General features: G+C 41.6%; 2 protein-coding genes across 3 annotated transcripts in view; one reads left to right on the plus strand and one right to left on the minus strand.

Annotated features, from left to right (window-relative positions):
* Nucleotides 1-169, plus strand: part of SUGT1 (SGT1 homolog, MIS12 kinetochore complex assembly cochaperone) — a 44205-nt gene extending 44036 nt beyond the window's left edge. For both annotated transcript variants that reach the window (XM_049647025.1, XM_049647026.1), the window contains exon 13: nucleotides 49-169. In XM_049647025.1, coding sequence (XP_049502982.1) covers nucleotides 49-150 — 102 coding nt within the window. In that variant the 3' untranslated portion in view covers nucleotides 151-169. The remainder of the gene's footprint in view (nucleotides 1-48) is intronic.
* Nucleotides 170-26122: 25953 nt separating this feature from the next.
* CNMD (chondromodulin) lies at nucleotides 26123-59442 on the minus strand. Its single transcript, XM_049647023.1, has 7 exons — nucleotides 59155-59442; nucleotides 58595-58735; nucleotides 52982-53122; nucleotides 45631-45744; nucleotides 41104-41257; nucleotides 30447-30613; nucleotides 26123-26639 (listed from the first exon to the last, which is right to left on the minus strand). Exons 1-7 carry the CDS (start codon nucleotides 59305-59307, stop codon nucleotides 26424-26426), a joined length of 1086 nt encoding a protein of 361 aa, XP_049502980.1. The 5' UTR covers nucleotides 59308-59442; the 3' UTR covers nucleotides 26123-26423.
* Nucleotides 59443-72089: the final 12647 nt, after the last annotated feature.

Here is a 72089-nt window from a genome sequence, read left to right on the forward strand (position 1 = left end):
TTTGATTATATGGTCCAGAGATTAATCTATTTTTATTTCTTATTGCAGATGGAGTCTGGTGGTACAGTTTTGAGTACCAACTGGTCTGATGTAGGTAAAAGGAAAGTTGAAATCAATCCTCCTGATGATATGGAATGGAAAAAGTACTAAATAAATTAATTTGCTATCACTGTATTGCATATATTCACCTAATGCCCATTGTGTATTAATATTGCATTCTTGAATTTTGAACACCGAGTATCTTTTTGAAAGGTTTTACCTCTTTACCTCTTTGTGCTTTAGAAATTATTTTCCTTCAAGTGTTCTAAGAGTCTAATGAAGAATGAAGATCCTATTTTATCACTTTTGTCCTTAAGGATTTCAGACATGCTGAAATGGAATGAAGTATCATATGCTACTAGATAGAGTAGTTCTACCTAGTTATGGAAGGTGGAGAAATCATTAATGAATATCTTGGGTTATTGCCTTATTTTTGATGAAGTATTACGTTAATATTTATTAGACTTGGCAATTTTGGGTGAGCATAGATTTTTTTCAAGTGTTACATTGTTTGCTTTTAAAAACTGCTTTTGGATGGAGTTGTAAATACAATTTTTCTATGAAGTTGTTTGGTTTATTTACCTTTTTCTTAAGTTTTTTTAATGAGAACTTTGAGAAATTATCACAGGGAATTCCTGTTTGGTTATATGCGAAATATTTGTAATTACACTGAGATTTTGGTCCTTACTTTCCAAATTCCTGTCTAAAACATAGACACCTGAGTTTAACATGCTGCAAATTTATCTGTGTCGAAGGATAATCTGTGAAATTGGGCCAAATAGTGATTCAGGAAAGCCCAACTAACCTTCTTGCTGTTTTTTTTTTTTTTTTTTTTTTTTTTTCCTGCCACATCAGGAGTCCTGAAATAACTGGTAGTTTGGTTTGGTTTGGGGTTTTGTTTTTTTGTTTTTGTGTATTTTTTCTTTATTAGTCCTTCTCATGTCCCCATGGTTACTTTGGTTTCTGTGGTTTAGGGTAGCTGCTGAGAGAGTAAATTAACAGGTATACATTTAGTATGTACTCTGTTTCTAGAGTATATAGATACCATGAGAATACAAAAGGTAAAGACATGATCATTAACTTCAAAGAGCTTATAATCTAGCACAGAGAAAATTATTGATGAAAGAATTATGGAACTCATTATAAATAGTTTTGAGACAGAAAAATAGTGTTTTATGATTAAAATACTTTGCAGTCTAAGCTGTTACAGAGTGTAGGCTGTTGGTGACATGTAGGTCTGACTTTGCTTTCTGACCATAATTGTTAACTATAATGCCATAGAGGTTGGTGTCTCTCAGGTCTCACAATGTGGCACAAGGTATTACTGGGCCCTCATAGCTGGGGATAGGGTGAACAGGAGGCAAATCAACCATTGGTTCAACTTTCAGAAGAGTGGGAATTCAGTCCCTTCCATCTAATTGTTTGACTTGAAATGTAGGGGGATTCATGAGGATGGTGGTGGCGTGATAAACCAGCCTTGCCCAAACCTTACACAAGCTTATGTAAGCACCTGGGAATTTTTACTCGTCCTTCCGCCCACTTACAGCTACAGACTACTTTTTTTGTTCTTCAATATTGAAGGAAAGGTAAAATTAAGTTCTTGCTTGCATGAATTTATAACATTTTCATCTTGAGGAAACTTGATAGTAGTTTTAGTATTCTGTATGTCAGTTTCTCGGTATACCATTAGTCCTAAGGGGTAGGGAGGCTTTGCTACAGATGACGTAAGTTGGCCATACAGCACTATACCAGAGACAAGAACCCTAGCTCCAGCAAATCTCTGTCAAGTAGCTTTATAATCTTCAATAGGTTTAGCCTGTCTTTGTCTTCATTATTTGTAAATAATCTTTAGCGTCTTAGAGTTAAAAGTCCATGATTCTAAATAAGAAACATTTTTGCCACTAAAGGGCAACTTTTTTCTTTCTTAGCAAGGACACTGTTGTAATAGAGGCTGTTTTAAAATAGAATTCTAGTACTAGTTTTGCTTGTACTTTAAAAAGGTATACTGTATCTAAAGTACGCTTGTCTGTTGACTAGATTTGCTTAATGTTTGGGATTCAGGATTTTGCTGAGCCAAATGGAGTTCCTAATATACATGACTATATTATAAAATGGATCTGGTTCAAACAAGTACACTAGATTTATGGGTAAAGAAGGGACTTTTGAGAAGTGGATTAGACTGCTGCATAAGGTACCACTCTGGAGTACTGTTTCTCTTTCACCATTCTAGTTAATGAGAATTTATAAGCCTCCAGGAAGTTAAAAAACAACAGCAACCCTCCATTTCAATTAAAAATCTCTTTATCCTTATCCTCTATATTCTCAGCTATTAATTGGTCTCGCTTTCTTTCTAAATTTCCATTTTCAGTTCTTAAATTTGGTTTTCTTAGTTTTCTGGTTAACTTTTGTTCAGAAGATACATTTTTTTTTTCTCTTAGTATTTCTTATTTTCTTTTCTAAGGATTAGTCCTGGAATACATTTTTTTCTTAACCTTAGATTCTTCATCTGTTCTCCTGATTTTTATAATCATTTGCACCTTGATGACTTCCCAGAATTCTCACATTATCCTCAAAGAATTTTGAATGGGATAATCTACTCCTTTGAACTCTTCTATCAAGTAATCTCTTTAGATGGCTGTACCACAGTTTAAACATCAGAGTCGATTTTGATAATTTTCTGTCTTGTGTCCTAACTCCTTCAGATTTGGTTGCCAGCTATAACAGAGTTCAGTCTTCAACATGGTAATTACAGGCCAACTTTAAAAAATAATTGGTTTTCTTTTTCTTTATATGGAAATGGAGAGAAAGGATGGTTTGCATTGATAACTACATTTTTAAAAACATACTCATCTCTTAGATTTATGGTATTCACTAACTTCAGAATATTGAATGATACTGTTTTCCTGAGGCTAACTATGTAGAACAAGGGAGAAAATTGGACTGTCTTATAAAAATGTATCTATAAGTTTTATAAATTTCGAATATTTAAAATGAGGATATGTAACTATGTTAACGTGAATACGTAGAAATTTTAATTTAGTTCAATAACCTAAATACTGTTTTGACTATCCTTACCCATTTTACTTTCCTTTTCTCCTTCCCCAGTTATCTACATATCAGATTAGGTCATTGATCTCTGAGATCTATCACTGATTCAGAGCAGTATTGCCTATTTACCATCTGATCTGCCTAATGCAGATCTAATTGTATTGGTATCTTCCTTGTCCAGATTAGTGTGCATCTCTCTGACTTGTAGCTATTACTGACATTTGCAAAAATAATTCAGAAAATTTCTGGATGGGTGAGTGGTTTGTTAGGAGAGCTACTTTTCATTGTAACCAGTTCTAAAGAAGTTTACCTTTAGCCATTCATGCCTGCTCTTACATAGTCTCATAAGAATATGGATTTCAGTTATCTGTCGCTCAGAGGAACCAAGGAGAGAAGATAGTAAGAGCTTAAAAGGACAAAATAATGGTGTCTGTGCCAGAAAGAGTTATAAGTAGTTGTATGTAAGAGATCATCAGCATTGATCTGGTTCCTTTGTCTGCAACTATGCATATTCTATTGTGGATTCATTTTACACCAAGAGATTTGATTTTGGAAATGTCTGGGAACTTGTGGGCAAATTGGAAATACTGATTTACGCACAACTGTTACTGTTTGGACCATCCTTGTAAATTGTTTCTGAAATTAACTCTTAGCCTCTCTTCCTACCTCTGCCTACCTACTTCCTGCCCCCCAAATCAGCTAAAATCCTATATATGTTGCCAGTCCATTAGGGCAGTAACAGTGGTAACTCTTCTGTACATTTTGTGGTACACAAATGTGGCCACACAAATGTGGCCACACAAATATGGCCAGGTGTCACTGTTATATATACACTACCTCATTTATAACAGCCTTGTGAAGTAGTGATAACATCTTACTATATCTCAGAAAAATGAAGTCAAAGTTAAGTTTCTTGCCCACATTTACTCCACTGATAAGTGACAGAGCAGGGATTTGAACCTAGGCCTGTGAGACTCCACTGCCATGCTGTAACTGCCTCTTCAGGTTTATGAGTTGGGTGTGCAGTGAGTGATTTTTATTAATCACCTGTCTGACAAGCAGAAAATGTGCAAGTTGTTGAACTGTTTGATTCTACTTGTATGTGGGCTGGGAAAGCATATTCTTAAAAAGGTCAGAATATTAACAGTTTCTTAATTAGGAAAGTCTATTGGGAATACAAACCTCTTCTTAATAGAAGGTATGGTAAGCAGGTTGTCTTGATTTGTGTTGAAGGTGCTGTGTTGTTTTTTTTTAAATCCAGGCAATTACAGACAAATGAGATACACTTAACAACTATTACAAGTATAGGAAGACTGGCACCTCATGCTGATCAATTCTTGGGATAATAATGATATGCACCTTGTAGGCTGTTAGGAGTTAAAGGAGTTTATTTTAATCCAGAGGGCTCTAAAAACTAAATTTGTGTGTGAACTTACAATATGAAGTCCTGTTTTGATGTAGAAATATTAATATGTTTAATTACAGAATGCTAGCACAAATCCTGCTGATGTTAAAAAATAAATGCTGTATCTGTATTGTATTCTAAAACCCAAAATTCTGAATTGAGAAACACATCTGACTCCAAGGGTTTTGAAAGAATTATGTACCTGTATATATAAAGTGCAAAGCGCAGTGCTTAATATTATAGATAATGTCAGATTATTTTATACGCGTTTAGGCTGAGAGGCTTAAATCCTATAGAAAGCCTTTTTTTTTTTTTTTTTTTTTTTTTTTTTAGGAAGCCTTTTTGTTACAAGTTCAGTCCTGTAAAATTCAAGATTCTGTCTGAGGAAAGTATCAGTTAATTGAAAATTGTTAGTATAATTTTTAAACTTGATACTTTCGAAGCATAAGAGTTCATAGAAAGAGTCTTTAATTTGAATGGGTAGTTATTTTAGTTAAGCAGAGCTTAAATATGTAGACATATTGTCAGCAGTATTTTTAAAAGACTTGTAGAATGTTAAGGGACTTCTTTTCAGAAGTTTTGTAGTTTTAATTCCATTTTAATTTAAATGTCAAAACGGAGTAAAACTTTTAGGATTTATAAAAACAAGTTGCAAAATCACGCCACTTATAAACTATGAATTCTGTCCCATTATTTCCATCAGTGTAGAGAAGCTCACGTTTTTACAAGAGTTGATCAATCCTATTTTCTCACCAAAGAATGGGGAATGTCAGCCTTAAAAATAAAAGAGTTATTTTACCACCAAAATGAGTTAATTTGGGAATAGCAGAAGAAATGCAATTTGAAACATGAAAACTATGGCAAACCGTAGGCAACTCTAGGAATGAAGGAGAGGGACTTGCTTTTATAGAGGAAAGGAAGAGGTTGGGAGGGAGAGTTTGAAGGGAAGTTTGGAGGAGGAGAAGAATTCAGGCTTGTGGTTACTTCTCATTGGCTGAGATGTGGCAGTTTCTCATTGGATGACCAGGACTCAGGTTTTCTGCATTTAGTGATTTTGTTCCTCAGTACCAGAAAGGACCTTTTTTCGTTGTCACGTCTCACAGTGGAGAGAAAGTACCCAGGTTGGAAACCGTTTAGGCCACATTTGAGTAAAAAGGAAGGGTAGGAGGGGGAATTCGGGCATTTCCCACTTAAAGTCTGTATCTTTTAAGTGTTGTAAGGGTGGGGAGATCAGCTCAAAATGTTGAGCTAGCATTACCCTGTTGGGCATATTGTTTTTTACAAAGGGTTGGTGGCCATGGGTACAAAGCTTAATAACAGTTCTACAAAGCAAAATTAAAAGTAATAATGACAAGTCCAGTTCAAGGATTCTAAACCAGGAGGCCAGACCTGAAGGTAACCAGCTGAAGTGATCAAAGGACCATGGATTGTTCGGTGAAATGTGCTAATTTCCTAATTTTGTGCAGTTGAATTTCTGCTTTCCCAGAGGAATTTATCCATGTGCAACAGGAAGTATTGGCAGTCACACAGATACCTCCTTGTTCATTAAGTATACAATCAAGGGCTATACGATTAGCTAGAACTGCTCTAGCCAGTGAGTCAAGTCATTGTTGGTACGCTGCTTGTTGCCTTGGCTACAAAGTTGGCTAGCTTTCTGATCATGCAGTCATTAGCACTTATTCTGGCCTAAGAGAGAGATTTCTGATCATGCAGTCATTAGCACTTACTCTGGCCTAAGAGAGAAAGGCTATCTCTATGGAAGCAAACTGGGAGTCCTATTTGCCTCAAGGAAGTTCCTGTTCAAGGTGACTGTGGAGGCTTAATGGGCTGGACTTCGTAGGAGGATTCTCATTGTTACGAAGACAGAACAGTAAGAGCACACTGCCCTTTCATTGTCCAGCTGTTAAGATGATAAGTTACCTAAGCATAGGGGCAATTTGCCAAAACCACCACATGTGAAGGAGTAGCTGGAATGTGTATATATATGATTTCCTCATAAGTAGTAGTAGTTATGGACCCATTGGTCCATATAGAGGTGTTTGCATCATTCAGCCAAGACTCAAATGCTGTATTCTATATTGAAAGACCACCCAGATACATGGGTTTGACAGCAAATCTGCAATGGTCTGATTTATGGTGACTGCTGTGCAGTATCTTTCAAATCTGTATTTGATGGATCACATTCTCCCATCCTAGGGTTGGATTAAATTGAGGCAGGGATTGGTGGTATGTGGATTTAGTATTTCAATTTTGTAAAAAGGACCTGTGGAACAATTCAGGCATACAGTTGCATCTGGGATTCCAACAGAATTACTTACATGGTAAACTAAGGGGTCATGGACAGATAGTGGTTTCTGATAACAAATCCAGTAATTGGAGCAGCTTACCCTTTTTGCAAGATATTGGGAAATGATGACAGAAGTATTACCCTTCCATGAAAAAGGGAGAAGAAAACGGGAGAACAAGCAAGGAAAAGAAGGTATATAGGTGCAGTCATCCCAGAAAGCCACCTGCTTGGGAAATACTTTCTTTCAGGTCACCAGTTGGTGCACAAGTCCAGTTCGGGTTTGGTGCTTTGTTTAGAAGTGATACATGGGTCCAAAAATCTCTTTGGTGGTAGAAAAATTGAGCCTTTCTAACGGAGTTCAAGAGTCTTTCTAGAGATGTCATTTCCAATAGATTAAATCTGAGTTACAAGAAGTGATGCTTGAGGTCTTTGTCTCCCAGGAGTGCACTGTTGAAAGACTGTTCTACCAGAGCATGGTTATTTTCAACAGAAGTAATTAGGCCTTTACAGTATTAAAGTATATTTCCTTTTCTTGACTATGAATCAAAGAAGCAGGAGCCATATGGATTGGATGTCTTGAGGGAGAGTTTCTGGATTCTGAAAGACTAATGGCAGTGCTTTTGGCCTGGGTATGTATGTATGTATGTATTCTAAAAATGCAGTGTTAATGACATCTTATGACTTTATTTTTTAGAGAGTGGGCACAAGTGAGTGAGGGGCAGAAAGGGAAAGTGAATCCCATGAGGGGCAGAGAGAGAGGGAGAGAGAATCCCTGTTAGCACGGGGCTTGAGCTCACCCCATGCAGGACTTGTGCTCATGAATCATGAGATCATGACCTGAGCTGAAGTCAGATGCTTAACCGACTGAGCCACCCAGGTGCCCCTTGGCCTGAGTATTTAAAAGGGTCTCTACAAATTTTGCCACTTGAACCTTAATGATGCCATTAGTGTGTATTTGACTAGCTGAGGATTGAGGATGGTAAGCACAATGCAAGTGTTGTAGAATGGCTAATAAGCACAGGTCTTTAAAACCCTTGACCAGGGAACTAAGTTCCCTGGTCATTATGAAGTTCAAGGGGATTCCCCAGATAGAGGCAGTCTTTTCTAATGGTATTTTAGCCACAGAAAAGGCAGTAGCCTGCCTAATAAGGGAAAGCTTCAGTCCAGTGAGAAAACATACAAACCATGACTAAAACGTATTTCTATCTATGAAACTGGGGGTAGGGGAGAGGTTGATTGAAATCCATTTGCCAGACTTTGAATTGTCCATTGGGCAATTTAAAGTATCCGGGAACAGTACAGGTCACTTTCCTTGGGTTGTATTTGGAGCAGGTGGAGCAGGCAAAGTAGGTACTTTTTGCATCTGTATTGATAGTTCCCTACCAGTACTGGTTCATAAAAGTTATTTCATCAGAAGAGCTATATTTGAAAGCATATACAGTATGCAAATTTTAAGGCCTCTGGTATGACTGGGTTTGTACTGTTTGGCCAAACCACAGTTCTTTTATTGAACTGACAGTTATTAGATATCGGATTTTAGTTTTCCTTTTCTGGGGTCAATTGTTGAGCATTGCTAGTTAATTTTTCTATATTATCATTTGGGAGAAAACATTATAGAGGTTTCCCAGTGCATATAAAATTTATGTTTACGTTATACTGTAGGCAGTTAAGTGTATAATAGCATTATGTCTGCAACTATATACATATATCTTAATTAAAAAGTACTTTATCGCTGAAAATACTAATAACCATTTTCTGAGCTTTCAGCAAGTCCATCTTTTTGCTGGTGAAGGGTTTTGCCTCCATGTTGATGGCTGCTGACCCATCAGGGTGGTGGTTGCTGAAGGTCAGATGGTTGTGGCAATTTCTTAAGACAGCAGTGAAGTTTGCCATGTGAATTGACTCGTAAACGATTTCTCTGTATCGTGATGCTGTTTTGTTACACCCAGAACTTCTTTCAGAATTGGATTCAGTCCTCTCGAACCCTGGTGCTGCTTTGTCAACTACGTTTATATAATATTGTAAGTCCTTTGTTGTCATTTCAACATCCTTAACAGCGTCTTCACCAGAAATAGATTTCATCTCAGGAAGCCACTTTCTTTGCTCAACTGTAAGGAGCACGTCTTTATTCATTAAAGTTTCATCATGAGATTGCAACAATTCAGTCACATCTGGCTCCACTTCTAATTCTAGCTCTCTTGTTATTTCCATCAAATCTGCAGTTACTTTCTGCATTGAAATTTTGAACCACTCAGAGTCTTCCATGAGGGTTGGAATTGACTTTTCCCGAACTCCTGTGAATGGTGATATTTTGACCTCTTCCCATGAATCACAGATGTTCTTACTGGCATCTAAAATGGTGAATCCTTTCCAGAAGGTTTTCAACTTACTTTTCCCAGATCCATCAAAGGAATTACTATCTATAGATGGCATCTATAGCCTTATGAAATATATTTCTTAAATGATAAGACTTGAAAGTCAAAATTATGCCTTGATCTGTGAAGTGTAGAATGGATATTGTGTTGTATAAGTTCTTTATATATTTGGATATTAACCCTTTATTGAATATATTGTTTCCAGATACTTTCTCCTATTTAGGAGGTTGCCTTTTCCTTTTCTTGATGGTTTCCTTCGCTGTGCAAAAGCTTTTTATTTTGATATAATCCCTAGTTTAATATTGCTTTTGTTTCCCTTGCCTGAGGAGACATCTAGAAAAATGCTGCTAAGGCTGATGTCAAAGAAATCACTGCCTATGTTTCTTGTAGGAGCTTTATGGTTTCAGGTCTCACATTTAGGTCTTTAATACATCTTGAGTTTATTTTTGTGTATAGTACAAGAAAGTAGTGGTTCAGTTTCATTCTTTTGCCTAGAGCTGTTCAGTGTTACCTAGCACCATTTATTGAAGAGATCGTCTTTTCCCTGTTGTGTATTCTTGCCTCCTTTATCATAGATTAATTGACCATAGAAGCATTAGTTAATTTCTGAGCTCTCTATTGTGTTCTCATTGATCTATGTGTCTGTTTTGGTGCTGATACCATACTGTTTTTATTACTGCAGTTTTGTAGTATGTATTGAAATCTGGGATTGTGGTGTCTCCAGCTTTGTTCTTTTTTTTTTTTTTTTTTAATGTTTATTTTAGAGAGACAGAGTTGTGACCAGGGAAGGGACAGAGAGAGGGAGACCCAGAATCTGAAGCAGGCTTCAGGCTCCAAGGGGTTAGCACAGACCTCGACACGGTGCTTGAACTCATAAACTGTGAGATCATGACCTGAGCCGAAGTCTGAGGACTGAGCCACCAAGGTGCCCCTGTTCTTTTTCAGTATTTCTTTGGCTGCCTGGGGTGTTTTATGGTTTCATACAACTTGTAGTCTTGTTTGTTTTAGTTCTGTGGAAAATGTGGTTGGTATTTTGATAGGGATAGCATTTAAATCTGTGGATTGCTGTGGGTAGTATAGACATTTTAGCAATATTTTTCCAATCCATGGATGTGATGTCTTTTTATTTGTGTCATCTTTAGTTTCTTTCACTAGTGTTTTATAGTTTTCAGATTATGAGTCTTTTCACCTGCTTGGTTAAGTTTATTCCTAGGTATTGCATTCTTTGTGGTGCAGTTGTAAATGGACTTGCTTTCTTAATTTCTCTTTCTGCTACTTCATTATTTGTTTATGGAAATGTAACCAGTTTCTGGATATTGATTTTATATTCTGTAACTTTACTGAATTTATTATTCTTGTAGTTTTTTGGTAGAGTCTTTAGAGTTTTCTGTGTATAATATTATGTCATCTGCAAATAGTGTTGGTTCAACTTTTTCCTTACTAATTTGGATGCCTTTTATTTCATTTTCTTGTCTTATTACTGTGGCTGGAACTTCCAGTAGCATGTTGAATAAAAGTGTTGAGAGTGGGGGTGCCTGGGTGGCTCAGTTGGTTAAGCGTCCGACTTTGGCTTGGGTCATGATCTTGCAGTCCATGAGTTTGAGCCCTGTGTCAGGTTCTGTGTTGACAGGTTTTTTTTTTGTTTTGTTTTGTTTTTTTTCTGCAATGAATTTAAAATAAGTTTATTCTGTTTGAACACTCAAATGACCCCCTTGGAAAAAAAGGAACCCACAAAATGGGACACACTGCTCCCCTTAAAGGAGCAGGCGGGACGGGACACTCTGTTCCCCTTAAAGGATTGGGTGGGTAATAATACACCATACAAAACAACCTCTGGAATCACATGTAAATGCTACTCTGAATCTTATATGTTGTATCAATTTCTTCAGTATCTCTGTGCTCTGGGCAATATTCTTAACCAAACCTTTAAACCTTCTGGAAGGAAGGACCAGCTTAAAACCTCCAACTATAATGAGGTCTAACTTCATCATATCAGTATAGCACAAGTACAGAATCACAGGGATTTCCACACTTGGCAGTAACTGCTTTGGATTCTGTGTTTCCCTCCCTCTCTGCCCCTCCCCTGCTCACACTCTGTCTCTCTCTCTCTCTCAAAAATAAATAAACGTTAAAAAAAAAAACAACTTCTTTTTTTTTTTTAATTTTTTTTTTTTTAATTTTTTTTTTTTTTTCAACGTTTATTTATTTTTGGGACAGAGAGAGACAGAGCATGAACGGGGGAGGGGCAGAGAGAGAGGGAGACACAGAATCGGAAACAGGCTCCAGGCTCCGAGCCATCAGCCCAGAGCCCGACGCGGGGCTCGAACTCACGGACCGTGAGATCGTGACCTGGCCGAAGTCGGACGCTTAACCGACTGCGCCACCCAGGCGCCCCAAAAACAACTTCTTAAAAAGCGTTGAGAGTGGGCAGTCATCTTGTTCCTGATCTTGGAGGGAAAACTTTCAGTTTTTCACCATTGAATATAATGTTAGCTCCTGGTTTTTCATATATGGCCTTTATTATGTTGACGTATGTTCCCTTTAAATCTATTTTGTTGAGAATTTTGATCATGAACTGAAGTTGAATTCTTTCAGATGTTTTTTCTGTGTTTGTTGAAATGACCATGTGATTTTTATTTTTCATTTTGTTAATGTGGTGTATCACATTGTGAATATTGAACCATCCTTGCAGCATTGAACTATCTCTAAAATAAGTCCTCCTTGAATGGTGTACATGATCCTTTTAGTGTATTGTTGAATCATTTTGCTAATAATGGTTGAGAATTTTTACATATTTGTTCATCAGGGTTATTGGCTTGTAGTTAGTTTTTTTGTGATGTGTTTGGTTGTGGTGTTAGGGTAATGTTAGCCTCATAGAATGAATTTGGAAGTTTTCTTTTCCATTTTTTGGAATAGCTTGAAGAGAGTAGGTATTAACTCTTCTTTAAATATTTGTTAGAATTCACCTGTGAATCCTTTTGGTCCTAGACTTTTATTTGTTGGGAGTTTTTGATTACCAGTTCAGTTTTGTTACTAGTGATTGGTCTGTTCAGTTTTTGTTTCTTCTTAAGTGTTGGAAGATTTAATGTTTTTAAGAATTTATCCCATTTCTTCTAGGTTGTCCAGTTTGTTGGCATATAACTTTTAATAATATTTTATAATCTTTTGTGTTCCTGTGGTGTTGAATGTTACTTTTCCTGGTTCGTTTTTTATTATTTGGATCCTCTCTCTTTTTCTTGAGGAGTCAGGCTAAGGGGTTATTAATTTTGTTTATCTTCTCAAAGAACCAGCTCTTGGTTTTATTGATCTTTTCGGTTCTTTTTTTCTATCTCTATTTCATTTGTATCTGCTTTGATCTTTATTATTTATTTCCTTCTATTAACTTTGGGCTTTGCTTATTCTTTTTCTAGTTCCTTTAGGTGTGAGGTTAGATTGAGATTTTTTTTTTCTTGAGGGAGACCTGTATTGTTAAAACTTTTCCTTTAGAACTGCTTTCCTTGTGTCCTAGATATTTTGAATTTGTGTTTTTATTTTCATTTGTCTTCATGTATTTTTTAAAATATTTGTTTATTTTTGAGATAGAGTATGAGCAGGGGGAGCGAGGGAGGGTGGGATAGAGGGAGGGAGGGAGGGAGAGAGAGACAGAGAGAGAGGGAGGGAGGGAGGATGGATGGATATCCCAAGCAGGCTGCATGCTTGTCAACACAGAGCCCGTTGCGGGGCTTGAACTTATAAACCATGAGATGACGACCTGAGCTGAAATCAAGAGCTGGGCACCCAGCAGACTGAGTCACCCAGACACCCCTGTCTTCATGTGTTTTATTTCATCTTTGCTTTCTTGGTTGATCCATTCATTGCTTAGTAGCATGCTGTTTAGCATATGCTACGTACATTTCAATAAATTTTAACTTTTTATAATTTGTGTATATTTTATGATAGTAAATGATAAATTAGTAACTATGTATAGTTTATGCATTCATGATAGACCTTTTTCTTAATCTTTTCAGTATCTCTAGGCTGTGCAGTTTGGACATTTTTTTCAAATTGTTGCAAATCCCCTCCCCCCCTAAACTTTCCACTGTATTTATTGAAAAAAAAAATGTGAGTATAAGTGGACCCACACAGTTCAAATCTGTGTTGTTCAAGGATGAAATGTACATTGAAAATGCTTTGTGGGGCACGTGGCTGGCTCAGTCAATAGAGTATATGACTCCTGGTCTGAGGGTCATGAGTTCAGGCCCCACATTGAGCAGGCTACTTAAAATTAAGGGAAAAAAAAGTGCTTCGCTTGGTGTAGCCACCTTCATTAATTATCTTAGCTGGATCTTCTGGATAACTTGATCCAACTTTTACATCAGTACTTGCTGCTTCAACTTGCACTTTTAAGTGGTGAGGATGGCTTGTTTCCTTAAATCTCCTGAACCGGCCTCTGAACTTTTCTTCAGTTTCTTCACCCTCAGCATTCATAGAATTCAAGAGAGTTAGGGTCTTGATCTGGATTAGGCTTTAGCTTAAGGGAATGTTGTGGCAGGTTTGATCATCTATCCAGATCACTGAAATTCTTTTTACATCATTAGTAAGGCTGTTTTACTTTCTCATCATTTACGTGTTCACTGGAATAGCACTTTTAATTTCCTTCAAGAACTTTTCATTTGTATTCACAACTTGGTTGACTTGCACAGGTCTAACTTTCAGCCTGTCTTGGCTTTTAACATGCCTTTCTTACTAGGCTTAATAATTTCTAGCTTTTTATTTAAAGTAAGATATGTGACTCTTTCTTTCACCTGAACATTTAGAGACCATTGGTCTAATTTCAGTGTTGTTGTATCTCAGGGAATAGGGAGGCCTGAAGAAAAAGAGTTTGGGGGAGTGGCCAGTGGAGCAGTCAGAATATGCAGTTAGCAGTTAAGTTTGCTGTCTTACTTGGGTGTGGTCTGTGGCACCCCAAAACTATACTAGTAATATTAAAGGTAACTGGTCACACATCATCGTAACAAGTACAGTAGTAACGTAAAAGTTTGAAATATTGTGGGAATTTCCAAAATGTGACACAGAGACACAAAATGAACAAATGCTGTTGGAAAAATACTGGAACCTGTAGACTTACTACTGGATGCCGGCTTGCCATAAACCCTCTAGTATCTGTGAAGTGCAGTAAAACGAGGTCTACTTATATTTGCAGTTTTTCCACAGCTAAAATGCAGGCCTGAGTAAGACCATACAGTTTAGCCTATTGGGCTCAGGTAGCCAAAGGTAAAAGTGCCACCTCAGTAACTTCAAGGAAAGTTGGAAATACATAGCCGGCACAGTATTTACCATTTTCACTTTTAAATTAGAACCATCAGTAAACCCTGGAAGTCAGCGTTATCTAAAGGATTTTGCTATAAGTCATCATGGAGGGAGTCCATTCATAGTAAGTAGTCATGAGAAGTTTATCAGTAGAGGGGAGAAGAGTTAGCAGTATTAAGGTTGTTACAGTGAGAAAGATTTATATAGTAGTTGCTTCCTGCCCGCCCCCCCATCCCTTATCCACATGGGATACTTTCCAGGACCACCAGTGGTTGCCTGAAACAGCAGATAGTACTGAAGCCTATCTATACTATGTTTTTTCTATGTATACATACCTGTGATAAAGTTGAAAATATATAAAGCTAATGGCAATAATAATACTTACAATGCTATACCGTAATAAATGTTACGTGATTGTTTTTTCTCTTTCACAATATCTGTACTGTATACTGTACTACTTCTTGTGATGATGTGAGACGAGACGATATGATGCCTATGTGATGAGATGAAGTGAGTGATGTAGGTATTGTGACAGTGTTAGGCACTGTTGACCTTGTGGCAGACTTTCTGACAAATCCAGAGGGATAATCTTCTGCTTCAGGTGATCCTGGATCATTAAGCCCATGACAGTGTCAATAATTGGGGATCCTTGAACGTTGAAGGTTTTTTTTCCCTAAAACTTTGGGAAAACATGATAATTGGAATTTGTTGTCTCTTTCTTTTTAACAGAGTGTTGCTGCAGAGGTTGTAATCCTTCAGGGATTATATAGGTGACTTTAATCCTGTGTTCCATTTGAGGATCATATTCCACAATTTTGCCCCTTAATGTCTGTGCGGTTCAAAACACTTTCGCAAATTTTGCTAATGTCCACTTTGCTGGTTCTGCTTTATTTTCTGTTTGTTTCTTTTTCATCTTCTTCCTTTGTAAATGACTCAAGTTCTTTCAGTTCCTCACTTGTTAACACTTTAGGTGTTCTTCAGTATATTCTTCAATTTACTCATCAAAAGCTTGGCCAGTCCATATCCACTAACTTATCTTGCTGTGTGAAGAATTTCTTCTCCATCAGTCCCTGGGAAGCCTTTAAAATCATTCATGTCTTCACTCTTTAAGTTCTTCCAGCAGTCATGTACAGATTCTCGTTTTAATTCATTCATTGCAGCTTTGATGAATGTTATTACATCAGTAGTAGCGAATGACTTCCAGCACTGCATTTTGTCCAGATTAGTGTCTGTATCAATTGCCGATTGAATGTGATCAAATACAAGGCACATGTATGTCACCTTGACAAACCTAATGATGCCCTGGTCAAGAGGCTGAAGCAGTGAGGTTATAAGACTACAACCCCAACATTTCTTGTACATAGCAAACAGACTCAGGATGGTTAAGTGCATTGTCTATTACTAATAGGACTTTAAATTTCAACCCTTACTCTTGAATATTTTTTCACTTTGGAGATGAAGCATTGGTGGAACTTTCCCATAAACAAGATGAGTATCACCCATGCTTTCTGATTATGTTACCAGAATGCAGGCAGATCATTTCTTTTTGTTTTTGCAAGCACTTGGATTCTTTGCTCTGTACACTATACCAGGCTTTATTTATCATATGCCCTGCATTATTGTAACGTGTTATGCTGTGGTGCTTCCTTTGCACTTTTATTCATGTAGGTTCTATTGGATATCTTCTTTCAGAAGAGCCCAGTTTCATTGGAGTAGAAGACTTGGCTTTGGATAGTATCTTGTCTCTTTAAATCAACTTCAGTTCTACTGGAAGTGAAACCATGGGTAAGGGGCAGTACTGCAAGAGGATTTCATAGGAGGTGAGGCAAATAACTGACAGGAGTTGAATATGATGAGAGTTTAGAAAGGTTTCTACTGAATAAGGTATAAGTTAGAAGGGATTCCCATGGTTATTTCTTCAGGCACCTTGTCTCAAAGAACAGTGGCAAGAATGGCTCTGAGGCAGAGGGTGGGGAGTGCTCTTGTGCCACAGGGTCTAGATGTTGGCTATAATACCCTATGGGCCAATGATGGTTCCCAGGTTTGGGAGTGAGTACCCCAAGGGCATTCTTCTCTTTTTCATTACACCCAAAGGAAAATGGGAAGTTGATAATTGAGATGTTCAAGACCAGGGGGATTTATTCGATTTTCATTTAAGACTTTAAAGACTAAGTTGTCTTGATCTTAGTAAATAACAGGGTTTCAGGTTTGTTGATTTTTAGTAAGCATACAGAGATTGGGCCATAGGAGAAGAGTTTGAGGGGGCACGTGGGTGGCTCCATTGGTTGCGCGTCCAACTCTTGATTTCAGCTCAGGTCATGATCTCCCAGTCATGAGATCGTGCCTTGCGTTGGGCTCTAGGCTGGGTGTGGAACCAATGTAAGGTTTCTCTTTCCCTTCTTGTCTACTCTTCCCCTGCTCACATGTGTGTGCTTTCTCTCAAAAAATGAGAAGCTTGGAATAGAATTTTAATAATGAGGCAGCCAAAGAGAACCTTGTTAATTGATGCGTAGATGTCCTTTTTGAAAAGTTCAGGATGCCATGATGCCTGTTTAGATTGAAACATAAACCTTGTTCCAAAATTAGGTGCTCTAAATAGCAAACTGAGTTTGAACGAACTGCAATTTTTCCTTGGAGGCTTTATGTCCCTGTAAGGCTAAAAGTTTTAATAGGTGGATGCTGTCTTCTTGTGAAGAGGGTTGAAAAAGGAGCAGGGAAGCAAGTCATCTCCATATTGTAATAGAATAGAACTTCTAGGAAATTTTATATGATCTAGATCCGCTTTTAAGATTTGTGGAAAGTATGAAGGATTTACAGTAGCACTTCGGGGCAGTCCAGTCCAGGTGTATTGTCCTTCAAGTGAAGGCAAAGAGATAGTGTCTTGCCTTATCCACTGGAATACTAAGAAAGACACTCTATATATATAGAGCAACCATGGTGAAAAATTTGCTTTCAGTAGGGATAGAGGCCAACAAAGTATGGAGATTGGGAACAACGGAGCCATGAAAGATGACAATGCTGTTTATGACTTGGGAGGTCTGTAGCTGTTTTGTTTTTCATTTTGTTTGTTTGTTTCTTTTTATCTGGTAAAGTTAGGGCTGTTGCAGGGACTGGTACAGGGGATAAGGAGGTCTTAGGCCTTATAGTCTTCCGTTGTGGGCTTAATGCCCAGAAGGGCCTCCTCATTTGTAGGGTATTGATTAATTCTAGGGAGAGGCTTTGAGAGATCTTGTTGTATCTTAATAGGAGGTACACTGTGGATTCTGCCAATAACAGTTCAAGGTTCTGCCCATAAGAAGAGTGGTAGCTGGTTCAATAGAGACAAATGATCAATGTCCTTGTAATTAGCTCTAGTGCCATCAGAGACAGAACAAATAAAACATACCGAAGATCATTCAGTTCACTTATTTGGCTATTTTGGTTGCTGTTTTCAAGTTCTAGAATTATTTTCCCCTTTCGGGAGAAAGAAATTCCAACATATTTTTCCAAGAAATATCAGTCCAGTCAATAGGGATGAAAGAGCTACAGGGAAAAGGGTGGATATCTCTTGGCCTGACCAAAAGGGAACAGGTTTAGAGCTAGGAACCTGTTGAGTTTTATTGGAGACCCATACTATTTTAATTGTTTTAATACTCTACAGCAGGTGCTGTTTAATAACGGTGGGGTTGAGCACTGAGTATAACTTCAGTGTCCATTAGGATAGAGAGGCATTCGTTCCCAATCTGGAGAGTGGTTTGTCTGAGCCGATTAGAGGGAAGGATTGGGAAAAACGTCTGTCGTTCCTTGCAGTTCTGACATTAGGGATTGGCAGGGCACTGGAAAGGATGGTTAGAGAGTTGAAGGTGCCTGGAGCCCGTAAGTCTGCAACAGTCTTTCTTCCAGTGTCCTGGCGTTTTACAATAATGGCAGAGACCAGGAGTTGTGGGTTTGTTTGTTTGTTTAGGGGCCTCCATTCGTTGGAGCTGAAAGTCAGGGATTTTAGTGGTGTTCCTTGTTTAGGGTGCAAGGGAGCTGGCTTACTAAATTAACTAAATTTGGAGTGGACATAGTTTACCATTCCATCCTGGTCCTTTTAACTAGAAGAGGAAGATCCTGGTTCAGTCCATTAATGAACAGAATTAAAGGCTACCCAGATGAATTCAGCACTTAAAGGAAGACTAGAATTTTTCTCTAAAAAACAGTTTGGAATTGGCTGCAGTAATCATGCATGGGTTTATTTGGCTTCTTTATATAGGCCTCAGTCTTACTCCATTCGACTGTCTCACAAATATGTTTGAATCAGCTCTGTTCTTTCTTTATCAAGTGGCTACAAATGACCCATTTCATCCCCCATGTGACAGTTGCTTGGGTTAGGGGATGTGGGTGGTAGCTTCCAACTTTGTATCTGCAGTACCTGGTACGTAGGGAATAGGCCCACAGAATTTGTTTGATGATGGTTGCATTTGCTTGTGGGCTTACTGCTGCATAGAATGTCCTTATTTGCTTCCGTGTATTCTTTAAGTGAGCCCATTGAGAATATTGGGACTCTTAACCTCTCCGTTCCATGTCCTCTACAGGAATTCCTTGCCACTCCAGCTGTGATGTGGAAGTGCCTTGTTCAGGCCTCTTATGACACCTCTTACAGTTTCACTGGGTGTAGGGTTAGCTGCAGTTCTCTTTTTTACCTTGTGGGTCCTTCTCAGTTACAGTGTTGATTACTTAGCTTTGGATTTTTTATGCAGAGCTCTGTGCCTTTCACATAGATGTTCAAGTATTGGAAGAGTTGGGTTACTTTTCCCAAACTAGTTTTTTTAAAGTTTACTTTGTTTTTTCTTTCGTGCCCCTGAAATTGTTCATTTATTCATCAGTAGAGATAGAATAGTAATTTTTAAGCAGGTTTCTAACCCATAGCCTTGAGAGCTAAATCTGATTTGTTCTTAATTTATCTACATTACTAGAGGGAATAGCAGTTATATAAGTAATCAAAACCATTTTGATATCCAAGTGTTTTTTTGTTCTGTTATTTAATTTTCAGATTTCTTTCTTTTGTCCTAATTGTTTTAAAACCAAAATGTGTGTGTTTTCATAAAGAAGGGACTGAAGTTTACTTTCTAACTAGCATAGTGATTCTTCCAGAAGAATTCTTGAGCCCAGGGAACTTGGGGAGAGTGAAAGAGGCCAGAGATTTAAAAAGCCAGGAATGGAATTGGTTTGGGCATATGGAAAGGTTTGGAAACCAAGAGTGGGTGAGTCCAGCGTTTTCGTTTATAAGCTTACCAATTTCTAAAAATAATAATCATACCAATCTTTGGGTGCAAAAATTTGAACTACTTACTAGTACCTTTTTTTAAAAACCTCCAAGAAGTTTTGAGATTTTGAATACCCCATGGTCCTCTTTGGTGAGGGTTGCATACTTTATTTTTTTAACAGTGTGAACATCCTTGAGTCTTTCTGCCAAAAGCTATGTACTTTTTTTTTTTTGAGTTTTCACTTTAATATAGATATTAGAAAAATATAGGTGAGTGAAAAATACGTAATTCATGATACACCCATTCATTCATTTATTGAGTGCTAAGTATGTGCCAGACACTGTTTTAAACACTAGGAATACACTGGTGAGCAACCCAAAACTGCCTGCCTTTATAGATATTAGCTCATGAGAGAAATAATCAAAGTGTATGTTAAATGATGTTAGTGCTAAGGAAGAAAACTAAATGTTTGAAGAGGACAGATTTGAGATAGAAGATCAAGTAAGACCTTAGACAGCAGGTGACATTTGAATACAGACTTGAAGGAAGCAAAGAAGGGAATGGTGCAGATACTTGAGAAAGAGTGCTCCCCACAGAAGGAATGGTGAATGTGAAGCCCTGATGTGGGAGGGGTTGAGATTACTGGTGGGAGGGGAGGGTGGGGGAGTCTGGATCATGTAGGGCCTTCAGGGAATACAGATGAGATCATGGTTGCCAGGCTAGAGCTTGTTGTAGCTGAATATAAAACCCTGTTGTCCTCACTCAAAATTCTATCAGTTGTCAGTCTTTTTGAAAATTTTCTAATTTTTATCAAATATATATACAGTCAAGTCAAATTTACTTTATAAATCTAATACGGATTGTTGTGGAGTTTTACTCTGAATACCTGAAAGTATTGAGGTGAATGAATTTCATTTCTGGTACAGGACTTCATGGGTAAATGGGAAGCCCTCAGTCTCAGTTCTCGCCTTATGTCTGCCCTTTCCTCCTCACACATTAAATTACAGCAGTATCACATTTTAGTGTAGTCTTTGTTTAGCAAAGCTATTTCTTGTCTGGAATATAAGTACAGTTTATAGCAGAAGAGATACGGAGTCAAAATTGAATTAAATAGAATGACTGGTTGTGAACAGGGACTTAAGAATAAGTGATATGGGGTTTTATGTTTAATAGAATTGTAAAAATCATATCAGCAGGGCATGTTTTTATGGCCCATCTGCCAAGACTAGAAATAGCTTTGGTACCTATTACTCCCTTAAACATGTATTTGCATTTTACTCCCCTGTCAATATGAGGAGACAAAACAAAAATAAAATCAGAATTTTAGAGCTAGAATGAATCTTAAATGCTATCTAGTCCAAATTTTTGGTTTTACAGGTGCATTTTTTCTAGAGTACACTCATAATACTGTTTTCTTCATAACCTTTCTTGAACATAAACTCCCATACATAGTTGGTGAAAGAATCAGATTCTAAGTCACCTAAAACTTTATTTCCCCTAACATGTACTGACCCCAAATATCAGGCAACTAAAAATTAGAGCATTAGTCAGATATTCTGTATAATATATTGGGTAGTGGTTCTCAAACTTAATGTTGAATAAGTCTCACCTGGGAGGCTTGTTTTTTCATATGTAGGCTTTCTCGGCTACCCTCCTGAGATTTTGGATCAGTAGGTTTGGAATAGGGCTGGGAAAATCTGTGTTTTTAATGACCTGGTGATTCTGAAGTGTGTGACCTGGGGCACTGCCTTCAAAAAAACACCGATTTCAAGGGGTAAAGGAGAAACTAAAGAAGTGATGTTAACACTAATCTCTAATGCCTTATTTCCTATAAGTTTCAGAAAAGAATAAAAAGCTACTTGGGTTGTTCCTTTGAAGAATTTTTTCCCTCTTACATGGATGTAAAGGCACAGGAGAGAAGCTCAGTGATTATTTTTGTTCCTCTGTCATTAGAACCTTAGGGTCATTATGGTAAACTAATGGAATCTATGTAACTGTGTGTTATTGCACATGATGAAAGAAAGTGTGTTTCAAACTGAAACAAATTTAGACAATTTGGACAAGATGCTAGCTTATCACTGCTGAGATATTACTAAAACTGAAACAGAGAATATTAGAATGCTCAGTATTCATGGAGAGCCCTGGCATAGTACTAGTGTATAATGAAGCACTATTTCTTCTTTAGCAACTGGAATGTTCTCAGATGCTGCCTGTCTGATTATGCATAGGTGCTAAGTGAATATTAAAAATTACTGGGCTGGCTGAGTAGGTTGAGTAGAATGTGTGTTAGCGTATAGCCTGTGGAGATCTTTTTTACTGTGTAGTTGTATAGTTAACCCCGTAACTAACAGGCAGGAATATGGTTTTAATTGAAAAGAAACCACTTGCTTTTAAAAGCATTATGTTCTGCTAAAAGTTCATGCTTGACTAGTTTATTCCAAGTCTTTGGCTATGTCAGTATAAAGCTAATTCATTACATAAAGTGTATAATAGTCTCGGTTAATGGAATATAACAGTTGGGAAGAGAATTTTTTGCAAGGAAATAATCCACACCTTGGAAGTCTGAAGGACAGGAAGCCACCAATATCATGTTTGTTTGTTTTTTTAAGTAATTGCAAGTAAATTTGCAAATCCAATACTAGCTTTAAAAAAGTATTTAGGGGTTATTTCTTTCAAGCATTGCTACTAAAATTTTTGTAGCCTGTCTATAGATGAGAAAAAAAAGAGGTTGAACTTTCTAGCATTCTAGTTGCCGGAATTTGATGGGAAGAGAATTTTTGTAAAGGAGTAGGCACAGAGACAACAGGACTATGACACAGAACAACTGTGGCGTTATTACTAAGCCTATACAAGGAACTTAAATGTTTTTTTAATAATTTGGTATTTTAATGTAAGGACTTAGTTATAACTTATACTATTTCCGGTCCCATTATCTATCTGATGATAACATATACCCTAATGACGACTGACTCCTATATATTTTTTATTTTAAAACTATTAAGACACGGAAAAGGTTCAATGAGCCTAATATCAACTACTCGCTAGGTATAGGTTATACATGCAATAAATGTATATATAGATGTACTTACCTTTACAGGGTAAATACCTAAAAACTATATGTGAATTGATTATTTTGAATGTAAACAGTTTAAATAAAATCTGTTAGTAAGTCCTTTTATTGTTGAAAGTCAGGCAACACTAACTTAATCTGTTTGTAAATTTGATTCTACATACTCTCATGGGCTTTTTCAAAGTGAAACCTGTATATGCATATGGTAGATAAGCATGCATATATGTACAAAAGCCCTTTAAAAGGAGTTCACCTTCCTTTTATAAACACCAGAACTCACTGTGCCTGTAACATGTTTTTGCTGACGTTTGCATCATTGACTCAAGTTTACACCTTCATGTTCGAGATATGCCACTAGGACGATCGGTGCATGTAGATTTTTGTCAACTCCCTCTTACCCCTCAATAAGTCAGTTAACTCTAAAAAAGATTGTGACCCTTTCTATAAAATGTTCATCAAACAAATCAGCATTATTTAGCTTATGCAGAAAAATTTGTCCCCCACACACGAGGAATTTCTATTTTGTAAGAATGTAGCTTGTATTTCAGAGTGCAATAAAATCTGGTGTAAGAAATAAACTGTTTTGAGTGGGTTAAGTGATTATTCTGAATGTATTTACTTTTCTAGTGTCAATTATTTGAGGGGGTGGGGGTGGAAGGGGGAGGTATAAAGATGAGGTTAACAGGTTTTTAAAATGGCAGTAGCCGTATGTTGGCATATTTTAGTTTGATACGTTAATGTAACATAAAAAGAACCTACTGGAATCCAGCATGGCCATGTCTTCATTTTCTTTGTGCTTATGCAGCAGCAACTATCACATCTAAGGCTATAATAGCCCTTCCAGTCTCAGTCAGATGAGGACCTTGAAAATTAACCTGTGATGTCCATAGGATTGGTTTACAGCATGGCTGAGAATTAGATAAGTACGTATAAAATAGTAAAATATATATATACACACACACAGTGTACACAGGGAGTCAAGATGCATCATAGCAAACTGGACTGCATTTCCACCTTTTAGACTGGCCTGGTTAAAGGTAATCTGGGAATTAGTACCAATGTGTGAGAAGTTTATATTCTGCAGGGTCTTCTTTGACTAAATGTTCTTCCTTTGTACACTTGATTCTTCTCTTTCAGAGTAGAGTAGACCTTTAGTTTTCTTCCTTGAACATAATTTGAGTCTGTCATGTCTACTCTTAATCCAGCCTTGAATCTCTGCCCTGCCCTTAAAACATCACTATTTCCCCCCTATTAAGTTGACTTCTGTGGGTATTTAGTGACTTTTCATAACATAATATAACTCCATTATCAATTATGAAGTAGTTTATTTACTTCTTATATTTTCATTTAATTATGGTACTTTGGAAAGGGAGCACCTTTTCAAGAGACAGCCTGCCTTCCCTGTGACATGCCTTTCTCCTCACAGAGTTTGTCACTTGCTCAGTTCTCTCAAGGAAAGGTACCAAGGTTGATCTATCTAAAAATGGAAACTTAACCAGCTCCCTTCTTGCCCGCAGCCTGTCATTGGTTTCCTATTCCTTATCTACGCAATAAATTCCAAGGTAACATGTAATATAAGCAGTCTTCTGTCTACACATCCATCTTAATATGTTCTGCGTCAACCCGAATGCTCAGTTCTTCTGATTGTCTCATGCATCTTCACACCTCTGACTTTACTGAACTCCTCCCTCTGCCCAGAAGAATGCCCTTCCTCTGTCTTCTTTACCTCGCTAATTCCTGCTCATCCTTGAAGACCTCACAAAGGTATTTTCTTCCTCCGAGAAGCCCAGTTCTCCCAATCTTTGTCAAGGCCTTTCGTGTATGGAGTCCTGATTATCTGTCTCTCATAAGACCACAAGCTCTTCCGGGCTGGGATCACAGAGTCTTTTTGTTTTTCTGTTTTTGTTTTTTTCCTTTTTTAATTTAGTTGTAGAACCAAGTACAGGTTGCTGGACAGTGAGGTTGGAGATGGTAGGCAGAAGAACCATTGACACATATTTACTTAGTTAATAGGGTAACAACCACTTGAAAGACTAAACATGTAAAATTCCTATCTGTGCCAGAAGTAGCTGCTGCCTGAGAACTGTTTGACCATTACCTACAGTTGAGCGCGTGTCTTCGTATCTTTCTCCTGCAGAGACCTAACTTGCTGTATATTCCATTAGATGCAGGTATAAGAGCATTCATCTGATAACTAGGTTTAAGAGACTGTAAACCTTTACCAACTTGAACTGGCCAACATCAGATGTACAGTAATAAGGTTTATTTAGAATATGGGACTGTGGTGAGATCATGGTATGAGGACGTTTTTGTCATCTCTGAATCCTTATATTGTTTTGGAAAACTTTTATTTTCCTTAAGAAAGCTGTCTATTTTCTGGGATTCAGAACTCAAATGTCAAAAATATGAGATACCTGTTCATTTTTAAGAAAGCTGTCTATTTTCTGGGATTCAGAACTCAAATGTCAAAAATATGAGATACCTGTTCATTTTTCTGATCTAGTATTTCAGTTTGTAAAGACAGTCCTTGATCCTGAGAGACTTTATGTCATTTTAAATAAATAAGCCATTCCTCTCAGCCAGATCTGCCAAGCAGTACTGTGAGTCCTATTACTATGAGAGTAGCTTATTGGTAATTGGACTACATCAACAGCCTGATTTGTACTACAAAGATAGAAATCACTCTGCTGCTTCATGCGCAGTGACCACTTACTGAAAACAGATTGAAAAGGGTATGAAGACCTGCTTTTCAGAATGTCAGTGAAAGTCCTTCCCCACAAGTCTGATTTATCTTTGACTTCATTTTCCTTCTTTATCCTAATGCTCTTTCGTATGAGGTGACTCCTAACATAGGGCACCCACCTATTAATCACATAGCAGCACAAACTATAAATAACACATTTTCTGTGAGCTGCCACTTTCAACTTTATAATGTTTGCTCTCAGGTAAATTACATTATAAGTCCTGTCTTACTTTTTTGTTTGTGTTTTTATGTGGGAACTTTGGGGCACAGTTGCAAGACTGGGAAGGACAGTAAACGTTAAGAACAGTGGAGGAAGGGCACCTGGGTGGCTCGATCGGATGAGTGTCTGACTCCTGATTTTGGCTCAGGTGATGATCCCAGGATCAGGGTCATGGGGTCAAGGCCCGTGTGGGGCTCCATGCTGAGTGTGGAGCCTCCTTGAGATTCATTCTCACTCTTGCTCTCTCCCCACTGCCTGCTCACACTTGCTCGCTCTCTATCTAAATAATAAATTAAAAAAAACAAGGGAGGAATTCTGCATAAATAACAACCAAAACTTAATTATTTTAGCAACTTGATTAAAAGGAACAAGTGTACAATTGAGATCTTTGACATTGTAAATGATTTTTCATGTTTATTTCAAAGTAGCTTGGGAAGTTAGTCTTATAAGCAGGCTTTATAGGGAATGCAAAGCAAATAAAAAACAAGTAATAAAAGAATTGTTACGGCATTTTTTACTTTACCCTTTCAGTACATTTGCACATTCTGGATAAAGTTTTTCTATGAAGCAATTGAGAGATTCTGTTAAAAGTGTCTCGAATAACATCATTCAAATTGAATATAAAATACTTTGTGGTCCCTTCAGCATCAAGATGCCTCACACTCTGGTGGTCTCTTGAGTTAGTTCTCATGTTTCAGCACCTGCTGTATGGAGTGATTTCACACCATGCCCAGGATGCGGGCCACCCACCAGCTGCATGGCATGACAACTCTGCAGGCGGAGCGGCAACCTTGATAGTTGTAGGGCCACGGATAGTAGCCCCCCAGGGGCTCACAGATCTTCTGGCAATGAGTGTAGCTCCGCCTACATTCTATGCAGCAGATTCCTTCGTGATCCAGTCTAGGGTCGAATGTCATGCCTTCCCCTTCCTGCTGCTGTGAAATAAAAGGTAATTGTGTTTTCTTCATAACGAGAATTCTATAGCATGCACATTATTTTAAAATAAGATCCTGAATATTTCACTGGTACAAGAAATAAGTATCACTTTCCGTAATAAGTTTTTCAGTCTTCTAACCTGATAATTCAGAATTCCTTCTAAAAACTCAACCTCCATCTGTCACTGGCAGGAAGGTGGTTTTGATTTTTTTTTTTTTTTTTTAACGTCATGAAGTTTCTCCATACCTTTAATGAACCGTAACTCAGTAGTGCCTCATTTTAAATAGACTAAGAAAAAGGAAAGCATGATTCAAGAGTGGCGTTTCTGCCACTGCTAATTTTAGTGGAACACTAGTGCCATTTTGTACTGATGGCCTCCACACTCTTGGAGCATCTTTTGAAACTCATTGCTAAGCCAACAGATTGCTGTTCTAACTGCACTAGCTGAAAACGCTGACGTCTTTAGATTCTGCCTTCATTTCCACATAAGGGGTCTGTAACACTCAGGAAAAGGCACCATAAAATATGGAAAAATTCAAGACCTTAAACTTGACTTTCTAATTTCTATGTGCCGTTATTATAATTACATAAAATCATGGATGGAGTAAAAATCACCTGCAGAGTTCCCATTTTCACTGCTGAAGAGCTCACAGAACTAGAAGCAACTTGCCTTCTGCCAAATTTATGTATCTGGTTTTCCTTTTCATGGATTTCTAGGGGTACAGATTGTGTAATATAGTATTGAATTACATTGCCAAAAAGCCCTTAATGTATATTCTTGATTCAGTTGAAGTCTCCACTGAACTTGGGCAGATGCAGCACCAAACACAGGTTAGGCTTGAGCTGAGTGAACCTAGCAAGCCTATCACCTCTTCTGGTATACAAAAAAGTCTTGAATTTTTTTTGGGGGAAGGGGGGGTACTTTTTACTATTTTACAGTATATCAAACATACTGGAAAGTGGAGAAAACTGTGTACCAAAAACATCATCTAGTTTTCATAGCTGTTAACCTTTTGTCAGATTTGCTTGGCTTTTTCTTTTCCGAAGTATTTTAAATTTGGAAGTGACCTTAGAATTGAAGGTATTATGACATTTCACCCATAAATACATTAGAATGCACCTCCAAAACAATATTTTCCCTACACAGCTACACTGCCATTACCGTACCTAACAAAATTAACAATTCCTTAACACCATTTGATATACCCTATGTTCAAATTTTGTCACCAAAATATTTGTCTTACTCTCTTAAACCTTTTTTTTTTTTTTTTTTAAATTATTCAGGCTCTTCTCATTTGTTTCTCTTATTTCTTGAACTGGGTTCATCAGGGACTGCAAAAAGAAAACCACCTAATTAATTGATTGTAGCTGACTCTTCCAGGGCAGGGGGAGTCAAAAGCCTGTTGGTTGTGGCATTTCCTCATCTAATAGTTGAACAAAGGTGTGTTAGAATTTAAAAGCTGGGAGGATCTCTCAAAGATACTTCCTCTCCAAGGATATTTCCTTAAAGAAACTTGTGAAGGATTGAGGTCATGGGGAGATGTGTCTGCTTAAACCTGAGCATGAGATAAAAGGAAAAAACTGATACAATTGGAGTTTTCAAGGAATTTGGATCACTCAAGTCTGGAGGCAAGGCAGACAGAGTCACATCCTGCCCTTCTGTGATGGGGCTGATGCCCTCATCGCCTGAACCAGATTTAGCTAGCCCAGCTACCTGGGGAATAAACTATATTAAATTTTCTGTTGGCCTATTCAGATTTTATTTCTTTCTAATTATTTGAGCTTCAGGGAATGAAGTACTATGGTGTCCTGAATTTTCCAATAGGCCGTGGGTTATTTAAAAAATACATTTTGCTCTAAATCATTCTAAAATTTATTAATCTAAAATGATAGACTAGAAAATAAAGACTGAATAGGCTAGATAGGAAAAATATGCAAATTAATTGCCTGTCTATGAAAAGATGCTCAACCTTACACATAATTAAAGACAGGCGAGCTAAAACAATGAGAAGATACATTTTTACAGCCAAGAGACTGGTGAAGATTTTTTTAAAGTTTGAAAATAAATTAGTCCCTCTCTTTACCACGTGAAGATACGTAGCTGGCATAATTCCTTGGGAAACAATTTGGCATCCTCCCATTAAAGTAAAATTCTCATCTCCTTTGACCCAGTCAACCCATACATCAGTATTTATGCTAAAAATACATTCCCACATGTGTACAAGAGGCATAATAAGACTAGTAATTAACGTTGAGCAAGTTCATGCCTACTGTGCCAAGCACTGTGCTAAGAACTTCACCTGCATTACCTCATTTACTCCTTCCCATAAGCCTATAGGACATGTACAAGGTTGTATACTATTAAGAGTATAAGAACAAAAGATAGGGAAATAATTTACGTGTCCATCAAAGTAGAACTAGTTAGATTTCTGTGCATCTATCCATCCACACAATGGACTGTGATGCAGCCATTTAAATGAATGAGGCAAGGGGTGCCTGGTTGGCTCGGCTGAATAACCCAACTCTTGATTCCAGCTCAGGTCATGATCCTGGGGTCATGGGATCGAGCCTCTCACTGGGCTCTGCATTGAGTGTGGAGCTTGCTTAAGATTCATTCTCTCTCTCTCTCTCTCTCTCTCTCTCTCTCTCTCTCCCCCTCCCTCCCTCCCTCCCTCCCTCCCTCCCTCCATCTCCCTCCCTCTTCCCCTTTCCCTGCTTGCTCTAAATTTTTTTTTTTTCCAAATTAAAAGAATTTGGGGCACATGGGTGGCTCAGTTGGTTAAGTGTCTGACTCTTGATTTTGGCTCAGGTCATGATCTCATGATTGGTAAGATCAAGTCCCATGTTGGGCCCCACTTGGGATCCTCTGTCTCCCTCTCTCTCAGCCCCTCTCCTGCTCATTCTCTCTCTCTCAAAATAAATAAAAACTTCTAAAAAATAATAAAAAGTAATAAAATGAATGATGTAGATGTATGTAGAAGATACAGACCAGTCTCCAAAATACTGTGTTGTAACTGGAAAGAAAGCAAGGTACAGAAGTATTGTATGCTCTTTTGTGTTAAAAGTGTGTGGTACACTTTCTTATACAAAGAAACTGGGCAAATAGCTATTGTTAATACATTGCTCTGGGGAAGGTGTCTGAGGTGGAAGAGAAACACATTTCATTGTATATCCTTTATACTTAAAGATATATATGCATGTATTTTTTCAATTAAAAAATTAGTTACAAAAATTTACTACTCTACTTTTACTCCCTTCAGAGTATAGTAATGGTAAATAATATTTTATTGAAGATTGGAAATTTTTAGGACGTTAGTTTCATCCTTATAAACACCAATTCCCAGTGTTTCAGTCTAAGGTGTTTTATCTGTGTATGAGTCTGTCTCCCTCCTGGACTGAGAGCTCCCGAGGGCAGAAGTTATCTCCTGGCTGTGTGCACAGGGCTTGGAAAAGAGCAATTTCTCAAAAATGTCTGTTGAATGGATGAATAAAGTGGATAAGAAGGGGGAAAGAGAATACTTTCTTTCTGGATGTTGTCTCTAGGGCACATTCTTAGAAACATTTTTTGAATAATCAAATTCCTGATACGAATTTGTCTTTATGGATTTGCCTGTGACTCAAAAAAAGGAGAGCACAGAAAACAACTTTGAGTAACGGTTACAAACAATCTGGATCTCACACTACAGAGACCATGCTTCAGTGTAATCTTACCCTCATTTATTTGAAAGTTCAAGTAGACATACCGCCACTTCAATGTTATGTTCAACGGATTTGTCTGAGCATGTCACGAAAACATCAGTACGTACATGGTAAGGGTTGTCTGGATTGAAGGGTTCTGAATCCTCTTGAACACTGGGTCTGGTTTCATTATTTGGTTCTCTAGGGCCTGGGTTGCCCCGTGGTGCACTAGGTGGTCTCCTTGTGGTAGTTGTAACAATTTTTCTTACCAACTCTCTTCTTTCTCTCTGGATTTCTGCAAAAAACAAAAAACAAAACTAAGTTAATCCATTTATTTGGATAATTAAGGAAGTACTGTATCAGGGTAGAAGCATAAATGGATATCAAAAACATTGGACTAAATATGGAAATTTGTATTGATGATTTTTTAAATAATAAAGCATATTTCAGAGTCTTGGGTTAGTAAACAAACAGATAACCAGAATTTGGTTTTACAGTCCTGAGACAGGTATTCTAAGGTAGCTGACGAAAATCCATTCTCAATCCTTCTTCTTCACTTACCTCTACTATAGGCGCTGAGAAAGTAAGAGAGACCAGATGAAACATTTTGGGCCAGTGAGACGTAAGCAGAATATATTGGCGCAGTTTCTGGGAAAGCTTTTGCTTTCTTGGTAGAAGAGGACTGGTACAGCTTTCTCTGTCTTGTCTTCTTTTCTTGAGCATACATATATGTGGGTTATGAAAGCCAATTTGTGACCAGAAGGGATAGGCACAAGGATGATAAACCAGTATGCGATGGGTAGCAAAATGGTAAGATAGAAAGAGCCTTGTGATATAGCTGAGTAGCTGATAATGCCAGAAACCTCCCTCCACACTTTTGATTGAAAAAAAGTCAACCTGTATCTATTGAAACCACTGGTGAACAGGTATTCTGTTAACTTTCAGCCCTGTGCATTTTTTGTCTTTTGTTTATTTATTTTTATTTAGTTTGTTTTTTAAACTTGTATCCAAGTTAGCATATAGTACAACAGTGATTTCAGGAGTAGATTCCTTAATGCCCCTTACCCATTAACCCCCCCCCCCCAACCACTCCAGTAACCCTGTTTGTTCTCCATATTTAAGAGTCTCATGTTTTGTCCCCCTCCCTGTTTTTATATTATTTTTTCTTCCCTTCCTTTATGTTCATCTTTTGTATCTTAAAGTCCTCATTTGAGTGAAGTCATATGGTATTTGTCTTTCTCTAATTTTGCTTAGCATAATACCCTCTAGTTCCATCCACATAGCTGCAAATGGCAAGATTTCATTCTTTTTGATTGCCGAGTAATACTCCATTGTGTGTATGTATATAAACACACACATACACCACACACACCACATCTTTATCCATTCATCCATCAATGGACATTTGGGCTCTTTCCATACTTTGGCTATTGTTGATAGTGCTGCTATAAACATTGGGGTGCATATGCCCCTTTGAAACAGTATACCTGTATCCCTTGGATAAATACCTAGTAGTGCAATTGCTGGGTCACAGGGTAGTTCTATTTTTAATTTTTTGAGGAACCTGCATTCTGTTTTCCAGAGTAGCTGCACAAGTTTGCATTCCCACCAGCAGTGCAAAAGAGATCCACATTCTCTGCATCCCCGCCAACATCTGTTGTTGTCTGAGTTGTTAATGTTAGCCATTCTGACAGGTATGAGGTGGCATCTCATTGTGGTTTTGATTTGTATTTCCCTGGTGATGAGTGATGGTGAGCATTTTTTAATGTGTTGGCCATCTGGATGTTTTCCTTGGAGAAGTGTCTATTCATGTTTTTGCCCATTTCTTTGCTGGATTATTTGTTTTCTGGGTGTTGAGTTTGATAAGTTCTTTATAGATTTTGGATACTAACCCTTTGTCTGATACGTCATTTGCAAATATCTTCTCCCATTCCATCAGTTGCCTTTTAGTTTTGCTGATTGTTTCCTTTGCTGTGCAGAAGCTTTTATTTTGATGAGGTCCCATAGTTCATTTTTGCCTTTGCCTCCGGAGACGTGTTGAGTAAGAAGTTGCTGCGGCCAAGGTCAAAGAGGTTTTTGCCTGCTTTCTCCTCGGGGATTTTGATGGCTTCCTGTCTTACATTGAGGTCTTTCATCCATTTTGAGTTTATTTTTGTGTATGGTGTAAGAAAGTGGTCCAGGTTCATTTTTCTGCATGTCGCTGTCCAGTTTTCCCACACCACTTGCTGAAGAGATTGTCTTTATTCCATTGGATATTCTTTCCTGCTTTGTCAAAGATGAGTTGGCCATATGTTTGTGGGTCTATTTCTGGGTTCTCTATTCTGTTCCATTGATCTGAATGTCTGTTTTTACACCAGTACCATACTGTCTTGATGATTACAACTTTGTAATACACCTTAAAGTCCGGGATTGTGATGCCTCCAGCTTTGGTTTTCTTTTTCAAGACTGCTTTGGCTATTCGGGGTCTTTTCTGGTTCCATACACATTTTAGGATTGTTTGTTCTAGCTCTGTGAAGAATGCTGGTGTTATTTTGATAGGGATTGCGTTGAATATGTAGACTGCTTGGTTAGTATTGACATCTAAACGATATTCTTCCTATCCAGGAGCATGGAATATTTTTCCGTGTGTGTGTGTGTGTGTGTGTGTGTGTGTTTGTGTGTGTGTGTGTTTTCTTCAGTTTTCTTTCATAAGCTTTCTGTAGTTTTCTGTGTATAGATTTTTCACCTCTTTGGTTACATTTATTCCTAGCTATTTTATGGTTTTTGGTACAATTGTAAATGGGATTGATTCCTTGATTTCCCTTTCTGTTGCTTCATTATTGGCATATGGGAATGCAACTGATTTCTGTGCATTGATTTTATATCCTGCGACTTTGCTGACATGGATCAGTTCTAGCAGTTTTTGGTGGAGTCTTTTGGGTTTTCCATATAGAGTATCACGGCATCTGCGAAGAGTGAAAATTTGAACTCCTGGCCGATTTGGATGCCTTTTATTTCTTTGTGTTGTCTGATTCCTGAGGCTAAGACTTCCAAACTATGTTGAATAATAGTGGCGAGAGTGGACATCCCTGTCTTGTTTCTGACCTTAAGGGGAAAGCTCTCAGTTTTTCCCATTGAGGATGATATAAGCATTGGGTCTTTCATATATGGCTTTTATGATCTTGAGATATGATCCTTCTATCCCTTTCTTGAGGATTTTATCAAGAAAGGATGCTGTATTTTGTCAAATGCTTTCTCTGCATCTGTTGAGAAGATCATGTGCTTCTTGTCCTATCTTTTACTGATGTGATGAATCACATTGATTGCTTTGTGGATATTGAATCAGCCCTGCATCCCAGGTATAAATACCACTTGGTCGTGGTGAATATTTTTTTAATGTATTGTTAGATCTAGTTGGCTAATAATATCTTGTTGAGGATTTTTGCATCCATGTTCATCAGGAAAATTGGTTTATAGTTCTCCTTTTTAGTGGGGTCTTTGTCTGGTTTTGGAATCAAGGTAATGCTGACTTCATAGAAAGAGTTGGGAAGTTTTCTATCCATTTCTATTTTTTGAAACAGCTTCAAGAGAATAGGTGTTAACTCTTCTTTAAATGTTTGGTAGAATTCCCCTGGAAAGCCATCTGGCCCTGGACTCTTGTTTTTTGGGAGATTTTTGATTACTAATTCAATTTCTTTACTGGTTATGGGTCTGTTCAAATTTTCTATTTCTTCCTGTTTCAGCCTTGGTAGTGTATATGTTTCTAGGAATTTGTCCATTTCTTTCAGATTGCCCATTTTATTGGCGTATAATTGATTTTAATATTCTCTTATTATTGTTTGTATTTTTTGCTGTGTTGGTTGTGATCTCCTCTTTCATTCTTGATTTTATTTATTTGGGTCCTTTACTTTTTGATAAAACTGGCTAGGGGTTTATCAGTTTGGTTAATTATTTCAAAGAACCAGCTTCTGGTTTCATTGATCTGTTCTGCTGGGGGTTTTTTGGTTTCAATAGCATTGATTTCTGCTCTGATCTTTATTATTTCCTGTCTTCTGCTCGTTTGGGGTTTTATTTGCTGTTCTTTTTCCAGCTCTTTAAAGTGTAAGGTTAGGTCGTGTATCTGAGACCTTTCTTCCTTCTTTTGGAAGGCCTGGATTGCTATATACTTCCTTCTTATGACTGCCTTTGCTGCAACCCAGAGGTTTTGGGCTGTGGTGTTATCATTTTCATTGGCTTCCATGTACTTTTTAATTTCCTTTTAACTTCTTGGTTGGCCCATTCATTATTTAGTAGGATGGTCTTTAGTCTCCAAGTATTTATTACCTTTCCAAATTTTTTCTTGTGGTTGATTTCGAGTTTCATAGCATTGTGGTCTGAAAATATGCACGGTATGAACTCGTTCTTTTTGTACTTGTTGAGGACTGATTTGTGTCCCAGTATGTGATCTATTCTGGAGAACTTTCCATGTGCACTGGAGAAGAATGTGTATTCTGCTGCTTTAGGATGAAATGTTCTGAATATATCTGTTAAGTCCATCTGGTCCAGTGTGTCATTCAAAGCCATTGTTTCCTGGTTGATTTTCTCTTTAGATGATCTGTCCATTGCTGTAAGTGGGGTGTTGAAGTCCCCTACTATTATGGTATTATTATCAATGAGTTTCTTTATGTTTGTGATTAATTGATTTATATGTATTTGGATGCTGCCACATTTGGAACGTAAATGTTTGCAATTGTTAGGCCTTCTTGGTGGATAGACACCTTAATTATGATATAAAGCCCTTCTTCATCTCTTGTTACAGTCTTTATTTTAAAGTCTAGATTGATATAAGTATGGCTACTCTGGCTTTCTTTTGTCTACCGTTAGCACTATAGATGGTTCTCCATCCCCTTACTTTCAATCTGAAGGTGTCTTTAGGTCTGAAGTGGGTCTCTTGTAAACAGCATATTTATGGATCATGTTTTCTTATTCATTCAGTTACCCCATGTCTTTTGATTGGAGCATTTAGTCCATTGCCATTTAGAGTGAGTACTGAGAGATATGAATTTATTGCAATTATGTTGCTTGTAAGTTGGAGGTTCTGGTGGTGTTCTCTGGTCCTTTCTAGTCTTGTTGCTTTTGGTCTTTTTTTTCTTGTCTTTTCTCCCTTCAGAGAGTCCCCCTTAAAATTTATTGGAGGGCTTGTTTAGTGGTCACGAACTCCTTTAATTGTTGTTTGGGAAACTTTTATGTCACCTTTTATTTAGAATGACAGCCTTGCTGGATAAAGAATTCTTGGCTGAATATTTTTCTGATTCAGCACATTGAATATATCCTGCCACTCCTTTCTGGCCTGCCACGTTTCTGTGGATAGGTCTGCTCTGAACCTGATCTGTCTTCGCTTGTAGGTTACGTACTTTTTTTTCTCTTGCTGCTTTCATGAGTCTTTCCTTGCCTGAGTATTTTGTGAATTTGACTAGGATATGCCTTGTTGATGGTCGGTTTTTGTTGAATCTAATGGGAGTCCTCTGTGCTTCCTGTATTTTGATGTCTGTGTCTTTCCCCAGGTTAGGAAAGTTTTCTGCTATGATTTGTTGACATAAACCTTCCACCCCTTTTTCTCTGTCTTCATCTTCTGGGACCCTTATGATTCTGATGCTGTTCCTTTTGAATCAGTCACTGATTTCCCTAATTCTTAAACCGTGCTCTTTTGCTTTGTCTGCTCTTTTTTTCTGCTTCATTATTCTCCAGTAGTTTGTCCTCTATATCGCTGATTGGCTGCTCTGCCTCATCCATCTTTGCCACCGTGGCCACCGTGGCATCCATTCGAGATTGCAGCTCAGTTATAGCATTTTTTATTTCATCCTGACTATCTTTTACTTCTTTTATCTCTGCAGAAAGGGATTCTAATCTATTTTCGACCCCAGAAGTATTCTTATTGTGATTCTAAATTCTGGTTCAGACATCTTGCTTGTATCTGTGTTGATTAAGTTCCTGCCTGTCGTTTCTTCCTGCTCTTTCTTTTGGGGTGATTTCCTTTGTTTTGTCATTTTGAAGGAAGAAAAGGAATTAAAGTAAAAAAATTAAAATTAAAAAATTAAAAACAACACACATACACACAAAAGTCAAATAAATGATGCTAGATCCTAGATGTGTTTTAGTCTGGGTGTTGAAAGGAGCTTGATAGATTAGGGGGAGGAAAATATTTGAAAATTTGAAAAAATACAATGAAGTAGAATAAAATGAAATGATGGAAGTAAAATAGAATTTGAAAAATTTACAAAAAAGTAAAAATATAGTAGAAAAATAATTTTAATAAAAATTGAAAATGAAAATAAATTTTTTCTCTTTCTGTATTCAAGAAAAAGAAAAGAAAAAAAAAGTGATAGATGGACCAGCAAACAGACTGAAATAGAATTGAAATTACATCGTTCTCCCCTAGAAGTCAAACTCTGAAGCGCTTTATAGTCTGCAAACTAAGCAGGCTGAGAAACTTGAGGTGTTCCTGAAGAGCGAGGTTGGCTCAGTTGGGCGGGGCTTAGTGTAATGGCTCTATTCTCCACTAGATGGCGCTGTTTAGTTTACTGGGGTGGATTGTTGCTGCGCTCGCTGGTCCGTATGCGCATGCGCGGGAAGGGCGAAAATGGCGTCACCCAGTTGCCCAGTCTCTACTATCCAAACTCCATTCTCTCCGGTCAGCTGTTGCACACCCGTCCTTTGTCTCCAGCTTCCGTCCACTCCCCGCTTTTACATTGTTCGTGACCAAGCCATCAGGTTAAAGGCGGCACGTCCCTCCTAGGGTGTGGCTCCCTCTCGGATGCAGCTGTGTTTCCCAACCCCTCACTTCTGAGGGACTACGACTTTGACCCATTCAGATCCTCTGGGGGAGGGTCTCACTGAGCAATGGCCAGGCGCTGCCCGCACCCAGGAACGTTTGTGGGACCTTGCTGCTGCCGATGCCCAGAGACTGGCTGGGTGCCAGCCCACCCCAGAAAAGGTTCACGCCATCGTGTAGCAGCGTTTCAGGGATATGGAAAATCACAACATGCATCTGGCACCAGGCTTCACCCTTAACGTCCTGTTCCAGAAGCAGCGAATGTGGTTGTTCTCCGGGGTCTGCTGGGGTGGCTACAGATTCTACCAAATGTCCTCCCAGCAGGGAAACCGCCTCTGCCCGTGGCCTGAGAACCCCTGGACTTCACTCTGCTCCTGGGGATTCGCCCTTCCCACCAGAGCTTCTCCAGGTAACGAGCTGTGGAGTTTCACACTCTGTGCTCCCCCTCTTTATAGAGTCTTAATGGAATTTAAACCCTCGCCTTTCTCCTTTCTCCTTTCTGCCTGTTTTGTTCGGTCCCTGCAGCTGTTTCCACTTTTCCACTTTCTCTCCAGCTGCTTTGGGTGGGGGGCGGGGGATGTACTTTTCCCATACTTCCCCCCCCCCCCCCATCTCCATCGTCTCTCCACAAGAAAAAACAGCTCCCTGCCCTCCTCAGCTTCTCTCTCCCTCACTTTACCTTTCTGCGCCGCGTACCTGCTGAATTCCGTGGTTCAGGTTGTGCAGATTGTTGTGTGATCCTCAAATCAGGATTTGGTTGATTTGTGTTGATTTGGCTGTATTTCATGGACGTGAGACGCAAAAAAAAACTTCCATGCTGTTCCACCATCGTGACTCCTCGCTGTTTGTTTGTTTTTAAGTAAGCTCCACGCCTGGCATGGGGCTGGAACTCCCCAAGCAGATATCTAGATTCACATGCTTTACCAGCTGAGCCAGCCAGGCACTCCAGCCCTCTGTGTTCTTAACAGGTTGACTATATATGTATAAAGCTTTACAATTTTTAGGAGATTTGTTGTCTTAGTTGATTCTTTTAAAAATCCTATGGGTGGGATAGAAAAGGCAGTAACTTTTATATGTGAGGGCATCGAGGCTCAGAAAGACCAAGTGACTTGGCCAAGATCACAGAATGGGTGGCAGAGACAGGAGCCAAACGTGACCTTCTCTGGCTCCCAGCCCAGTGCTCTAGTTGATCACACAGCCACACGGGTCCCATGGTTGCTGAATAACAGACATGGAAAGTAACCACCCAATGTGGGCTTTGGTGTCTCTCGGAGTCTTTCTTCATCTGTAAAAGGGGGATAATGTATCTAATTCACCGAATGGTGACAGAAGATAGAGTTGTGCCTAAGGGTTTTACTATAGCATTTGGCATATAATAAGCACTCAAATGTTAGGTAATGATGATTATAGCATGCTGTATTATTTCTGAGAACTTAGATGTGCTTTAGAGCCATGGAGAACTTCCATAGACAGCTTCTGGGTTTCTGAGTTCATGGTTGGAGAGCCATCAGGGAGACCTGGATTCAAATCTCAATACCACTTCTTTTAACTAACTGAATGACCTCAGGCAAGCTGTTTAATTTCTGTGAACCTTGGTTTCTTCATGTATAAAATGGGACTATTTGTAGTTACTAGGACAGTTGTTGGCAAAAAGTAACTGAGGACAAAATAGAAAGCTGTAGCACAATGGCTGGCACAAAGCCAGAGCTCAGCGACCCTCACCCTTCCCTGTGACCTTGCCCAGCCACCATTGTCTCTTGATAATACAGCTCTGTGACCTGCCAGCTTAAAGATCCAAGACAGAGGTTGCTGGAGTTGGGGAGTTTGTTTTTGTTTTTTTCGTGTTTTTGTTTATTTTTGAGACAGAGAACATGAGCAGGGGAGGGGCAGAGAGAGAGGGAGACACAGAATCCGAAGCAGGCTCCGGGCCCTGAGCTGTCAGCACAGAGCCTGACGCGGGGCTCGAACTCACGGACTGTGACATCATGACCTGAGCCCAAGTCGGACACTTAACCCGCCGAGCCACCCAGGCGCCCTGGGGAGCTTTTTTTAGAATTAGGTGGTTGGGACCGACATCCTCAGAGGCGGTTTACTTTCTTGATTTTATTGTTAAATGTGACATTTATGAAAGACTGAAAAACAAAAAATCCTTCATCTTTAATGTGTATAATCCGCCCCGTGGCTGTACCAACAATTACTTAAACCTTTTCATAGCTGGGGGCATTTCCACTTTTCTGGTGTTGTGCATAACATGTAATTCTGGGATGGGTCTGGTGATGATTGAATACTGAAGAGGTGGTCCTGCCTGTGGGCTGTGAGGGGCCAAGCTCCATCGCAGAGGTAGGGTACATGCTCTTTCCCAAAGGGTGAAAGCGCTCAGTCAGCCAGACCAGCACCGCCTTCGCACGGCCACCCCTGCCCTCTTTGCCCTGCTGTGTTAGGTTTCCCTAACAGGGTGTGTTCGCTTGCTACAATGTAAACTTCTATTCAGTGCATCCCAATTACCCGGCACAAGTAAATGGCACGTAATAAGCCTTCAAAAAATGTTTGTGGAACAAATGAACGAACTCACTGGGTAAGAGGCTTGTCCTCACTAACGGGAAGTGATTAGAGAGAGCTCTACATGGGAGCATCGGCTGAGGCTCCGACGCGACAAGGTGACAGGTATTGGAGGAGTAGTTCCTGGGGGTGGGAAGCAAGAAGCCCATTCCGCGTGGATGGAGGTGAGCAATCGAAAGCTAGACCTCGGCAAACGGCCACAGAATTGTGAGTTGCCAGCACCCCCTGGAGCAAGAACAGGGAGGGCAAAAGTGACCGCCCATTTGGCAGCCCCCTCTCTGGCCCCTAGGGGGTGACAGACACTGCTCATGCCTGTGGCCTCAGGATCCTTCTCAACTCTCTCTTCCAGTGGCTTAACAATTGAATCCTATTTGCTTTGCCTGGGCCAGAAAGGAGCCATCTTATCCAAGCTTTGGGACATAATATTTGTGATCCAGAGGAATGAATTAGCCATGGCAGAACCGGAAGCCTGAACTTTCTAAACCTGGTCAGGTTTTGTGTTTGTTTGTTTTTTTAATTATGGTAAAATATACATCAAAATTTACCATTTTAGCCATTTTTATGATTGTACAGTTGAGTGCATTCACATTGCTGTGCAAACGTCTGTCTCCATAACTTCTTCAGTTTTGCGGAATTGTAACCGCACCCTTTCAAAAATAACTGCCCATCTCTCCCCCTCCTAAGCCTGGTGGTCTTAATGCCTGTATTTTATTTCCATGCTGCTCTCTCTGTGTCCAATAAAATCTTTCAGAAAACAGTATATCTCAGCTGTGTTGAGAGAAAGGCCTTTTTCCCACACTTGAGCCAGAACTACTGAGTAGGCCTTTGGGGGGCCAGTGGGGTGACTGGTGGCAGTGACGAGTGAAGGTGCCCTGGGGACGGAGAAACTTGGCCCTCGGGGCTCACCTGCCCTTCACTCACTGATGGCTCAAAGGTATGCTCCAACCAGGGGCCCTTCATTTCTTTTCACCAGACTTAGGAGCTGATGCTCAAGCCCTGAACTTGAAGAATCTCAGCCTATGGCCACAGCAGCTTTTGGCTGCCTCATAATTCTAGGTATGAGTATAATAAAGATTCAGCAGTATGACAGCTTCTTAGGCCCTTGATTCTCTGTCCTCGGAATAAAAAACATGTAAAATTGGAAAGTGCAAACAACTTAGATTAAGGAGCAGAGCAGAAAGAAGGGGGAGTCTCATAAATAAAAATGGCAGATGATGCAGTGATGGTGAGTCTCCCTGATCTGCTTCCTGTTAACCCTGCCACTCAGTCCCTTCCCTAAAACATTCATGGTTGTCACCTTCCTTCTCTTTGATCTCTCTTCCCAATTACTGAGACACTGTGACTTGCATCCTGATAAGTCTTCCTTGTTACATGCTCAGGCCTGTGGAGGGGCTCAGAAAACATATTAGCAGGATTAAAAGAATTTAAAATGTTACCTTTTGGGTATGTTGGCTTAAGCCAGAAGATAGGAAGGTCACCACAGAGTTCTAAGACCTTAGAACTCAAGAAGCTGTTGTCCTTCACGGGCTGGTCGACAGCCACCCAGATAAGAGAATTTTCTTCATACTTGACTGGCATGATCTTGCCTTCCTGTAAGTTCAGTAAAAATGAAATGCATTGAGCAGAGTGGACGGTGAAACATGCGTATTAAGAGTCACGTGCTGGTAAAACATTATTTCGCATACTAAAAACTTAATGAGAATTGTGCGTGTGTGTGAGGGGATGTGAGGTGTGTGTGGTGTGCGTGTGGCGGGGTGTAGGCGGGGGTATGTCGTGTGTGTGGGGTGAGTGTGGAGATGTGAGTGTAGGGGGTATTGTGGGGTTTTGTGGTGTGTGTGTCGGATGTCGGTGGGGGGCAGGTAGTGTGTGTGGGATGAGTGGGGTAGGGGGGTATGTGTGGGGTTGTCGGGGGGTGTCAGTGGGAGGTATACAGTGTGTGTGGGGTGAGTATGGGGTGTGTATGTGGGGGGGGGTTGTATAGCGTTGTGGGGTGTGAGTGTGTGGGTGCGTGTGTGTGTGTGTGTGTGTGTGTGTGTGTGTGTGTTTGTGATGCGTGTAGGGGAGTATGGGATGGGGGTGTGTGGTGTGTGTAAGGGGGCATGTGTGGGGTGCGGTGTGTGTGTCTTGTCTCTGTAGCTCTCTTTACAACATTGTCTTTGCCCTGCTTGTCGCCCTGCCTTGCATAACTGAAATGTGTGAATATTGAGTGTCCTGAGTGGAAGTGAAAATTACTTGCTACCAACTTTGAGATTTAGGTTAATCTGATGTTGCTGATCAAAGATTTTTTTGAGGAAAAGCAATTGAACGGACTCTGAAATCCTGTAAAGGGATAGAGGAGCCCTTCATTTGAAGTGAAAATCCTTTGGGGTTTTGTTCTGCAGCCTCCGAACAACAATGGAAAAAGCAAGCGATTGGTTCTTTAATGTCTTCAGTTCAAAGTATTATTTAACATAAACCATTTCTACATTTCCCAGCTATAACAAAACACATTTCAGATGTTCCTCACATCAAGCACACCACTGAGATTTCAAAGTTAAACCCTGAATTTTCTTCTACAGCGAGATACTGAGAATGATCTGATAACCCAGGAGACAAATTTATTTTGCCAGGTTGTTCCTTTCATATATTTATTAGTTTGCAATAGGTTGGAGAAATTAAAATGTTTTCTCCATATTTTCAGCTAAAAGCAGCACTTCATTTGTGCTTTCTCCCCGAGGCTTATGGTTGCATGAAAACAACTTAAAGTCATTGGAGGAAGTTAACACTCAGGTAATCCAGTTATTTACCTTAAATTAAATGGCTCCGTCCAGGAAATGAATACTCTTTGGGTATAGCAGCTTTTTAAAGTTCTACAAAACTGATGAAAATTTTATAAGAGCAAGTGGTACATAAACCTACTCCATCATAATCTAAAGCGTGTGGGGAAAGAGGGGGGCGATGGGGATAACGCATACATATGCATCTTACAAGCTAGGAATGTTAAATCAACTTACGGCACATGGTCTCAGCTGCCCATCCAACCTCGTCTCTCCCTGCCCTTGCAACACAGTCCCGCTTCTGTGTGAGGCAGCAGTGTCCCCGCCCCAGGAGAGAGGCTGGCTGCTTGCTTTCTCAGACCCTCCAGTGGCTTGGGGTGCCCTAGACTATGCGATTCACACTGAAGTCTACTGGGGGGCTGAGAAACCTCCTGCTTTTCCTAATTAAAGGGAAGTCGTGCTTGGCACTGCTCAACCCCTTCTGACTTCCGTACTCGAATGCACGGTTGATGGTTTGGAGCTGGAAGGAAAGGCCAAAAAAAATCAGCGATGCTGGCCACCGAGCCAGTGCCTGCAGCCACCTCCTTCCATATCGGCTATGGTGCAGAAAAACAAATCCTTTTTGTTTCAGTCACTCTGGGTGTAGTTTTCTGCCACTGACATTCCTAATCCACACAAACATGTTGCCTGCATTTGACTTGTCCACCAGAGGGTCCACCAAGCCCAATATAAGCAACTAAAACACAGAAAAAATAATTCAGCTTTATGGTCTAAGAAAAGAATCAGATGCAGGCAAAGCTGTAAAAGGCTAAACTGGTCATCACTGAATTATTTCTATATTCAAATAATTACTTTGAATTATTATTTGAAATAGTGAAAAATTAAAGATGGCTGAAGTATTCAAGAGCAAAAGACTTAAATTATAATCATCTGATGACATATAATACCTCCATTATCATCTACATTTTAGAATAACTAAAGTTAGGTGAAATTAATAAGAATGTAGAGCAATACAACTTCAGTTATGAAAAGGAAACCACACATCCCCGTGCATTAAAAAAATTCACCAAAACATTAACATTAGCTATCTGTGGATTATGCAATTGTGGATGATTTTCTTCTCCATTCTATGTAATTCCCCAATTTTCTACCTTGGCTACGTATTGTTTCTAAATATCAGGAAAAAAAATAACCTTGTTTTTAAAGAACCCCAGAAATGTACTGCAAACTTATGATTAGATCTCCATCAGCTATGTTAGGAGAGCTGGCTCTTCTGGAAGGCAGAAGAAAAGAACCAGCTCTATGTCCACTTAAGGAAGAAATGTAAAGGCTTATGCATTACAGAAACTGGGTCACAGGACTATAAAAAATGGTAATGCAATAAGAAGTTCAAGGGTCCGGGTGCCTGGGTGGCTCAGTCAATTAAGCATCGGACTTCAGCTCAGGTCATGATCTGGCGGTTCATGGGTTTCGAGCCTGGCGTCGGGCTCTGTGCTGACAGGTCAAGAGCCTGGAGCCTGCTTCAGATTCTGTGTCTCCCTTGCTCTCTGCTCCTCCCCCAACCGTGCTCTGTCTCTCTCAAATATAAATAAACATTTTAAAAAATTTAAAAATTTTAAGGGTCAGAACAAAGGAGCTCTTGGTCTCATTTTTATACTTCATACTAGTGGGTTCACACTGAGCATGGCATTCTGTTCTGAATGGCACAGCTCCTGAGGAACAAACTGGAATATGGTCACAGCCAAACGACTAGAGCAATGAAAGTCTGGAAACCGTCTCACAGGATGAATGGGGAAACTGGGAGCAGAGTAGAAAACTGGGGACATGATAGCCAGCTTTAGAAAGTCACCGGTTTGTTTTAGCTTTTGTTTTGTTTTGTTGTGAGACGCCTGCTGCTCCTATGACGGCAACCAGGCAGTTTCCAGGCACCTCTGCTTACCCTTAGTTTTCCGCTTTTGCCTTAAGGGAGCTGATGCTTGCTTTCCCTCCCTCTCGGGGACACAGGAAGGACCAAAGCTGATCATAATGGAATTAGTGATTTAGAGCAGCAGCCGTGTAGTCATTATCCGGTAGGTTCTAGGGCCACGAGGACAGGATGCAGACCCTTAGTTTGTAGATGGCAAAACCGAGGTCTAAGGAATTGAAGCCACATCCACAGCAAGTGTCAGAGCTGGGATTCGAACCCACGTTTTTCTAACTCTAAGGTCTATTTTCTTCCCACTATATCCTGCCACAACTCACATGGAAGGCAATAACACGTGGAACCACTTCATAAGCCCTAAAGTATCAAATAAATGTAACACATCAGATGTGTCTTTAGAACTCTGTGCAATTCTTAAAGTAAATTTTTATAAAATCAGGCTCAGAGGCAAGTTGTTAATAATAAATGGGAAAATTATACTTAAAATCCTCACAAGTCTGACATGTAGGAAAGGAATTCAATACATGTTAAGGAGCTTCACTGGGCTGAACTCAAGCCAAGGGAAAGAAACCAGGGGAAGCCAGCTCAACTCAGTGTAGAGCACAATGGTTTGAACTGTCCCCCTCCCCAGGAAGTTGCCTGGCACCCAGGGAAGGGAGCACCCTGTCACTGCTTTCCAGCACAGCCACTGCAGATTTTCAGGAGGAACCCCACACTGATTGGAAGTGAGGCTAGAAGGCTCCTGAGGCCCCTAATGAAGATTCTGTTATGAGACATCCTTTGTATTGTTTTCATTACTAATCGGATAGTTCCCCAACATTAGGCAAATGAGAGCCATGTGAAGACCGAGCCCTTTTATGCACTTTAAAATACGGTTTACTGGGGCACCTCGGTGGCTCAGTTGGTTAAGCGTCTGGCTCTCATCTCGCCCCAGGTCACGATCTCACAGTTCATGGGATTGAGCCCTGCATTGGGCTCTGCACAGAGACAGTGTGGAGCCTGCTTGGGATTCTCCTTCTCTCTCTTTCTCTGCAAATCCCCTACACATGCTCTCTCTTTCTCAAAATAAATAACATTAAAAAATATATGGTATACCATGTCATATAAGAATGACCACTTGGAATCGCCAAGGAGGACCAAAATAGTTCCAACTCCTTTGGCAGAGAAGGAATAGAATTTATATTCTGGTCACAAAGCTATACAGGAATGAGAGACAGAAAGGGTTGTGGATTCAAATGATGCCTACCAGACCCCCTTGCTGTCTGAAGCACGCGGGCGGTACCCACCAATTCGGAGGAGATGCTCTGTTTGGTCACGGTGCCCACTTCAGGAACACGAGCCTTCACCTGTGCTTTGATGTAGCACTTTTCTCCTCCAGCAAAACGGATTCCGGTGATGCCCTAGGAAATAAAATTTTATCCATCCATCTATCCATTGGTTCATTTACTCAATGTGTTGAGTGTCTACTGCGAACCGGGCACTGTTCCAGGCGCTGGGTATGGGCATGAACAGAACAGATGGCACGTCTGCACTCACGGAGCTTACCTCGTTGTGTTATTTACCAAAAATAAAAGGCAGAGGGGAAGTCAGGTGGTGGTAAGTGCTATGGAGAAAAATACAGCAGAGTGTGAGACAGGAATGACAGAGGTGGTACTTTTGACAGTGTGGTCGGGGAGGCCCCAGTCAGGGGCATGTGAACTGACACGGAGTATGGTCATTGCTCCGTTAACCCAAGCAGGCTCAGATGAAATGCTGCCTCGTCCAGGCAGCTTTCTCTGACCCTGATTTCCCGTAAGCCCTCCAGTCTTCATTCCCTCCTGTGGCACTTAGTTCTCAGTGCCTGTGCGGTCACTCCTGGTCAAGGTCCTGGCCCCACTCAATGATAAGCCTCTTTGACATTGGTATCGGAATCTTTTATCTTTCTGGTGATCCCACGAAGGTTCTCAAAAGATGGGGGCCCAATTAATTAATTCCACGGATTCCGATTTTTCCCAGGTCATCCAGCCAGGGAAATAGCAACACTTTGACAACACCAGGAACTGACCTTTGTTCCTAGACCTTACCTGAGGGCTCAGATGTTTTGTTCTTGTCCCCTGTGAGACACAAACAGTGTCTCCTCCTTGTCAGCCTAGGGACTGGCCTTAAGGGAAACCTCGTCCACGGGGATCCGGTCTTGGCTGACAGCTCGGTGCCGATGCTACCTCGGGTGCATCAGGCACAACAGTACATTCTGTCCCAAGAGTGTTTCCTTTCACCCTGCTGGTGAATTTCATGATGAGTGAGTGGCCAAAAGCAGTATGAAAGGCCTACAGATTTTATGCCCAAACAATATAGACACCAACAGAAACCCAAACCCCTCAACTTGTCAATCTGTTCAGTTGGGACAAATGTCAGGAAGATAAGGACCTTGTTCCAGCATCAGTGCTGCACAGTGGGGGAGGAAGAGCATTTAGAAACCTCCGGGGCTTGACTCAGGACACTGCCCTCCTCAGTGAAGAACAGAGTCAAATGTAAATCATGCTAGAGGACACTCGTGGCAAGTCGCACCATTTGTAATCTGAGAGCCAGCAGCCCTGCAGACGCTGGTGACAGAGCAGAGAGCAGAGAAGGAAAGGCTCGTTCTTCCCGAAGCTCCTTGTGCTCTCCCCTGTGGCCTAATTGGCCATGATCGCACATGTGACACGTTCGTCTTAGCATCACCTCTCACCCAGAGAGTGGTGGTAGCAACATCCTCACACTCTCCAGGAGGAGGGACTCCAGGTTTACCCTGCGACTTCTCAACTCACTGCACTGAAGCCACCTGGACAGATTTTAAAACCACGGATGCCTGGGGCTCTCCCCAGAGATTCCCGTTTCACTGGCCTGGGGCAGTGCCCAGACAGTGGGATGCTTCAAAGCTCCCTGTGTCGTTACAATGTAAAGCTGGGGTCGAGGATCATCGGGTTAGGGCGAAAACAACTTGTTCAAGGTGACAACATTCTTAAATGACTGAAACCACCTGCTGTAGACTGACTGTTTTTGTCCCCTCACCCGAGTACCTATGTTGAAACCTAATGCCCAATGCGGTGGTATTTGGAGGTAAGGCCTTTGGGAAGTTAAAGGCAGAGCCCTCGTGAGTGGGATTAGTGCCTCATAAAAGGGACTCCAGAGAGCTCCCTCACCCCCCTTCTGCCACGTGAGGACACAGTGAGAAGACAGGCCAACTATGAACCAGAAACTAGGGCCACCATAGACCCTCATCAGCTAGTGCCTTAATTTTGGACCAACCAGCCTCCAGAACTGTGAGAGGTTCCTGCGGTTTAGAACTCACTCCGTCTATGATACTTTGTTACGGCAGCATGCGTGAGCTAAGACACAGCCTTTGAATCCAGGATTCTTCTATACCACCAGCTCACCAATTTTCCCTTGCATCAAAATCACCTGGAGGACTTGATAAATAAAATAGTGTTGGGCCCCGCATCCAGGTCTGGAGTGGGGACTGAACTCTGCACTTCCAATAAGCTCTTAGGTGCTGCCGCTGCTGGTGGCCTAGGGAACACGTTTTTTTGTTTGTTTGTTTGTTTGTTTTTTGTTTTTTTTTTCAAATTGTTTTAACGTTTATTTATTTTTGAGACAGAGAGAGACAGAACATGAACGGGGGAGGGTCAGAGAGAGGGAGACACAGAATCTGAAACAGGCTCCAGGCTCCGAGCTGTCAGCACAGAGCCCGACGCAGGGCTCGAACTCACGGACCGCGAGATCGTGACCTGAGCCGAAGTCGGCCGCCTAACCGACTGAGCCATCCAGGCGCCCCAGGGGAACACGTTTTGAGAACCACTGCTCTCTGCTCTCTCCTGCAGACCTGCTGCTCGTATTCTGCATGCACATCTAGGGCTCATGGTTTGAAAAACAGAAGGCAGTGGGGGGAGAGTACTGCTGCCCCCGTGCCATATGTCCTTTTCACTTCACACCCTTATATCCTCTGAATGTGAGGTGCGAGGGGGAAACACCATATAACCGTCACCATATCCCCCAAGGAGAGAGCTGATTCTGTCAAAGGATTCACAGCCCCGATGTGAATCTTGTGTTGAGTTAGTTCTGACAGTCTACACACTGCAAAGAGAGCCGAAGCCCCATAGGGATGGGTCCTGTGGGAAGGAATTCACACGTCTGAAACACCTTGTCTGGCTACAAATCCATATCACGCAGCCAGATCTTTGAAGAGATTAAACAGCAGGAATGGAAAAGCACAAGAAAGCCAAGCAAACCTCCCGCTTCTGCAAACAAACAAGGCCTCAGAAGCTGGTGATAATGAAGAAATTTGCTAACAAAGATAATGAGGGAAGAGTCCAATGCTCTCACATTCTTTTAATAATTAGAGTCAGGCAATTTCATTGTAGCTGCACAGTTTTTCTTTCTAGAGGATCTCATAGGATTTCTGTGGCTTCAACCAGAAGTTCCCAACAAGTTCCCAAGAGGGCACTTTAGAAATCGTTCAGGGAGTTCTGAGTTGTCACAAAGACTGGGGCTCTCCTGGGCTTTCTCAGGCAGAGCCCAGGGATGCTGGGCCCCAGAGAGCCCAGGGAAGCCCTGAAGACCTGACTGCCCCGGGGCCTGGGGGAAAAACCTGATTGTAAGTATCTGTGCCTACATTCGAACACCCTTTTACGTATAAAGACAAAGCGACTTTTGGCAAAGTTTCCATGTATGATGATGACATTCTTAGGAATGCAATTACTATGAAAATAGAGAGAAGATGGTAGTTTTGCTCACTGTTTGAGAAAATAGGCTGGTATTTAATCTGCCAACACACCCTTAAGTCAGTCTGCATTTTAGGCTGCGGCACTGACAGCAATTCACCTATGGGAGCAAGCATCTGACTTCAGGATGTTTTTGAGTATGTCAGGCTGAGCATTAACATATTGAAGTCCAAGTTAGATTATAAGTTACTCTGGTTTTACTTTTCTTTTCTGTTTTAGTTGGGAGCCATGTTGACTTTGTAAACTTTTTTTGAGTATGGTTGACACGCAATGTGACATTAGTTTCAGGTGTACAACATAGCGATTCAACAAGTCCATACGTTATACAGTGCTCACCACAGGCATAGCTACCATCTGTCACCATACAACCTATTACGATACCATTGACTCTACTCCCTATGCTGTGCCTTTCATCCCCATGACTTATTCATGCCATAACTGGAAGCCTGAATCTCCCACTCCCCTTCACCCATTTTGCCCAACCCCTCATCCCTCTTCCCTTTGGAAACCATCAGTTTGTTCTTTGTAGTTATAGGTCTGATTCTGCTTTTTGTTTGTTTTTTACTTTTTGTTTATTCATTTGTTTTTTAGATTCTATGTGTAAGTGAAATCATATGGTGTTTGTTTTTCTCTGTCTGACTTATTTCACTTAGCATAATACTCTTTAGGTATCTATCTATGTTGTAGAAAATAGCAAGGTGTTATCCTTTTTATGGCTGAGTAATATTCCACTTTATATCTATCTATCTATCTGTCTGTCTGTCTGTCTGTCTAATCTGCCTATTTATCTGTACCACATCTTCTTTATTCATCTAATGATGGACATTTGGGTTCCTTCCATATCTTGGCTATTGTAAATACTGCTGCAATGAACACAGAGGTGCATGTATCTTCTCGAATTAGTGTTTTCATATTCTTTGGGTAAATACTCAGCATGAGAATTATTGCATCATATGGTATTTCTATTTTTAATTTTTTTGAGGAAGGGTTATGTCGATTTTTGAAATCACTAACCTACCTATCTGTGAGGTAGGTTATGCTATTTTATTTTTCTCTAGCTTTGTAAATTAAAACTTTCAAATATACACAAAGTTAAAAGAAATTGTGTAGTGAACACTTGTACATACATATCAGTTTATTCTATCTTAATTTCTAACCAGGGTTGTTATTATATAAATGAGTCATTAAGTCTGAAAGGGTTGGCTTAAACCAAAAGCATTGATACTTTTGAGGGCAAAACTTTTTAGAACGTAACTCACGCACTCTGAACAAACCCCTTTTTGTATTCCTTGGGGTACTGACGAAGACCTTCCTTGACCCAACTCTAGTCAGGTTCCTCTGAGTCCTCTTTTTGCCTAGGCCCTGACTGTGGGCTCTGTCTTGGCCAGTTTATTCCAGTTTTAGCAAGTATCCTCCTGAGTCTGCCTTGATATCTGATCACCTTGGCTTGGCTTCAGAAAAATCCTGTTGGTTCGGTTTAGTAAAGAACTACTGTACCTCTTAGTAACTTTCTATCCACTGATATCCCCACTCTGCTCCTTGGCTATAAATTGCCCCTTTTCCTTACTATATTCAGAGTTGAACGCAATCTCTCTCCCCTGCTATAAAACCCCACTGTAGTAGCTTCCCTTGAACATGGTCCTCTTCCCTTCTTTAACAAGTGCCCTGAATGATTTTTCTTTCACACTATGGAGACTGGAGTCCTTTGTTCAGTGCTATTCCCTCTCAGGAGGGTTTTCTTCCTATTGGCTCTACTAAAACCTTGGTGTGGTCCTAGGTTACCAGGGGAGACTGTTCCCTTACAGTTCAGAGCCTTTCCTCATCTGGCCCCTGCCTCTACTCCCCTTCCCCACCATTCTGCCATGTTGGGCTACTTAGAACTCAAGAGCAGGCCTGTGCATTTGTATTCAGTATTCCTCTGAGTCTCTACTTCTCTGGTTGAAATCCTAATCATTCTTCGAGACCTGATTCAACTGTCACAACCTCTGTAAAACCTGCTTCAATGCCCTCAGTGCACGCAACTGCTCCCTTCTGTGACCCACAGCACTGCGTTTATAGCTCTGTGGCAGCACATCTCCCAGGCTGACCCGAAGTCACTTCTGTGAAGAATGTCTGCGCCCCCCAACCCCCCCACCCCCACCCCCCGCACCCTGGCCTGGACTGTAAGGTCCAGGAGGGAGGGAGCAAGTATCAGTCATCTTTGCATCCCTCATGCTTCATACTGTCCCATGCACACAGTAGGCCCTGAAAAATAAACACCTCTTGGATCTGACTGTTGGTTTAATGTATAGGAGAAAGTTAATAGTGCCGGTACCATAGTGGCTGATTCATGTGTTTTCAAAAGTCCAGGCTTGTTTAAACCCATAACAGGTTCTATCCATCAAAAAAATGTCCTGCTCACCAGTTCTGACTTAGAGAAATGTGGAAGCTATCAAAGAGAATTGATCAGCTTATAAAATATTTGTGGCCCTGTTGGCTTATGAGAACAAAACACAATCAATACCATTATTAGAACCAGAGGATTATAAAACAGAAATATAGGCCTGGGATTAAAATATTTTAAAAGTATACTCCTGATTCATGCCCCTTTGAGAGAGATGGATCTTTTCTCATTCATCTGTGAAGCTACCTTTGCATATCTTGATACTGTGGCACATCACAGGTATTCAATTTTGTTCTGGATTGAATGATGTGTGTGTGGGAGTCACATTTTATCATCTTACATTGAGTAGTATAAAGAAAAAATGCTTTTGCCTTGTCCTGGGTCTGGCAGTAAAAGCCTTTAATAGGCCCAGAGAAATTATCTTTCTGCACTGACCAGAACCATTTGCAAAGCTCTGATTAAACGAAGTACACCGGTCACATACAGGGCTGCAGAGCCCGCCCCTCCCCCTTCCCCAGGCAGAGCAGAGCCAGTCCCTGTCATGAGCAATACCTAACAGCACGGGAGTCCAAAGGTTAGCATCTGTTTGGTATTCAGTAGGACTTGTGAAATGCCTTTTGGCATCAGCAAAGGGAGTTCTTTCATTCAAATGAAAAGCATCTCTGGTTTTTCTCATCAATCGGCACAAGGTGGGTCGATGAGATGTGTGCAGGCCAATAAACTATCAGAAGAGACATTATTTTCAAGTGCCTTTTTTCATTATGGAGTCTCACCTACTCCATCTACAGATTTAACGGGAGAACACAAACAGTGATGCCTCTTCCCCGTCTTAGAACAGGAAGAGAAGAAGATATTTATGGCCAACAGGAAAGAGGGCCAGGAGCGATATTGTGATGCAGATGTCCACTGAAGCACAAAGCGTGAGGGCTAAATTGCCTGCAAATTGAACTTTTGAAAACAAATGTGTTCTCCCCTTTCAAAGCAGACGCGAATGTTTTATCAGTAATTGGCCACGGTCAGAAAACATAGGATTATAATAGGGGAATTACTCCACGCTAATTTTCTGGGTGAAATGGGAAATCTGAAGAATTGAGCAAAGTATGTAAATAGATCCCACCTGTTGTTGATAAGATTGTTAAGTCATTACAGTTTGCCTCTTGTCTCTAAGTTCACATTTCAGACTTTGCAACATTCTAGGATACTGAGTCTTTTATTCATCATGTTATAGAAAGCTGCTTGGAAAGAAATAGCTCTTTCAAGTCCTTCTGCCAAGACTTTATATAGTTCCAAGAACTTGTTCTTTTCAGTGCCAAGGTGTTGTGTTTTTCATTCTGAAAATATAAAGGACAAAGAGTGGGCCTTTCTCAGAGGGAATATGCATGGGGGTCAGTGGCACCATGACTGCCATAAAGAACGGTTACATTGGGATGTGTGTGAGATGCTGCTTCTCTGGGGATTAGGAAAGTCTTCTGGACTTGCCTGGTTTAACTCTCTAAATGTGTGAAATATACTTACATTCTGGAAATCATTAACTTCAATTGCTTCTTCAGCTCCACTTCCCATTTTAAAGGTCTCCAGGTTGTTCCCAGCATCTATTTCCATTGACCCGTCTTGTAATTTCCCATTGATACTCATGGTATAATGGACATTGTAAATCTGGAAGTGAACATAGGAGTCAGTGATGCTTTCCTTTTAGGGCAATTCAGGGCTTATCTTTAGACCTGCAGTATATGAAGTAGCTATCATATTTGTTAGAGATACACTGAATCATCGCTAATAGTAACAGATTTAGATATGAGGACTTCATCCATACATCCATCACTTAATACAATGATTTCTTTAAAAATACCTTCAAAGTAAAATCTTTGGTAGTCTCTAATACTAATTCAAATAGCTCAGTGATTTGCAGTCCTGGCTGCATATAAAAGTATCTGAGGAGAGTCTCCACCTACCATGCACGCGTTTCCCCTGAAAGAATCAAATCAAAACCTGTGGGGGTGGGGCTTGGACACAGATCTTTCTTTTTCTGAGTCAACTCTACTTTGCAGCCAGAGTTAAGACCCATCGATGGATAAATGGTTAACTGGATTGTTAACAAGTCTGTAGCTGGCACCTCAATTTGAAAGTTTAAAAAAAATTTTTTTAATGTTTATTTATTTTTGAGAGAGAGAGACAGACAGACAGACAGACAGAGTGTGAGCGAGGGAGGGGCAGAGAGAGAAGGAGACACAGAATCCAAAGCAGGCTCCAGGCTCCAAGCTGTCGGCACAGAGCCTGACGCGGGGCTCCAACTCACGAACAGTGAGATCATGACCTGAGTTGCTTAACCGACTGAGTCACCCACGTGCCCCAATTTGAAAAGGTTTTTAAAAATCCATTGGTTAAGATTGGGCACGGAGTATGGTATATAGTCAGGACTGCAGGCAGGACTGGGATATGCCTGATACAGGCAGAGCAGCATTTGTGGAGTGCAAGGTCAGTGTGCACATCTGTTTCAGCTCAAAGTGGGAGTTAGTCATTTTAATGACTATGGGACAGGCATATGGTGTTGTAGGGCATTATGTTATGAGACGTGTCGGGGAAGAAGGGACGGAGACTTGGCCTCAGCAAAGAGCACTGGCCCAGGAATCAGAAAAACAAGTGGCCACCCCACTTATCCCTGGGTCTTGAGAGTTGCTTTGGGCATAAAATAAAGAAGTTGGCCCTCATAGACGGTTCTCGTTTATGTCCTTGGAGCTCTGAGGTTTCACAGCGGTGGCCCACAGGTGAGGGTGGCAGAGCAGGTGGGGCTGTGATGTGGTCCTTTCTCTCCTGTTCATCTGCAATTTAACTAGGTGGCTCTGCTTGTTGTCTCTTTTATGTTTTGGATTTTTAAGTAAGATCTTAAGAAAAATAATTCCATGCAATATACATATTTTTAGTTTATGACTAAATTACATGGTCCAAAGGGCTCTCTTAGTTTAGACAACTTGTTAGTATACTAACTTAAAAAATAATTTACACACTGCTCCTGCTCAGTATGCTGCTGCCATGCTAGAACTTTCTCTGTGTTGTGGCGTAGTGGGTGGGTCTTGTCTTCCCTTCCTCCCCCTTCCCTCTCCTCCCCTTCCCCTATCTTTCCTCTTTATTTTTCTGACTTAGAAGCATATGTGTGTGTGTGTGTGTGTGTGTGTGTGTATACATACACATATATCTTATATATAACATACAAGATATAAAATCTTTAAAGAGGAAGGACTAAGAACTGATGAGAGCCACTTGCTATTTAGTGTCAGGTCAGTAGGTCAGAACTGCAAATAGCTCAGATTCAATTCAAGTCCAATTTTCTCCGTCATTATGAAGAAAGAGGGCTACATGGACAAACACTGGAAGAAGTATTTGATATTACTGGAGCATTACTTGTAGAAAACTCATTATCACAAGACCCATGGAGCACAGTTTTATTTTACCAGCAGAGAAGTAGAAATGGCTTGGCTAGCCAGTACCCTTTCGGGCACCGGCCTTCATTCAGCGGAACAGAAGATACCAGCACACTGTTTCAGCTAACTGTGGGTCAGTGCCCTTCCTTCCGTCCTGGTGAACTTCGATCCCTGCAGCACACTGTCCTCCGGGCTTGCCTGATCCTGAGAACCACTTCTGGAGTTTCTGATTTAGGGGGGCTGGAGCAGCGCCCACCAGCCTGTGTTCACTTTGCATCTCAGGTGGTCCTTCTGATCAGCCCAGTTTGGGAAACCTGTTTTCTTTGGCTGGGTCCGTGCTTTTTGCAGGTAAGATTTAGAAAGCAGGTTCTGTTCTGTCCCTGTGCTCTCTGAGCAGCCACTGTTCACATGGGCTAAGGATGACTGTCAAAAGGAGTATGGCAGACAACATTTGTTGGAGTTCCAGCCACAAGCATCCTTCACTCATGCAGTAAGAGGCTGTGTGTGTGTGTGTGTGTGTGTGTGTGTGCGTGTGTGTGAGAGAGAGAGGGAGAGGGAGAGAGAGAAAGCATTGCACATAAGCTTTTACTATTAAGGCAATGCAAGATCTCAGAAATGAACAGTTTGTAAGTTCTTAGCAGATCTTAAGGAGACAAAATTCTAACACTAGGAGAGTGGTTTGTGGTCCTAATTTTATTTCCCTCCACCACCACCCCACTACCTTTGTGCCAGCAGAAGCTCCCTAACTAGACACAGGTATTGCATCATTTGTTTTTTTCTTATTATTTATTTAGGTTAATTAATTAATTGACAGGGAGAGAGAGAGTGAGGGGGAGGGGAAGAGGGAGGGAGACAGAGAGAGAGAGAGAGAGAGAGAGAGAGAGAGAATATCCCAAGCAGGCTCTGCACTCCACACTGAGCCCCATGCAGGGCTCAATCTCACAACGGTGAGATCATGACCTGAGCCAAAATCAAGAGTTGGGAGGCTTAACCAACTGAGCCACCCAGGTGTCCCGGGTATTGCATCATTTGTAATGTAGCTTTAGCCCATTCTTTATGAGGAGCACACTGTCTCCATGGGGCAGCAGTGAGAGGTCTGTGCCCTCCTGAAGGGAATGGCGGGAGGGTAAATAGTCCACAGTTATTTCCAAAGTACTGGGCCCTACGCTCCGAAGGAGACTGGGCTGGTGGAGCAGGAATCACCTTGTCTGCTCTGAGCCGGTGGAGCTGTGGGGCATTTTCTAAGTACAATGAAGTTTATTGTTTGCCAAAATTCTGCTCAATATGGTGCTTTTTACAGCCAAGAATATTTGCTAATGAGTTTCTAATGACGTCTGGGTTCTATAAGATGAATTACATAACATTTGGGACAATATCTAGAAAAATCAGTCTGAGAACAAAGGCCCCAAGCAATGATCTCATCCCCTCATCCCACAAGGTAGGATGGTCAGCTATCTCATATTGGCAAGGCTATCCCAGATTTCAATGCCTGTTCCGTTTCGATAACGTGGGTGAGACCTGGCTTTGAAATTTGAGCTCCGTCCCTTGTTCCCAGTTATTAGCACTCTGATGTTTCCACAGTCCTGCAGCTGACTTCCAGTAAACCTGTCCTAAGGGGATTTACCCATATGAAAGGGATAGGAGGTGAATTACAGCTGGTTCTCCTCTATAAGCTAATATAGAAGAACAGAGGCATGGATAATCCCCAAAGAGTGGGCAGTCCATTTGGTGGGGGATATCTTTTTGTTTGACAGAGACTTACCTTTCTGGATTACATTATGTCTGGGCTATTTACACTTCCAGGGAAAGTGGCCCTGTGCATGTACTATGCATAGATGGTGCCACACGTACTCTATTTTGTGTTTTGTGATTTGTTTTTCAGACTTGGGTGAGATAGATCAGCGCCAAAAATTTTGGGAGTAAAAAATGTCTACCATGATTTTATTCATTCTTCTGCCTGTAGAGGAAATAGCAACAACTTCATTTTTGGCCAGAAAATGTGATTCACTATTCCTCTGTATTCTTAGAATTTAATACTGCTTGCTCTCTTGGACCAGACTCTTGGGGTAAAGTAGAAGATGAAAAGAGGGAGCCCTACTTAGTCAGTATGATCATTCCATCTCTCTTTTTAGAAGCTTGTCAGTTAGTTGTGTTTGCCTTGAATAATTAAATGCCAAATGGTATTCATTTTAATATACATCATGCCTAAAATATTTACCCTCCAAAAAGCAAAGCTATTTTTATCTCCAAATGACCTGTACCACTGAGGTTCTGTCATCGAAAAGACAGCTTTTACATTCGAATACCATACAATTTCCCAAAGGGTGACAATCAGAAACCCTGCTATTAATGGAGATGTAGATCTTGAAATTGTTCTCCTGTTCAGATTTGCTGCTTTCAAACATGAGCATTTGGCCTAACTTTTCTATTTAAAATACAAATACATTACAGCACTTTTCAAATACACACAAAAATACTGTGCAATTCTGATCTTACAAATCGATGCTTGTAAATTTGATATAGTCTCTAAAACAGACTCAGCGCTAAATGGCATGATTATCTACAGTAGGCATTTGAGTTAAAAATACAAATTATGCAGTGACTGCGGAAGATGTGATGTGTAAAATGGTTGAATTGCTTTCAGCACCATTTTCTCTAAGTACTGGAATTCGTTCATGCTTTGAGTTTCATGGTTGGGGGGGTTGTTCCCCCGCAAACAGCAGCCACAGCTCCTCTGAGGGAAGTGATTAAGAAACAGCCCTTTGTGTGCACCCTGGAGATGGAATTCTTTTCCATTAGTCGAAATAAGCTTATACCAGGCCTGGCAATGGTCATCAAGATAAAATGTCCCCCTTTACATAGGTGAACAAAATTCAGAGTATTTAGAGAACACCCTGGAACTCTGCCCAGTCAGGCTAGAAGCGGTTTTTATTCTCCTTGAGAGATGGTGGAGCTATAAAATAGTTACATACAAAGAAAGTGGGACAGCAGTTAGTGAAACATTTACCGCTAAATCACACGTGACTAGGCCAGACTTGATTTTTAAAGAGATTTGCCACCTTTAAGGAATTTTTTTTTCCTTAGGGCAAGAGAGAAGGGAGCATTCATGGATAGGTCATATGCAATAAACAGACAAAAACTCCTGAAAATTCAAATTCATTCCCAATACTGGGTCTGAATGTTACTCCACTATCTTTGTCCTAGGTTCTTAAAGTCACAGCCCTTTTCAGCTGGGAGAGGTCCTACAGATCATTGAATTCCATTTCTAACCCAAGGGATGAGGCCAGAGGGGTGCAGTGCCTCACCCACAGTCACACAGTCACACGACTGCAAGCGATCCGCTGAGACCGGCAGAAAACGGCTTTCCCCTACCTGTCCATGGATTTCCCCGCTACTCTACCTTTTAATATTCTCTGTTAAAACCCTGACTTGCTTTTCTACAAAGTAGCCAAGAGCAGAGAGCAGCGCGGCCGTGTGGGAGGGAAGAAGGGAGAAGGTGCCCCGAGGGGACCCAGAGGAAAGCTCGAGCTGGGGCGAGCCGCCTGCTCCGGCCCTGCGCTCTGGCTCCACCTAGAGGTGAACGTGCGGGTGACAGCGAGGACCCCTCCGCCCCGCGCGCCTCCCGGCCCCGCGCGCCTCCCCGCCCCGCGCACCCGCACTCGCCCTTGCCCTCGGGTCCGCACTCCTGAGCGACGCCCTCTGGACTTACGTGATTGTCGCTCCCCTTCCAGAAGTAGAAGGCCCCGATGGTCCCGAAGAGCAGCAGCACCGCCCCCGAAATGAGAACCACAGCTCCGAGCTTGAGCAGCCGCGCGGGGCTGGAGGGCTTCACGGTCACCGTGGCGTACGCCTGAGGACCGGGGCCGGGGTGGGGGGAGCACAGGTCACGTCTGCGCCGCGCCGCCTGGGACTCGGGGCTGGGGTGGGGGACGGCGCGCCCCCTTTCGCGGCGCTCCCTCCCGAAGGTCCCTTGAACTCAGCGTGGATGTACGATAAGCAAACTTTTGGCGGAGCAGGGCCATCGCCCCGCGGCTCTGCACCTTCCGCCGGCCACGGTACGCCTGCTCCTGGGTCCCGGCCCACGCTCCCCTTCCCACTGGTCTGCGGATCCCGGGCCCCCTGCACACGCGCATATTTGGGGACCCACCTCCCACATTCGGTGGCACAAATCCCTGACTCCGGGCAGTCGATCCAGGCACCCGCGCAAAGGCCCGGCCCTGCGTGTCCACTGACCCGGCAGCGGGACCGGGGATTCGGAGCTGTACTCACCGGGGGACTACAAAACTCGACGTCGTCAGGCCCCACTAGGGCGATGGGAACTTTGTCGGAGTTTTCTGTCATGGCTGTGGCCGGAGGTGCGAGACGCTGGGAGGCTCCGCGCGCGCCCTGGGCTCTGTCCCGCTGCCCCAAAGCGCCGGGCATTTCAACGCCGCGCACACGCGCGTGCACACAGCGTGCCCCGTCCCGCCCGGGCCAGCCCCGCGGTTCCCACCCCTTCCAGCGCCTCGCCCTCTCTCCTCCCTTCCCTCTCCCGCCCCAGCAGCAGTGTGAACTAGTCCTGCATTCCGGACGTCCCCCCTTCCCGCTCTCTCCGGTCTACTGCGCCCCCGCCCCAAACACCCTGAGTGTGGCACGGTGGGGTGGAGATGGGGAGGGATGGGTAGACCGGGAATGCTGAGTCCTGCGATCTCAAGAAATGGGAAAATGCAAGGACTCTTTTTACCATCCAACCATCTCCTAAAATGTCAGAGGACTCTACTGTGATACCCAGCTGGAGGCCCATTTCCTGCCTTTGTGTGTGCCTTGGGAGCTGGTGGAACAGGACAGAATGGAGAGCAGAGTTTGGCATCGCTGGAGGGCCCCTGGGACTAGAGCATGGAGCAGGGCCTTGGAGATGGCCCTTGCCACCCCTGTCTCTAGGAGGTCTAGGAGAAGGTCTAGCAGGAGGGTACAGCGGTAGCAAAGGTGAAAGCCAAGCAAAGGGGACTCGGGGGAAGGAGCTGGGGAGATCAGAGTAAGAGTGCCTTCTTTTTGGTTGACTAAGTTAAAGAACAAACAAATCAACAATGGCAACGTGGGTACCCCCCCCCCCCAAAAAAAACATTATGTCCAAAGGAATAACTAAAACATGTATTTTTTAAAGAAGCAGAACGGGGAGAGTATTTTTTCACTTTGGAAATGCCATCTGCCAGTACTAGCATGACAGTGCCTCATTTGGAGCCAGGCTTCATTAATTCGTATGGAGTTCTAGCTTTGTGCATAGTCCTCCGCTGGGAGCAACGCATGCGAGGGTGCAAGGGAGGAACTGAGGTTTCCCGAGCCAAGGGAGACTGGATGGGCCCAGCTGCAGCAGGAGGAAGTGCTTGTCAGCATGGCTCAGCAGGGCTGGGAAGGTGGCAAGAATGGAAGAGACGCCCACGAAGAATCTGTAGGATTTGGCAGCTGCTGGGCTGGGGAGAGAGAGGGCCTCCCATACAGTGCTGTGGGTGGGTGAACTGGTACAGCCCTTATGGAAAGCAATTTAACTCCCAAATGCAAAATCCAATTTCATTTCTGTGGATCTATCCCACACATGCACTTGCAAGGGTGGAAAAATCCTAGATATGCAAGGATACTCATTGCAGCATGCTCATTAGAACAAAGGACTAGAAACATCTTGGGTGTCCACAGCAGAGAATTTGTGGTACATCCTCACAGAGGGCTCTTGGCAGCTATTTAAAAGAAGGGAGCAACTTTGGATTTCCTGATGTAGAACACCCCCTAACATATTTTACGTGAAAAAAAAGCAAAGGATGGAAAATATGCATAAATGCCTCCATTTGTATAAAAAATGCAAACAAGAATATATGTATGCATATGCTCTCCAGAAAGATAGACAAGGTACTGACAGTGGGGGTTGCCTCTGAGGAGAGCCATGTGGCTTGGGGACACCATGGAAGGAAGATACTTGGTTGTGTGCCTTCTGGAATGTTTTGAATTCTGTATTGTGAACACGTATTAACTCTCCAAAACATGAGTGAATAAAATAATAAATAACAGTGAGTCGGGAGTGGGGTGGGGAGGAAGGGCATGCAACGCCTGGAGACTGTTCTTTCAAGAACTTTGGCATTGAGGGGAAAATGAAATAAGGAGGCTGGATCAAGGGAGCTGGAGGATCAAGGAAGTTCTCCCTGCTCCCCCTGCTCCCCAGCTGGGAAGACCTTTGAAGGCCACAGGGACTGGGCAGAGAGGACAGAAAGATGGGGCAAGCAGCAAGATAAACCTTGAGAAGGAGAGAGAGACTAATGGGACTAATCTGGACGGTTTGGGGACATGTGGACTCTGAGGAGAGGCACCCAGAGGGAAGGGTGAGGAGAGGGAGAAATGCAGCTTTCTATCTCATTCATACAACAAATGACGCACCATGTGCCAGGCAGAACACAGGAAGTGGCTGATTGAGGCTTGAGGGATGGGAGTGAGGGGTGCACGGGGAGACCATGGCATCCTCTGAGCACATTCTCTTAAAGTGGCATATTTTCAACAATTTTAAAGTAATATATTTCCGTGAGGATGGTGGGCAGTGATGAGACGACAGTAGGAGGAGTAGCCGGGTGGGAGGCTTGTGGAGAAGGGGATCAAAGGGGTCCTCACTTCACAGACTTGTTCCCCTCTCCCCCGCTCCTGCTTCACCAGATTCAGAGGCTCATTCCTTGGAGATTAGGACCCAACTCTGCCCTGTGCCAGCTTTGGGGACACAGCAATGGGCAAATGAGCTAGGGTCCCTGCTCTTGAGTTGCTTATAATGGAGTGGAAAAGATAGTCATTAAGCAGGTAATTACAAAATAATGGTGTCACTGCATTTGTGATAAACAATATGAGAGAAAAGTACAGGGTCTCCTAAGATACTAGAACATCTATTTTACATTGAATGAAGAAGGGGGGCAGCACCTGAGGAGGTGACATTTAAGCTGAGAACTGAAAGACAAACAGGAATGTTCTAGGTGGAGATGGGTGTAGGAGTGTGGGAAGACAGCATGTTACCATGAGGTGGTGAAGAGTTTGCCATTTGAAAGAAGAAAAGTGTGGATCGTAGAGAGTGAAGGAAAGAATGGCAGAAGATGAGGATCCAGGAGCAAATGAGGTCTTCTAAGGGTGTTTTCCTCTTAGTACAGGGAGGTCATTAGGGGTTGAAACAGTGGAATGGGCATGATCGGGTTTGCATTTTAAAAAACATCATTTGGATATCCAAGTGAGATGATGGTGGTCAGGACTAAAAAAGTCATATATGATGGAGCTGAGAAAGAAGGAAGGAAGGGACTTGAGATTTGTTTCATATTAGAATGGACAAGCTCTGGAGATTGATGAGTGTGAGGTGCGTGGGAGAAGGAGATGTCAGGATGACCCCCATATTTTGAGCACAAACAACTGGTTAGATGTAGGGAGCACTGGCTGAGTCTGGGGCCCAGTAAGCTTAAGAGCTTTGAAAATTCAAGGAGAGATGCACTTAGTGTCAGTAAAGAGGCTGAGAGAGCCATCTGCTGAGATGGAAACGTGGGGGACTGAGCAGGGCTTGTGAAGTATGGGAGACATTGATAGCATGTGTATGAGAAATACAATATGGAGTACAAAAGCAATGATCATTTGGGGCTGGGGAGCATGAAGGTGCCAAGACTCTCCATCAGCACCGAACAAACTCAGAGCGGAACTGAGGGCACTGGATGGTGCTGGGGTAATTGGGTGTATTAGCCAGTGTTCTCCAGAGAAACAGAGTCAATAAGATATGTATAGGTATATAGAAAGAGATCATCATGAGGTATTGGTTCCCATAATTATGGAGGCCGAGAAGGGGTGCCAACTTCTCTATCTACAACCTGGAGGCCCAGAGAAGCAGGTCTAAGTCCTGTTTGGAGTCCTGAAGGCTGGAGAACCCTGAGTGCAGATGTCCAAGGGCAGGAGAAGATGGGTGTCTTGGCTCAGTTTCCATCCACGTGTTCTATTTGGGCCTCCACAGATTGGATGACACCCACCCATATTGGAGAGGGTTGATCTTTACTCAGTCTACCCATTCAAATACTAATCTCTTACATAAATACCCTGATAGACACACGCAGAAATGTTTACTAGCCACTTCAGCATCCCTAAGCTCAGTCAAGCTGATACCTAAAATTATCCATCACAGCGTGTTAATTAACTCAATGGGGTAGGGGGATCCTTTCACAATGTATACACGTATCAAATCACCACAAGGTACACTTTAAATAGCCTACAGTTTTATGTGTCAACTATACCTCAGTAGAGCTGAAAAAAAAAAATCACACTGGGTGTGGAAGATGGCCTTCGGAAGGGCCAAAGGTCAGGGGCTGGGAAGGGAGGTCTGGGAAGTGGGGAGGGGCTGATGAACTGGGAGAAAAGGGGAGACCTGACGTGATGGCAGAGGCTTGAGGGGCAGGAGAAGGAGGAACTCTGGAGAAAATCAGAGAGGGAGAACTGAGACTTTGAGATCCTAGAGGTGGACCGGTTCTCAGGACCGGAGATCCTGGAGATGGACCGGTGGGAACATGGTCTAAAGTGTGGGCCTAATGACAAAGCGGGGTTGGGGGTGATGACTTCCAGGATTTGAAGATATTGAGGTCAGGGCATCAGAATCAGTGTTGGTTTTGAATTTATAAGTACGCCCAGTAGGGACGTGACAACGAAAAATGGAGAGGGAATTGCAGAGGTGGTTAAAGCAAGTGGGAGAATGATCTGCATGCAGTTCCCTAGCCAGGGGTGAGGGAGTGAAAAAGGGGGTATGGATGGATGTGTGAACTTCAGAAAAAACACTGTGTTCCAAGAGCGTGGTGAGACAAATTCCTGGAGTGGACAATGGAGATCTAGAAAGAGCTCTTGTCTGCAGGGAATGGAGATGTACAGAGACTCCCTGTTCCAGGAGAAGGATGTAGAGCCGCAGAGAGCTCCAATATTAGCACTGTTACCACACCTGCTTTTATTTTTTTTAATGTTTATTTAGAGAGAGAGAGAGGGAGAGAGAATCCCAAGCAGGCCCCAAGCTGTCACTGCAGAGCCTGATGTGGGGCCTGATCTCACAAACCACAGTATCACGACCTGAACTGAAACCAAGAGTCAGATGCTCAATTGACTGAGCCACCCAGGCACCCCTCCCTCCCCCCACCCCCACCCCCCCCCCCCCCCCCCGCCCCGTGCTGCTTTGACACACAGCTTTCTGCCACTACTTCTTTCTTTACACTGGCATTTAGGAGGAGAAGGTGGGAGACTTAGGGACAACCAGTTAAAGATAAAAGAGGGGGTCCCACAGAGCCACTAACACAGAATTACTTCACACGGGCAGTGGGGAGTCTCTGTAGAATTTTCTGATGGTGACACTGACGTCCACAACTTAGGGAGACTAAGAGGACATTGATGTAAAGCTATCATAAGCAATTAATTTTTTGTGCATTATTCCAGAGTCCCTACATCCCTGTGCTCATGAACTGATTGGCCCATGGGTCCTGTTTACTTCTCCTTTCTCACTTTCTGCTATCCAGCCAGTTTGGAGTTAACATAGCAAATGTCTTCTTGTTGGCATAATAAAAACATCGCATTGATGGTAGATGCACTGCAGAAAAAAAATGTCCTCTTCCAATGCTAAATACCAGGGATTAAGTTATTATCTGCCTTTTCGGATTATCAAAGCAGGCTTTTTTCCCTTTAGCTTAGCCAATTTTGAGCCTTACAAATTTGTGTCAGTCCACACAGATAGGTTAATTTTCAAGTTGACTTTATTAAAGTTTTTTTTAATGTTTATTTAGTTATGAGAGAAAGACTCACACACACAGAATCTGAAGCAGGCTCCAGGCTTTGAGCTGTCAGCACAGACCCCGACACGGGGCTCGAGCCCACGAACTGCGAGATCATGACCTGAACTGAAATTGGATGCTTAACCAACTGAGCCACCCAGCTCCCCTCCATCCAAGTTATCTTTACATTTTTTTAAATGTTTTTATTTATTTTTGAGACAGAGAGAGACAGAACATGAGCAGGGGAGGGGCAGAGAGAGAGGGAGACAGAATCCGAAGCAGGCTCCAGGCTCCAAGCTGTCAGCCCAGAGCCCCACACGGGGCTCGAACTCACGGACCGTGAGATCATGACCTGAGCTGAAGTCGGACGCTTAACCGACTGAGCATCCAAGTTATCTTTAACTGCTCATCCCTACGCTGCCTCCTTCTCCTCAGCCAAATGTCAAAGTGTACAGAAAGTGCGCAGAGGGTAATGGTACAGAACTGTGTATACATCATTGGAGCTACAGCCTCCTGCATCCCTCCAGGTGGCTATTTCTTGGATTGTTGGCTCCATCTCAGCCTCCCAATGTCATGAACTGAGGCCCCTCCCAATGGAGCTTTATGTGGCAGTAATCCCTGGGAGAACATGAGACGGTCCTCCTTGTCGGCCTGCCTCCCTCCAACCCCGCCTTCATCCATCTCTCTGTACCTCTGTACCGTCTGGAGATCAGCTTTTGCTAATGGCAACTCCTAACCCTTCACACCTCTGCATAGGGCCCTTGCAGTGGCTGTCAATGCCATCAGAGCAAGGTCTAAACTCCTTTAAAGCATACATGAGGCTCTGGCCATTTCCCCAGTTGTATCGTTGCCTATTTTTTTGGTCTGTTTTCTCTGCTAGACTGTCACGTAAGCCTCTGAGAGGTCAGGACTGTGTCTTATTCACTGTTGTTCATTCGACAGATGCATAGTTAATTAATAAATGAAAAGAAAAACAGTGCAAGGGCCATATCAAGAACATTTGCTAAGTCATGGTTCAGAAAACCTTGCTGAAAAGGCTCACGCTCCTCATTAATTGCTTGTTGCAGAATTATAAATGGTCAGTCACCTTATGGTATAAGCTACTCCTGTGTTCAGTGACTGCCATTTTCAGCTAAAAATCTGAACTCATGGTTCAACAGAGGATTTCTGCCTTACTTCCAGATAGAAGAGGTAGTCTGAGATATGTAGCTTGGGTTCTGACTATTGGAGATTTAGGGGGATAGTGACATAGAACATGAAGTATCAGAACCAGCCCAGAAAATCTGGGACCTATGATCACAGATCCCAAGAATCAGAAAGATTGGCACATGAACTGTATGACCTTGTGTTCTGGTTATTTTGTGAAGAATTCCTAATCCCTCTCATAAGACAACAAGTTTCTGGCTTACTAGGGACTGTCTTATACAGACTTGGGCCCTTTCCAATGTTCAGTATGGTATGTTGAACACAGTAGTCCTTGATAAAAGTTTATTGAATGGCTAAATAAGGTCTAAGTTAGTCATCTCCTCTGTGTCACACTTGATTGCTCAGGGGAATGGAGACAAAATATTCAGGAACTTCTAGACTGTTCACAACAGAGCAATTACCACTTGAGCCCACTGGGATTTGCCCTGGGGTCCCCCCGGAGAATGGCTCATCCAATTAACAGTTTATTCAAAATGACTATAACTTCAACATATCTTGCCATGGAGTCACTAAGGAAAATGGGCCAGGCTGGTAATTTTCAAGTCCTATCTGTATGGATCTTTATGGTTTTTTTCATCCATACTCATCCAGACACCTTTTTCTGTCAATTGTGGGAAAGTCTTTCTAAGAATAGGGGCTGAGAAAATAGATAGGGAAAGCCAATTGCATTCTCTTTGCTGAAAGTCATAAAAATAGGAATGGAGAGAAATGAAGATGGGGGCATTCTGAAGGGTCATTAGGTCTGCCTCCTCTTTATCATTGCTGAATAGCTATTGCGTGTCAACTCACAGCGGGCACAGTAAGTGGGTAGGATCCCTGCACAGCAAGTTAATCCATATGCAAACACAGTGACCCCAATTGCTTTGCAATAGAGAGCCACATGGCCCGTGCCCTTAAAATACATCATTTGGGCAGCTGCCAGCGGGCTGATTTATCCCAGCTGGCCAGAAGCAGCCCTGAGATCATCAGCGCCTTTGTTAATTGGGAGAGAGGGGCAGAGGAATCAAGATATTCCTGGGCACCAAGCATTCATTAGCCACCTGGCCTTCCTAAATTATGATCCTGCCATGATTTTCCCAGTGCTTCGACTGAAATTTTAATATTTGGAATGTATTAATAACTCGGAACATGTCATTTCCTAAATAAGCAATGCCCTTCTGGACTCATTGAAGGGAGTCCGGAGAATGGATGGTTAAACAGCACAGATATTGGCTACCCAGTGAAATGAGCGGTATGGGGGGTGACCCTACAAGTTCTATCCACAACAGCAAATACAAACAGAGGAATGTATGAATGGACCTCTGGGTTAATGCCCCTGATTTCTACTCATTTGTTCAATTCATATAACGTCTTAAGAGGACCAACCCCAGGAAAAATGATGAAACATGACAATAGAAGCTAATGATGCTAGGAGTGCCTTGGTGGCTCGGTCAGTTAAGCTTCCAGCTTCAGCTCAGGTCTTGATCTCACGGTCTGTGAGTTCGAGCCCCGCGTCGGGCTCTGCTGACAGCTCAGAGCCTGGAGCCTGCTTTGGATTCTGTGTCTCCCTCTCTCTGCCCCTCTCCCACTCATGCTCTGTCTCTGTCTCTCAAAAATGAATAAACGTTAAAAAAAATAAAAAACCCTGCCATGCCATGTAGGTTATACCATGCACTCCTCAGGGCACTCCCTACAGGACCATTTTACTCCTCAGGACACATCCCACAGTGATGGACGCTTCACAAGACTTGGCGTGTCTTGTTCATCTTTCAATCCTTAGCACCTAGAACAGTTCCTGACACATAGTAGCTACTCAATAAAATATTTGGTGAATGAATGAGTCTTCATTGTAGATGAAGCAGTTGAGGTGTGACAAAGTTAGTAACCTGTCCGTGTTGTACAGTTCTAGAAAGTGACAGAGGCAGGACTCACACTCATTCACCATCCTCCAGCATCCTCTTGTTCTCAGCCCCCTGTCAGCCCCCTATTTAGGTGTGTTCCTGTCAGTGCTCTATCCTCCACTGAATGTTGTGTCCCCCTCACATTCATATGTTGAATCCCTGACCCCCCATTGTGATGGCATTTGGAAGTAGAGGCTCTGGGAGGTAATTAATTAGGTTTGGAAGAAGTCATGAGGGTGGAGCTCTCATGATGGGATTAGTGTCCTTAAAAGAAGAGAAAGAGACATCAAAGCCCACTCTGTCCACCTTATGAGGACAGAGCAAGAGGTAGCTGTCTGCAAGGAAGAAAGTTCACCAGGAACTGAATCTGCTGGTAGCTTGACCTTGGATTTCCCAGCCTTTAGAAATTTCAGAAATAAATGTTTCATTTAAACACCTAGTCTGTGGTGTTTTGTTATGGCAGCCCAAGCAGATTAAGACAACCCTTCAGGCACACTCATCAAAATGTACCCATCCCATGTCCCATTCATTTAAGGCTTTGCTTTCTACCAGTCAGCAACAGCTGGTGATTCGATCCCTTCCTGCCTCCCCTTTCTACTTACCCCCTCCATCCGATATCTGTGTAGTGTATCAGAGTTTACAAAGAGACTCATGTACATGATTTCACGTGATACTCAGAAACAACTTGTGAAACAGGTAGGATGGTCTTTATTATCCCATTTGACAACTAAGTAAACTGAGGCTTGGCAAGATCAACTGACTTACCATGACCACTCAGCATCCTCAGTACCACACTGTGGAAAATGTCATGGTGTTTCATTCATTCAGGAGCAGGTTGCCTTGAAACTGGAGGCTGATGGAGAGGTAGATGTCAGCTTCCACGAACAATTCTCTCTGGAGGTATTTTGGGCAGGTGAGCTCAGAGATTTGGGAGTGCCTCAGATGACTCCGAGCTGACAAGTGTCTATCTTTCCTACACCTGAGCCTGGGCCAGGATCATTCTTCTGAAAATCTCCAAAGAGTTGGCAAACAGGTGCACCTGTCTAATCCACACTCCTACTTGATCATCTAAGAAGTGTCACCTGCATTCACTCCTTTCTGGCTATCCCTGCTCCACCTGCCATGCATACATCATCTCCTCATGCCATTCTGCCTGCACTATTGCTGGGGTCTCCCAACCAGACCCCTGCTATGCCTCCACTCTGTCTAGGTCCCCCATGTTGGGGACAAAGAGATCTGCTTGAGTAACAAATCCAATGATCCCAACCTCCTACTTAAAAACCCATATCCGTGGAGTATATGAGGTGAATGTGGCAGATTTAAAAAGGGAAAGATAAAAATTTTTAAAAACTTTTTTTAGTGGGAGGACTTGCAAATTATTTTACTCTTCTTAAAAAGTTCTCTTTTTATTTTCTTTGAGAAAGTATTGCTCATTGAGTGCAGAATATCTTTCTAGGACACAAAGTTGTTAGACACCTAAATACTAACACATGAAAGCCACACCTGCTGTTAATGCAGCTAAGGATGGGCATATTTTTGATTGTCACAAAATTCAAAACAGAATCCATTCACATTGACTTTATTTTTTAAAGAGTATGCTAATTTTTGACTCCAAGGAAATAATCCAAAAGAAGGGGGAAAAGTCAATAAAAATCAAGATGATTATTGTGGAGTAGTTTATAATAAAGAAAACCTAGAAACAAGAGTAGTTAAGTAAATTACGTTGTGTCAATTTGATGGACTATCGTACAGTCACTCAAAATTATAATTATGCAGACTGTGTAGCAACAGAAAATGCCTATGATATAATGTCAAGCACGCCGAGCAAATTGCACATATACTTGATTACAGCTCTAAAAATCATGTTTACATGTGGGCAAAGACTAGCAGGAAGCGAGAAGAATGAAAACAGATGATTAGTTCGGCTGGTGGGATTGTGGGGGGATTCCTCATCTTCTGGAATTGGTGTTTTTCACGTTGTTTGTGCAGTTTCGAAAGAATGCTGTTTAGCCCTTTTTGGGACCATTTTCGACAGTGTTGGTCCCAGGAAGGCACATAAACAGCAATGAGGAGTGCAATTCCCGATCATGCCCCACTGCCGGGTCTCTCCTGGGTGCCTGGCTCTGCTAGTGGGAATTACTCGGATCCGACCTGAGCACGGCTGTTTGGACATTGTTCCCAAGCAGAACGTTGCTGCGGAAACTCAACCACTGGATGAATATTTATATATATATTTGATTATATCCACAGCGATTTACCAGTTTATTTTTCATTTAAAAACAACTCAAGCACAGGCTGGGAAACATTTACCTGGACTGTTGTAGAGGGAGTTGCTACTTGGGGTAGAAGTTTTAACTGGATGGTCTTAAAGATGTGCTGAATCTATGAGTCTCACCCATGACCGGCGTGACCTTTATATACATGTCATCGTTGAGGCTCTTAGATGTGCACGTGCTGTTTCCTGCTCCAGGAATGATGTGGCACATCCTTTAAAATATAGACGTTTGGAATGGATAGGCAGGCTCTGCAGTCAGTAGCCCTGGGGTCAAATCCCACTGTTCCCACTGACAAGCTGTGTGACCGTAGATGCGTTACTTGTTATCTCTCTGGACCTCAGTTCTGTAAAATCTGTAAAATCGAGACATCAAAACCTATCCCCGAAGGTTGTTGAGAGCACGGATATGATTGGGCATGTAGTAGGTACAGAATTAAATGAGAAGGAAATAGAGGTGCACACTGGTGACAGACTGAAGCAATCTGGTGAGCTTTAACACATGGAAGCACAGGAAAAGTGAGTTTTAAGTAGGGATTTAAAGGAGCATATCCAGTGCACGTGAAACAGAAAACTGCTGATAACATATGCCCATATGCCACAGCGTAAAGAAAAGCTGGGAGTTACTGCCAATTTACAGATGGCGAAAACACCGTTTCTCCCGGGAGCAGCTGTAACAAAAGCAAACGTGAGCAATCAAGAGGCTCCTAAATTTTGATTTAATTGCAAAAAAAATCAAATGCATAATCTGAGAATCACCATAGGCACCTGCTCTACCTTCTCTCTCTTAAGTCAAGATCTCTCTGTTAACTAGATCAGCCTTTCATGCTGCAATTCAAAGAGATGCTTCCCTAATAAGCTGGCTTCTCAGATTTATGCCACTACATGTATCATGTGAACTATTTTCTGTTTTAAATCCCCAGCAATTCTCTTGGGACCAAGATTTCCACTGACATTGAGATTCAGTACTAATTCAAAGACTACTTTCCTAGTTACATCAGAATTCGATAAACTAAAACAGAAAAACTTTGGACTTTTTGCAAACCAGTATTAAGATTTTTTTTTTTCTTTCTTTCCTTTTTTTTTTTTTTTTTTTTGCCTTCACTTTGTGTAGGAAAGTAAAAATATTGAAAGGAGAAGTAATACTTATTATTTACACAAAACTTAAAAAGCAATAAGCTGTTTTGATTTCTCAAAAGTGTACCCTGAATACACAAGGAGCTTCTGATATTTCAGGCATGTGGAAACTAAACTAATGAGCATGTCGCATGGAAAGATTAAATACAGTGTATGGTATTTTCAGAGTCAACACAAAACCCACTGGGCATTTATGGCATCTGAAGACTAGGTTTATGAAATCCACTGAGCCAAGTTTTGTGCGGAAGCTGGAGCTGGACAGATATACTATTCACAGCACTTGGGGATTTGTGTGGAAACAGCTTACAGATTTTCTGACAACCTTGTCTTTCAACTCAGATGAATGAAGTACTATTGTTTGGTCATGAGGAACTTTCATTAAAAAGTTGTCACCAAAGCTGTTTCTCATTAGGGACAAGGAGCATAGAAATGGTAGTCTTTTTAAATTATTATTATTATTATTATTATTATTAAAGTTTATTTATTTTGAGAAAGAGTGAGAGGGTGGGGAGGGGCAGAGAGAGAGAGGGAGAAAGAGAATCCCAAGCAGGCTCCACACTGGCAGCCCAATGCTCGAACTCACGAACTGTGAGATCATGACCTGAGCTGAAGTCAGGAGTTGGGTGCTTAACCTACTGAGCCACCCAGGCAGCCCTAGAAATGGTAGTCTTTAAATTTTGCTTGAAAAATGAAGATACAGGGCACCTGGGTGGCTCAGTCGGTTAAGCGTCCAACTTCAGCTCAGGTCATGATCTCACGGTCCGTGGGTTTGAGCCCCGCATCGGGCTCTGTGCTGATGGCTCGGAGCCTGGAGCCTGCTTCAGATTCTGCATCTCCCCCCCCCCCACCCCTCCCCTGCTCACGCTCTGTCTCTCTCTGTCTCAAAAATAAATAAACATTAAAAAAAAAAAAAAGAAAATACATTGGACACCA

The sequence above is a fragment of the Panthera uncia genome (genome assembly GCF_023721935.1).
Source record: "Panthera uncia isolate 11264 chromosome A1 unlocalized genomic scaffold, Puncia_PCG_1.0 HiC_scaffold_16, whole genome shotgun sequence".
NCBI classification, from domain to species: domain Eukaryota; kingdom Metazoa; phylum Chordata; class Mammalia; order Carnivora; family Felidae; genus Panthera; species Panthera uncia.

Excerpts from the sequence above, each read along its gene's own strand:
- CNMD (XM_049647023.1), bottom strand. The coding sequence starts at position 59,307 with ATGCCCGGCGCTTTGGGGCAGCGGGACAGAGCCCAGGGCGCGCGCGGA. Across the intron at positions 53,123-58,594 it reads GGAAGGGGAGCGACAATCAC|ATTTACAATGTCCATTATAC; the intron begins GTAAGTCCAGAG and ends GTTCACTTCCAG. Across the intron at positions 30,614-41,103 it reads TAAGCCAACATACCCAAAAG|AAATCCAGAGAGAAAGAAGA; the intron begins GTAACATTTTAA and ends TGTTTTTTGCAG.